Source organism: Pogona vitticeps, chromosome 1, assembly GCF_051106095.1.
Source record: "Pogona vitticeps strain Pit_001003342236 chromosome 1, PviZW2.1, whole genome shotgun sequence".
Classification (NCBI taxonomy): domain Eukaryota; kingdom Metazoa; phylum Chordata; class Lepidosauria; order Squamata; family Agamidae; genus Pogona; species Pogona vitticeps.
The window spans coordinates 129,041,392-129,101,909 of NC_135783.1; the positions used below are offsets into that span (position 1 = coordinate 129,041,392).

The 60,518-nt window shown below is 41.5% G+C and overlaps 2 protein-coding genes across 3 annotated transcripts; one reads left to right on the plus strand and one right to left on the minus strand.

Annotated features, from left to right (window-relative positions):
* Positions 1-3,022: 3,022 nt before the first annotated feature.
* Positions 3,023-45,943, minus strand: SH3YL1 (SH3 and SYLF domain containing 1). Its single transcript, XM_020782623.3, has 10 exons — positions 45,786-45,943; positions 34,086-34,196; positions 30,840-30,953; positions 29,554-29,618; positions 25,061-25,173; positions 23,614-23,742; positions 19,394-19,559; positions 18,950-19,010; positions 14,084-14,140; positions 3,023-3,902 (listed from the first exon to the last, which is right to left on the minus strand). Coding segments are annotated over exons 1-10 (1,011 nt in total). The 5' UTR covers positions 45,787-45,943; the 3' UTR covers positions 3,023-3,708.
* A 217-nt stretch (positions 45,944-46,160) lies between these two features.
* ACP1 (acid phosphatase 1) lies at positions 46,161-56,528 on the plus strand. Of its 2 annotated transcripts, none has more exons than XM_020782626.3 (6): positions 46,161-46,365; positions 52,799-52,872; positions 53,117-53,230; positions 54,576-54,637; positions 55,688-55,793; positions 55,908-56,528. In XM_020782626.3, the coding sequence occupies exons 1-6, from the start codon at positions 46,323-46,325 to the stop codon at positions 55,983-55,985; spliced, it is 477 nt and encodes a 158-aa protein (XP_020638285.2). In that variant the 5' UTR covers positions 46,161-46,322; the 3' UTR covers positions 55,986-56,528. The 2 variants fall into 2 exon arrangements, with proteins under 2 accessions (XP_020638285.2, XP_020638284.2); XM_020782625.3 differs by lacking the exon at positions 53,117-53,230 and adding an exon at positions 52,948-53,061 and having other exon boundaries at positions 46,168-46,365.
* The last annotated feature ends 3,990 nt before the right edge of the window (positions 56,529-60,518 follow it).

Below are 60,518 nucleotides of genomic sequence, written 5' to 3' on the forward strand. Positions count from 1 at the left end.
TGCCTCGCTTTAGAGGAACCGGAAATGGCCGCCCCTATGGAGGATTTTCGTTTAAGGTTAGTTTTAAAGCCCATAGGAACACATTAATGGTGTTTTAATGCGCTTCTATGGGCTTTTAAAATCCGTTTAGCGATGAAATCGCTTAGCAACGTTTTTTCCTGCACAGATTAACGTCGCTAAGCGAGGCACCACTATATTAAAATGTATGAGCAAATTAAACTTGCACTCTGCAGATATGTATAGCTATTGGCTGCTAAGGGATGGCTCATCCAAACCCAACACTGAACGGACAACCAAATTTTACTGCCTAACATCCAACTTGTGTGTGGTTTCTTTTGATCTGTGCTGGTTTCCTGCCCTCTGTTAAAAGATTTTAAATATGCCTCACATTTGACCATAATGTCCTGAAGTTTTCTTTTAGAACTTCTTTAGTAATCATTATTTCTTAGCCTGTTGTATGCCACCCTTCAGCTTTGCCTGGGTGGCATGGGATATCTTAAACATTTGGATATTATTTATTTGAAAAATTTATAAGTCATGCCTTTGTCCAAAGAAAATTTCTGGGTGGTCTCCACGGAAGTCAGATATGCACTACAATGAAAAACTAAATATAGTAAAATTAGGAGGCATACAGAATTCAAGCAGCTAATGACACACATCTAATATATAAAATGTCAGGGTAAAGAAAAGGTCTTAACCTGGCACAGGAGACAGCATAACATTGGGCCAGTTGTATCTCCCAAAGGAGGATTCCAAGGTCAGGGCACCTCCAGCGAGATGGATCCTTCGATTTGTAGATTATACGTAAATGTCTTCGGTATATAGACTACAGAGAAAGGTATTGGGAAGACAGCTAACTCAGCAAAACTGCCTGCAATTTCTTGACACTTCTCCACATGTGCCACATCTAAAAGGCCTGAAGCAATGCTGCACGGTGATACAGTGCACAAGATAACCAGCCCCAGAGATAACATCTGAATAAATCACTTTCCAACAATAGCAACAAAAACAGTTTGGGTTGCTAATAGAGATCGGGGTATTCGTATACGAATATCCCCACACAGCTGGACTTAACAAAGGTCTAGCCCCTGGGGCCAGACTGTCCACTCACGCATCCGCTGGTGGCCCCACTCATCCTTCCAATTGCTCCCTGAGTGTCACTTTCTTCCCGCTTGCCTGGCCACTCAGCAGCAGTGCAAGGAGACACGTCCTCCCTCGCCCTGCCTGGAGTGGCTAGCCGAGTGGGAGGAGAGTGGCGTTCCGGGAGCAATTGGAAGGATGAGTGGGGCCACTGGCAGTAGATGTGTGATTGGATGGGCCAGCCCCAAGGGCCGGACCCTTGTTAACTCCAGCTGTGCGGGGATATTCGTATTCATATACGAATACCCCCATCTCTACTTGCTAAAGCTAAAACAATAAACAGAATAAGCTGCAAATGACAGTTTGATCCTGAACATGCAGGTTAAAAGGAATACATAATTGTTAGCATCCTTCCCTGAGAAAGTTTTAATAAAAAATAAAATACAATTCAGTTGTTTCACATGGGCAGACTGTTAATCAGAGCTATATGCACAAATGCCAGAGGCACAGATGATGCACAAAGGGCAATACTGTAGAGAAGGTGGAGAGATAAAGTAGACATTAAAGATTAGCTTCACTCAGATTCCATGTGTGAAAATTATTACACATTTAATAATGTTGGATACACTCTAGTCCCATTAACTTTTCCCTACCTATATTTTTGATATGCATGGCCAAATGAGGACAGCATAGATACTACTGCGAAGCTACAAGGGACATCATTATACTGTTGAGATATTAACAATCTTGCATGCTTTGTAACACTGGGTATCAGGGGGAGGGAGGTTTGTAGAACCTAAATGGTTTATCTCCTTTCCCACTGACTAACTGGTTGATAAAGGTTTTTTTTTTCCTGCTTTTGGTGTGCCCCTCCTTTCTTCCTGTTTGTTTACTTCATTTCCTTTTGCTTTGCTAGTCTCTCTCCACTTCTGATCTCTAACTATGCACAAGCATGGAGGGCCTGTCTCCTACATGGTTGAGACTCACATTGTTTTTTCTTTTTATCCTTCTGGCTGAAACCACAGATCGCAACTGTAAGTAAACATACCGTTTCTACTTGAAATGTTTATAGAGTGATTTTACACCAACAAACTTCTAATCTGTGTATGCTCAAATGTACAAGGTACTGATAAGACTGGACTGTTTCTTACTTTGCTAACTAAAAGAGAATTAACCAAATTCTCCAAGATATACAGGATACCAGAAAAGAAACCGGGAGGTACATTTTGATCATGTAGTGCAATCATGGATTTTCAGCGGTGTCTTATAACATTTAAAGGAGCAAGAAAACCTTTGCAGCTGGAGGAACCAGCTATCCTCATAACAAATGAAGTTTTAGATTCCAAATTTGTTCCTCTCATTGGGAGCCCCAATCTGTAACTATCCTGCTGTGGCTTTTGAAAAAGACAGGTTGAAGAAATAATCATTTGCTACCATCATATCATTCTAAACATTCTGATTTTGAAAGCAAAGCAGGGTTAGGCCTAGTTAATACTTTAACAGGAGACCATCAGGTAATACCAGGAATATTCTGGCCACGCTAGAAGAAGAATCCTGACTGAAGTTTGAGGCAGCTACTGCTGGTTAGACTGGGTTAGATGGATCCATTGTCAAATCAAGTAGAAGGCAGCTTCATGTGTTCCTACGATAGCCATATGGAAAACAGCTATATGATGAGACTTAGACCTGCTAAAAACCTGCAGGATAAGCAGATGTAGCTGGATGTCAGAACGAAAGGCTAAAGGCAAGTCAGAGCCACACAGAAAATAAATCCAGGTAATTATTGCTGAACACAATCCTCTTGGAAGCAGGTCAGATGCAAGAAACAAAAACAGGAACAACGTAAGAACAAAATTTAAGAAGGTATTTGTAGGCCTAGTACACAATATGGAAATGTCCACCTGTTTGAAGAGAAAACAAAAGAAAATAACCTGGCAACAAATAAAATATTCAGATTTTATTTTGTATTAATAAAGGAAAATAGATACAAAACATGATTTGAGCAGCTTTTATGAAGGTCACTTTGCATTAGTTTTTATTATTTTGCTGATCAATAAGAATCACATAAAAATTTATAAAATATTAGTTAAATTTTTTAATTTAAAAAATCTATATAAATAAAAAGGCTTGATCTGGAAGATCACGAACATAGTGTCTGCAGATGAAGGACTTCATCCAAACTCAACAGAACGTTGTTGTCTTGCTCTTTATATTATATTAACACAAGCAGCATAATTTTGTTGTTACTTTCTTTTTAAAAAAAGTTAATATTTTTTTTTATAAAATAACGTGAGCAGCTTTGCGGAGCATGGCACAGAACTGGGGAGTCAATATCTCTCTCACCTCTATCTTATCCAGTCCCTGAATGAATTACAAAAGAAGGGTTGGAAGAGCCACATGGAAGGCACACGGTGAATCTCCCATTCTCTGCAGCACCCTCACAAGTGGCATGTGTGTACCCTTATGATTTTGCTGAGTGAGGACCGGAAAAAAAGGAAAAAAAATCGGTTTCAGGCCAGGGGACTTTCCACCATTGGCCTTCACCCAACCTGATCAAGCCAAACAGTTTATTTCTTACGTATTTAAGAAAAAAGCATTTAGATGAGCAGTAAGGCCATTTAATGTGTTTTAGTTCGTAGTAACATAATTTGCAGGGAAAATGCCAGTCTTGCCTCCTAAATGTCCTTCCCACCAGTCAAACTGTGAATCTGTTTTCATTGTGACCTGGATTTTATCTCCAGCGTTGAAGGTCAAGTCACCCGGCTGCTGCCCTTCAAAGGGATACAATGCTGTCACTATAGTGGGACTGGTCTTGGTGTTTCCTGGAATGAAAAACAATTTCAATGCAAAATTTCAGCGTTACACTTCATTATAAAAGGTAAATTGCACCTGCAGCCTATATGCCTATATAAAAGCTAGAGGCCTCTGAAGAGTTGGCATTTGTCTGGTCAGAAATGTGAGTCAGACATTCTGCAGAATCTTCCACAATACTAACACACATTGCACAAAACAAAGCACAAACAGAGAGGGGGGTGGAAAAGAAGGCCCACTTACATTTTTGGTACGATTGCCTATTTGAGAATGACAGCTACTGGACTGGGTCTGTTTCTTTCATTTGCTGCTTAAAGGCTAGAACGGAACATTAAATGAGATGGACCGGAGGATTAAGACCTACCCCTCTCCCCTGAATCTGGCAACATTTGAATATCTTTTCAACAAAATGATTCCAACGCTTCATATCATGCATGGCTCAGAAAAATTCAGCTCTCCAGAGGTTGCTCAGCTGCAACTCCCAGCATTGCCTTCCACTGGCTGTGCTGGCTTGAGCTGATGGGGGCTGCAGGGCAACCACATCGAGAGAGACACCCTTTGCCCAGATTGTCATGAGGACTGAACAGTAAGTAGACACACTAGAGTTTGCAGAGCAGAAAAATAGCTGCATCTCCTGAAAAGGACAAAAGCTGATCTCACAGCCATAAAGACTCCACTCCCAAGCCAACTGCACCAGAGCACAGGTTGCTGTCCTCTGAAGATGCCGGCCACAGAGACTCGCGAAACGTTAGAAAGAACAACCTTCAGAACACGGCCAAAGAGCCCGAAAAAACCCACAACAACCATTTTCATATCTTGCAGGAGGCCAGATATGACTTAACCCGTGGCACTTCCCCAAGCCCTTACAAGTAGTTTCCCTTACTTTAAAAGTTGGGGAAAATACTGATCTCCAAATGTTGTTGGACTGCATCTCCCATCAGGCCTAACCGCTAGAGCTTGTGGTGAAGAAATCTGGGTAAGTGAAGTCCAACAACATCCAGAGGCTCACACTTCACCCGCCCCACTTTAATCAATAGCAAGACAGTGAAATCACAAGGAAGGCAAAAAAACTAGGTAAGAACGGCAGCAAAAAGGAATCCAGGTATTTACCATGGATAGAGGTAAAGCAGCAGAAGCAACTACTTCTGCAGCTGCAGCCCCACATGGGGTAAATAAGAACAAGGCATTTTTTTAAAGTGACATGGATTACACTGTTTTCAAAACAGTGTTCTCAGCACACCTACAGAATCAACGGAAAATGGGAATCATTCGTTTACTTTGGGAATATCTGAAGATTAGCTAGCACAATGCAAGACTAGGTAAACACTGTGTACGTTGTTCTGCTTTAACTTTATTTGGATTTGAAAAATACCAATGAAAACATTCAGCTCACACAAGATGGTGCTACAGTGTTGTATTCCATAAAACACTATCTGTCCTAGACCAAGTAGGTTATGATTATCTTGATTAGAAAGCGGATGTTTTTGTCACACAATACTATTTAGAACAGTTGAAGAAGCTTGCTACCAAAATTGTTTTGCTCAAAAGCAGAAAAAATGCCTTTGAGTAAGTAAAGCCTACTTTTACTAAGGCTGCTGGCTCACATGCTAGATCTGAGATGGCCAACCCTTCGGGCCTACAGTTCCTCTGGCTTAGTTTTATAGAAGAAGAAATTCCTGCAGGTTCAGGATGTTACGCAAGACCACTGATTGATATCTCTGTGTGTGCACATGTGCGTACACCCACATGTGGGGAAAAGGGTCATTTGCTCTCTCACTGAGAGCCAACCTTATAGAGAGCTATGATACTGCTGCTGAAAAAGCTCTACCTCCTTACTAAAGATCACAGACTAATAAAAACGGTCACCCTTCTACTTCAAAACTGAATATCCTTTCTTGGATTTCAAGAGAGGCACAGCTGCTGGAGAAACCGAAGGAACAGTCTTCCATAGGGTAGCATCCTGGCATCATTACTTTTCAACATTTAGACAAATGATCAACCAACATTCTCGTACTCCAGGAGTTTCTTCTGTGCTGATGATCTTGCCTTGACACTCGAGGGGGAAACCCTTGAGGCCATTGTTCACCATGTAACCTCTGCATTAGAAGATATTCCTCATCTTATAAAAACAGACAGTTGGAACCAAACCCTTTAAAGACTCAGGTCTGTGCCTTCCACTTCAAGAACAGAGGGGAAGCTCTGAATGAGTGGAGAAACCAAAATTTTAGAACACTGCCCTACCACAAAGTATTTGGGCATCATTCTGGATTGAACTCTGACTTAAAGAAAACATTATCTAAAAACCTAACAGAAAGATGCCACCATAAATAACATACTTAGGAAACTGGCTGGGTCAGACTGGGGTGCATACCCACAAACAATAAGAAGAACAGCTTGGACCTTGTGCTGCTCCACAACAGAATGTGCGAGTGCCGAATGGTATAAATCAGCAAATGCCAAAGAAGTCAATGTAGATCTTAATAATAATAATAATAATAATAATAATAATAATAATAATAATAATAATAATAATAATAATAAAAAAATTATATTTATAACCCACCTATATAAATCCTGCAGGAGTGTTACTAGCTGCCTCAACACTACCCCCACTGAAAAAGTCCCTTATCTGGCTGGCATTGCCTCTCCAGAAGTACGTATGTCAAGAGTACTAGCAAAATAATGAAGAAAATATGGTAATAGAGCACCTATCCGCTTCATGGACACCAGCTCCCCTAGAAGACAGTTAAAATCAAGAAAAAGTTTTCTGAACACATCTCAGGGTCTAAATACTAAACCAGAAGAGGCCAGGCTAAGCCTACGGAGAACAAAAACAACACACCTTGCCAAGTGGATGAATGCTGAAGAGTGTCTCCCACCAGGACAAGATTCCAGCTTAGTGTTTCTCAACCTGGGGGCCATTCTGGATTGAACCCTTCCCCCCCCCCAAGTGTTTTCTGGGAGGTTGTGGGTCTCCTTATATGTGTTGTAGACATTGTTAAATAATTTCAGAAGGAAATATTAAAGTTCGCATGCATGTGCATGTATGAGAAACAGGCCCTTGGGGGGAGAGGGAGAAAGACTACTTTCTGAGAACAGATGACTTTACCCTATCAAAAATATGCCTTTTTATGCAAATATGGCAGATGGGTCATAAGTTACTTTGTCATTATAAAAGGGGGGGGCGCAACCCAAAAAAGGTTGGGAACCACTGCTCTAGCTGGACCATCTGGAAGCCACTTAATAGACTTTGAAGCAAAATAGGAAAACCAAACAATAATCAAGAATAATCAAGCCGCCTAGAGTGGTCCTGAGCTGACTAGATAGGCAGGATATAAATTAAATAAAAAAAATAAAAATAAAATAGGGCTACTAGAATCCAGGACAAATTTTCTGTGACTGTGGAGAAATTCAATCAATGCAGTATTTAAATGCATGCAATTTATGCCCTACCATGTATACAGAAGGCGACATGGCAAATGGCTGAGATAATGCTATTGAAGTAGCCCAATTGTCAAAAATGGTTAAATTATATTTATGTTCTAATTTGTTTTTAATTTTACCTATACAGTGGTGCCCCGCATAGCGACGATAATCCGTTCCGGAAAAATTGTCGCTATATGGATTCGTCGCTATACGGGGCAAAAAAGCCCATAGAAACGCATTAAAATGTGATTAATGCGTTCCTATGAGCTTCAAACTCACCGTTCAGCGAAGATCCTCCATAGCGCGGCCATTTTCGCTGTTCGGTAAGGGAGGAATCCATCCCAGAAACAGCGGGCGGCCATTTTGAAACCACCAGTCAGCTGTTATAAAAGCATTGCTATGATCGGAACCGATCACAGCAAAGCGAAGTTCCACTGCCAGCCAGGCCCGGATGACGCCCGGCCTCCTTGCCGGGGCTGTCCCGGGGCACAGACAGGTGGGCCGGAGGGTCTTTCTCCGGTGAGCGAGGGCTCGGAGGAAGGCAGCTGCCTGGGGTGGAAAGGGGGGTGGGAAGGGGCGCGCCTGCCACCCACCGCTCGCCAGCCAGTCAGCTAGCCTGGGAGACACCCGGCTAAGGCCGGCGAGCGAGGGCTTGGAGGGAGGCAGCCGCCCGGGGTGGGGAGGAGGGGAGGGAAGGGGCGCGCCAGCCTAACGCCGCCAGCCAGCTCCGGAAGCCTGGTCTCCATGGCCAGGCGAGAGCGAGGGGGAGGGAGCGTGGCTGTCTCCAGCCAGAAAGGGCTTGGAGGCAGGCAGCCGGGAAGGGGCGCGCCACCCACCGCTAGCCAGCCAGCCCCGGACGCCCGGTCTCCATGGCCAGGTGAGAGCGAGGGGGAGGGAGCGCGGCTGTCTCCAGCCAGTGAGGGCTTGGAGGCAGGCAGCTGGGAAGGGGCGCACCACTGACCGCCAGCCAGCCAGCCCCGGACGCCCGGTCTCCTTGGCGGGGCGCAGACAGGGCGAGGAGGAGGTCTCTGGCGCACCGCCCTCCCAGCCTCTGCCGCCCTGATCCCGGTCCGGGCGGGCGCCTCCTCCTTTGCAGCACTCTGGCTCGGCGCCCGCCCCAGGAATGCGGCCAGAGATTGGGGCCAGGCCTTTCGCCCCTCCTTCCCTCCCTCCTCCCGAGGCAGATGCCAATCAGGAGCGCCCCCTCTCCCCTCCCCCCCCAAAGGCCCGCCCGTCAGCTGTTCCAAAAGGTGAGCCTTTGGGCTGCTCCCGGAGAAGCGCTTCCCTGCGAGCAGCCCAAAAGCTCGCCTTTTGGAACAGCTGAAGGGCGGGCTTTTGGGCTGCTCCCGGAGAAGCGCTTCCCTGCGAGCAGCCCAAAAGCTCGCCTTTTGGAACAGCTGAGGGGCAGGCTTTTGGGCTGCTCCCGGAGAAGCACTTCCCTGCGAGCAGTCCAAAAGCTCGCCTTTTGGAACAGCTGAGGGGTGGGCTTTTGGGCTGCTCCCAGAGAAGCGCTTCCATGCGAGCAGCCCAAAGGTCCGCCCATCAGCTGTTCCAAAAGGCGAGTTTTTGGGCTGCTCCCGGGGAAGCGCTTCCCCGCGAGCAGCGCAAAGCCCGTTTTTTAGAACAGCTGACCAGCGGAGCCTTTGCGATGATCGTGGGGGAGTGCTCCCCCGCGATCATCGCAAATTTTCCCCATAGGGGCCATCGCAAAGCGATCGCTCTTGCGATGGAAAAAAGTCCATCGCAAAGCGATTTCATCGCTAAACGGAGCGATCGTTATGTGAGGCACCACTGTATTTCATATACATCCATAATTGTAAATTGTGCAACACTCTGATATGAATAAAGAAAGCAAGAAAGGATTAGATCCAGAATCCTACTGATTTTAAAAGGGTCATAAATGCAACTATTCACAATTATCAGTATTTCAGTAGACTATTTATTACATTAATTTCTATCCTTTCTCCCAATATGCTCAAAACAATATAACTAATTCTCCCCTCTTCTTTTATCTCAAAATAAGACTGGGAGGTAGAGTCGGCTGAGAGACAGTGACTGTTCCAAGGACATGCAGTTAGCTTGGGGCTGAGTGAGTATTTGAAAAATGGCCTCCCTAGTTTCAGCAAGATAATCACCATACTAAACTGACTTCTGGACCTGACTTTGTCTATACGTAGGTTAATATGATTCATGTATTAATTGTGCAAAATGCCTTCCATGTCTTGTGCTCTCTTCCTTTCTTCCACCTCGCGTTGTGCCACCAGTCCTACTTGCAAATTATATTGTTCCTCAAACATAGGTAGGGGTTCATGTGATCAGGAACCCTGATACTGTATATGATGAGTCCCTGTTTAAACCCCCCCCCCCTCCATTTCCATTACCAGAACAGCATCTGCTTGCTGGCCGCTCTGACTGATTTTCAGTGGGCCTCAGAAAATAGTCTTAGGATAAGAATGCACGTAACCTATGGAAAATCATTGCACAAAAGCTGTTTGTTTACATCAGATCAGAGCAAGCCAAACTTGAAATAGCAAGTTCAGAAATGAGCCCTTCAGCAATCAAATCGCTCCCTGTTTTAAAAAAGGGGACATGGCTATAGCCTTCATTGTCCTTTCTGTGCTATGAACAGCTCAGTCAACAAGAATAATTTCAAACACACCATTCACAATAGCCACTTTTTAGGAGTCACTTGCTCTGCACCAAATGTACTGTCATTATAGAAGAAATACTACCTTTAGCCCAAGCGGTACAACACCAGCTGGGCAAAAATCCTCAAGAAGCTACTATGCACAACCAGGGATTTTCAGAACTACAGCGCAAATCTGACAAACCAGCTGTTGGACAGCCTACTCCCATTCAACCATGTCGCCTATAGCAAACCCATAAGGTTCACAATGTAAGGTTTCACTGTGGAACAGATGTTTGGAGAGAATTAAATGGCCGGACATCTCCATGGCTATTAATCCAATTTAGATACAAAAATATCATTTTCATTTTTGCTGTCTCTGCTGGGAAAGATTTATAGCTTCTGTTATAACCCTTCAATTATAATCTCTAATCACACTCCTGCCATCAAAGGAGAAGCAGAACAATGCTCAGATCACATCCTTTAGGATGTCTGTGCTGCACTGCATGTCTCCAAGATTTCCAGTTTACTAAAGAATACCCAACATTTATCATATTGTTAAAAAGCAAGAGCCACTCAATAAAACATCATGGTAGGGATCCTAAGTTTTGCATCTAGTTTCCTAAATCCACTTTCTGAAAAAAAGAAAAGAAAGAAAAGGCACGAAACCAAAACACTACATGCATGTCCATGTGTGTGGAGCAGATCTGCGTATTTTATTCTGGGTTCTTTTTTCAGAATTAAAGGGGACCGACATAGATTTCTAGTATGACACCTATCTGCTTCTTGCGATTCCTCCCCGTCTTGTTTATGAAATGTGTTTATCTCTATCCATATCGGTATCTGTACTGTATCTACCTAAAAAGAATTTCCACCCAACCCTACATTATTCCAACGAGGTCCTAAAGGGTTTGGGCCCATCTGTCCTTTTCTTTTAACTCAACTGATAGATACTGGTCCTACAATTGACATTTTATGTTTGCAACTTTTAAGTATATCCTCAATTTTTTCTTTGCTTCCCAATTACGTTACTGCTACATGGAGGGAAAGAACTGTTAAAAAACCAAACCCTTTAATTATTGTTGAAATCCTCCATTGTATACCAAATATTTGTTTCATTTTTGGAACTGCACTGCTGCCAAGCTAAGGATACTAAAAAGTACAAGTTTTTAATGTCTGCCTGTTACTCAATAAGTTTAACAGAATGGCAATGACCCAAAACACACATAAAACAAAGACCTCAATTTTCTAGTCCTAGCATGCACTGACCTCAATTTCTGCATGCCTTTGTAATCAGCGAGCTCAGCACAGATTTTCAAGGTATCTCACCCACCCCCAGGACTATGCTCAGAATTTCACATAGCAAATTCTACCCGCTTCATTTCATGATAGTACCAGTCCCCCCCTCCACATTTTTTTTAAAAAATGCTCAGATTAAAAGGATTTCAGAAATGCCAGAAATAACACTATCCTGCTAGAGCAATATGGGGTGGGGTGGGGAAGCTGCTAGATAGATGTTTGTTTTAGTTGAAAATAAGATACAAGGCTAACTAGGAAAACAGAAGTACAGAAATAGTCGATGCTGACATAAATTCTGCTAAAAGTGGGGCAAGGAGGGTGATTCAGTATTTAATCTTTACCAGAATTGTATACATCACCTTGGCTTATAGACAGATACACACACATTATCCTTCTGCTTAAAGATCCTCCGATACAGAAATCCATTAGTCACCCTGATGCTTTAACAATTCATAATGTTGGTCTCCAGAAATTATCAGAAATGCTTTGCAATTGCGCTTCTGTGTTTAACTTCTAAGATTGAGAAAAATACAGCTGAAATGCCACAGGATTTCTCCTACTCAGAGAAACAAAAACATTGTAAGTCTTTTAATGAGTCACCATACATATACATGTATGTCTGACATAATCTGCTATACTGGAAAAAAATCATTTAGCCATTTATTCCACTAATTTTTATGTGAGTGCTACACTGCTGCAGTGAGTTCCATGTAAGCCCAAAGCCTATTAGGAAATGCTCATGTTCTCAGCTGTTCCTCTCCCCATGTGAATCTGGGGATAATACTGTTCCTCCCCCACAGTGGCATAAAGTACACAAAGCTTCTGAAACACTTTAGTACACTATAGTAATGCTAGATATTAGAATCATATAATAATGGAGTTGGAAGGGGCCTATGGACCATTGAGTAAATAAGGTCAATGCAGGAATCCAAATCAAAACACATGTGACAGACGGTTGCCCAGTTTTATCTAGTCCAGCATTCTGTTGCCACTCTGGCCAGACAGATGCCCATGGAAAGCCAAAAGCAGAACAGGAGCACAACAGCACCCTCCTATTCGTGTTTTTCAGCAACTGGTATTATTAACTATGATACTAGAGGTAATATATGCTCATCATGATTAGTAGACATTCATAATTTTATTCTCCATGAATTTATAGGATTCCTTTTCAAGCCAGTCAACTTGGAAGCCATAATCACTACATCTTCGGGTAGACATCTCCAGCACTTTTGATGCTAAATGGAAAAAAACACTTCTTTTAAACCTGCTCCAAATCTCTCATTATACAACTTTATTAGATTAACTCAAGTTGCATTTTGGGAGGTGAACATAATCACCTCCCTATTTACTCCCTACAAATACAGCTAACAAGCTTCTGCCTACAACAGAATAAAGAACTCCAGAATCAGGATAAACCTCTGGCTTCAAAGTTGGTGGTGTTCCAGTTCAGAACAGCAAAGTATAAAGCTGTATCCAGGATTTGGCTGTTTTAGCCTCTATATACTTATCCTTATCTGGAAGAAGCGTGGTGAGCAAACTGAAATTTTTCTCACTGTCTTGGACTTTGGGGCACTTGGTGGAAGTGGAATGGAATCATTGGTTTACTAGTGTTATGTGTGCTGTCCTGGCATATATTCAACTCTTCCACCCTTCTGAGTCAACCCTATTATTAAAGATGGAGTGAGAAATGGAAAGAAATACTGTATATCCAACAGAGGAACAACTCATTCTCCTCTTTTCCAAATCTATCTCCCAGCTTAGGTGGGGAAATCAGACCCCACCAATTTGCTGGGATGTTCAAGAAAACATATACACAAATGGAAACAGAAGAGCATTTGTACTGCTAACTTATACAATCCATTTTATGGCAGGGTTAGGCAACATGCAGGCCAGGAGCATGCAGCCTCATGAACAAAAACACCACAAGGCCCCTCTGCCCTCAGCCCTACAAAAAAATTCCTCAGAAATTTCCTTTGTAGGGAACATGGAGCAATACTGTCCTGATCTGAGGGCCACTCCACATCCCTCAGTTTCTTTTTCTAGAATATATAGTTCCATCCACTAGAGGGAGTAGTGGGGCTTTTCCAGTAAAAAAACATTATTTTAAAGACAAATGTTTTAGAGTGTGGGTTGGAAGAACAGATGACATTCTCCAAGACCAGATGTGGACATGTGTGGCCTCCAAAACTCTGGAGATTACCCACCCAAACCTACAGGATAATTCACACCATGTCACTGAGACAAGGTTGCCTTGTCATCTGCAGCTCAGCCACGTGCGGTTCAATTTTAAATTTTCAGTGAAAATGATACTATGGTGTGGTTGCTATAATGGAATGATGAGTCATATTGGCTTTCAGAGCACTTAGAAACAAACCACATACAACAAGTTTAATCTCTTTGGCATGTTTGTCCTTTCCCTTTCCCAACAGCCTCAATTCAATTACCAAATCAAAGTAGAGTGGACCCACTAAACCAATTGTTGACACTTGTTTTCTCCCATTGATTCAATTGGTTTCTTCTGCCTGGGACTAGCAATCGGGTTTAGGTCAGTGAATTTAAAAAGTGGTAGTTACCCTGGGCCTTAGATAGAATCTACTAGCCTTGTAGCTATACTTTAAGTAATCTTGTCAGCTTTCTGACTCAAACTAAGAAGCAATTAAAATCTGTATGCATTATCACATTGTGGGCTGGAAGAAATGAAAGCAGGGACTATTTTCATTTTGGACTGCAGTTATCACTGTACAGATTGCAGCAATCACAGTTTCCTTTGAAATTACGTTCTGGATTCTTAACTCTCAAATTTCTTGGATGTTTATGAATAGCAACACTTCAAATACTCACCCACTGCAGTAGAGTAACTGGGAAGCTCGGGGTAAAGTCTATTTGTTGTTCTTATATCTGCAAGAAATTCAGAACATAGCGTGTCAATCAATGTGGCCCTTTTAGTCTGGACTGATAATCTGAGTTTGCTATTGTGTTTAGTTTTGTCCAGTGCAGAGCAGCCAAGCAGGCTTTTGGATGAACACCAAGTGAGGACAAAGGAACAAAGAAAAAAACAAGAATTAAACAATAAAAGAATAGAGTAAAATCAATAAAACACACTAAGAGAGAACAGCAAATAATTTGGCAAAATTCTGTTGCATAACTTTGTGCTGGCATAACCCAGAATAGGTGTCAGAAACACTTCATTTAAACTCATGGAAATCTTCCTTTCCCCTCCTTTCAACATGAAGTCTCTCTAGGGCTCCTGTTTGCCCCAGGGAAGCTTATGGGAGCCCCCAACTTTAGTAGTAATAAATCCCTGCTAGACCACCACCTGATCCCAGCTGCACTGATCTGGGGATGATTTTTTTTACTATTAAAGGCTCCCCTCCACTGTGCCCCAAGGCTTCCAAAGGCTCACTTGGAGCAAAAAGGAGCCTTAGGGAGCCTCAGAAATTGAAACGGGGCTAGGGCGGGGAGCGGGGGGGGAATAGGCAGCTTTCCAAAAGTTGAATAATCGTCTTAGAACTGTAGAATTGGAAGAGGAGGGCAGAGATCAAGGTACTGAGTTCTTACATCTAGATAGCTGAAAGAAAATAAGACAGGCCTTCAACCTTTCAAAATCAGAAGTGCAGTATCTTCTGGTCTTAGATTCATTATTGTAATATCCCTCAACCACCCTCAGCTGCAGAATATTTAATGTACTATATGTTTGATTAAAAAGCCTTTTAAAGACCAATGATTTTTAAAAAGCCAAACACGGGGGCAAATTCCCAGAGTGGCGAAATGTTGCTACAGTTGGTTGGAGAGCAGTTAACCACAAGTGTAGAAATACAGTGGTGCCTCGTATAACGAGGAATCCACATAACAATGCCTTTTTTGCGATCGTTTTTGCGATCGCATACCGATGTTGCCTATGGGGAAAAATTGCTTTGCGATCTTTTCCCCATAGGCACCATTCGCCGGCTGAACAAGCAGGCGTTCGCTCAGGAGGAGGTGGGGGAATCTTCCCACCTCCTCCTGCCCGATCACCGGCCTGTCAGCCGGCTGAAAACCCGGCGTTCGCTCGGGAGGAGGTGGGCAAAGCTTTCAAGTCAAGACCCCACTGTAGTTGTTTTTTTTACTGCACTGAAATTCCTTGTCCCAGGCTCATCACCTATTATTTCTATTGCACATACATTTAGACTTTCCCCTAGTAAATTTTAAAAAGTTGCCTCTTTGCTTTGTGTGGGCAGCTGGAGGCCCACATTGTGCCTCCACCTTCATCAGAAAAATCAAACCATCTAAGGTCAGTTCATACTTGTTATCTCTTGCTGTATTTAATTTTAACAGACAGTTAAGAAATAGTCATTTTAGCGTCACAATAAGAAGTTGGTTCCCCCCCCCCTTCTTGACTGTTACAGGATTAACCTATTAGCTACTGCAGGTGGCCCCTTTGTTGCAAAATTGAGACGTTGCTGCTTTGAATTCAGAACAGCTTACGTTTCTGGCAGCAGCTCTGCAGCTCCGGTGGCTTCCAAGAGCTACTTGTACACTGTCTGTAGAGAAGGAAATGGCTGTTGGGTATGAACTTGAGCCCAGAAAGCAGGTATCTCCTGTTGGCTTCGAATAATTTTCCATCAGGCTTCACTTTGCTCTTAATAACATTTAAGGATGTGGGACCGGCAGAATGAGTTACCATAATTTACCAAACCATCCTGAATTGGACTTTTCATGGACTGTTTAATTATAAGTGGCTATAAGAGCACTCGTTTAGAAGTTACAAGCAGTTTTGTTGATGCTGATTTCAGGCTACAGTGGTGCCTCGCATAGCGAGGTTAATTCGTTCTAAAAAAAACATTGCTATGGGAAAACATCGTTAAGTGAAACGAGTTTCCCCATAGAGATGCATTGAAAACCGGATAATCCGTTCTAATAGGAACGGATTATCCGGTTTTCTCCCTCCCCCCGCGGCTTGGATCTGACCCGCGGCGGCTACCTCAGCCATGGCTGGACTCCCTAGAGTCCGGCCATGGCTGGGGTAGCCACCGCAGCTCAGATCCAAGCTGCGGGGGGAGAGTGGGGGGTCTGGATGCCTTTCAGGCATCCTGGGCTTGGATCTCACCCCCTGCCGGTTACCCAAACCATGGGTAACCGGCGGCGGGTGGGATCCAAGCCCGGGATGCCTGAAAGGCGTCCTGATCCCACCACCCTCCCCCCCGCGGCTCGGATCCAAGCCGTGGGGGGAGGGTCGGAAGCATAGCCGGACTGTTCGGCAGCCGCCGCGGCTCAGATCCGAGCCTCGGCGACTGTCGAATAGTCTGCTCCCAGCCTCCCCCCACGGCTTGGATCCAAGCCGTGGGGGGAGGGTCGGAAGCATAGCCGGACTTCAGCCGGCTAAGAGGCCGGCGATCGGGCAGGAGGAGGTGGGAAGCTTCCCCCACCTCCTCCCGAGCGAACGCCGGGTTTTCAGCTGGCTGAAGTCCGGCTATGCTTCCGACCCTCCCCCCACGGGTTGCATCCAAGCCGTGGGGGGAGGCTGGGAGCAGACTATTCGACAGTCGCCGAGGCGTTCGCTCGGGAGGAGGTGGGGGAATCTTCCCACCTCCTCCTGCCCGATCACCGGCCTGTCAGCCGGCTGAAAACCCGGCGTTCGCTCGGGAGGAGGTGGGCAAAGCTTTCCACCTCCTCCTGCCCGATCGCCGGCCTGTCAGCCGGCTGAAAACCCGGCGTTCGCTCGGGAGGAGGTGGGGGAATCTTCCCACCTCCTCCTGCCCGATCGCCGGCCTGTCAGCCGGCTGAAAACCCGGCGTTCGCTCGGGAGGAGGTGGGCGAAGCTTCCCACCTCCTCCTGCCCGATCGCCGGCCTCTTAGCCGGCTGAAGTCCGGCTATGCTTCCGACCCTCCCCCCACGGCTTGGATCCAAGCCGTGGGGGGAGGCTGGGAGCAGACTATTCGACAGTCGCCGAGGCTCGGATCTGAGCCGCGGCGGCTGCCGAACAGTCCGGCTATGCTTCCGACCCTCCCCCCACGGCTTGGATCCGAGCCGCGGGGGGAGGGTGGTGGGATCCGGACACCTTTCAGGCATCCCGGGCTTGGATCCCACCCGCCGCCGGTTACCCATGGTTTGGGTAACCGGCAGGGGGTGAGATCCAAGCCCAGGATGCCTGAAAGGCATCCAGACCCCCCACTCTCCCCCCGCAGTTAGGGAGTCCAGCCATGGCTGAGGTAGCCGCCGCGGGTCAGATCCAAGCCGCGGGGGGAGGGAGAAAACCGGATAATCCGTTCCTATTAGAACGGATTATCCGGTTTTCAATGCATCTCTATGGGGAAACTCGTTTCACTTAACGATGTTTTCCCATAGCAATGTTTTTTTTAGAACAAATTAACCTCGCTATGCGAGGCACCCCTGTAGCCTGAAATCAGCATCAACAAAACTGCTTGTAACTTCTAAACGAGTGCTCTTATAGCCACTTATAATTAAACAGTCTATGAAAAGTCCAATTCAGGATGGTTTGGTAAATTATGGTAACTCATTCTGCCGGTCCCACATCCTTAAATGTTATTAAGAGCAAAGTGAAGCCTGATGGAAAATTATTCGAAGCCAACAGGAGATACCTGCTTTCTGGGCTCAAGTTCATACCCAACAGCCATTTCCTTCTCTACAGACAGTGTACAAGTAGCTCTTGGAAGCCACCGGAGCTGCAGAGCTGCTGCCAGAAACGTAAGCTGTTCTGAATTCAAAGCAGCAACGTCTCAATGTGCCAACAAAGAGGCCACCTGCAGTAGCTAATAGGTTAATCCTGTAACAGTCAAGAAGGGGGGGGGGAACCAACTTCTTATTGTGACGCTAAAATGACTATTTCTTAACTGTCTGTTAAAATTAAATACAGCAAGAGATAACAAGTATGAACTGACCTTAGATGGTTTGATTTTTCTGATGAAGGTGGAGGCACAATGTGGGCCTCCAGCTGCCCACACAAAGCAAAGAGGCAACTTTTTAAAATTTACTAGGGGAAAGTCTAAATCTATATGCAATAGAAATAATAGCTGATGAGCCTGGGACAAGGAATTTGAGTGCAGTAAAAAAAACAACTACAGTGGGGTCTTGACTTAAGAACGACTTGAGTTAAGGACATTTTGACTTAAGAACCACTCTCATAGGAAAATATTGACTTGACTTAAGTACTTAGATTTGAGTTACAAACTGAAAACAACCCACGTGGGAGGCAGGGAAAGTGCAAAATTTGAACTTTCAGTTAACTGTTGGCCAGTGAAAAGGGTGCCTGTCTGCTTCCTCACTCCTCCCAGCGTTTAGAGAGTGGATTGGGAGACAGTCTTCAGACTGCCTGGTACTGTCCTGCCTGGACTGTATTTTCCCTGCCTTCCCTGAACCTTTCTTGACCTAAGAAAAAAAAGAAACAAAATATCCCCCTCTAGTGGTCGAAGGCAGAATAGCAGCTTCCCATTAGTTTCTATGGACGGAAAAGAGCAGATACGGATCAAATGGTTTTCAATGCATTCCTATGGGAAATGCAGATTTGACCTGAGAACTTTTTGATTTGAGAACTGCCTTCCAATACGGATTAAGTTCTCAAGTCAAGACCCCACTTTAGACATTTTTCAACATCTAGAGACAAAAGAGAACGAGACAGAGGATGTCACAGTTCTGCTTTTATAAATTATTTGGAAGACCTTTGTCAGTTGGGAGTATTTAGATATATCTACTACAATATTCTATCATACCTTCTCTTGAAAAATTTTCAGAAGCCCTGTGTGGCTGCTGCCTTGAGCGATGGTCATTTGCCTGGTAAGGGAGAAAGGGAGATACAACCAAAATCTTTACCTTCAGTACCCTGAGCAAGCAGTTAAAAGTTTTGAGAAATTTTACATTTCTACATCTGCAGAAACACTTATGTTTTGTTGTACAACTCAATATGGTGCCATAATTCATCACAATGTGAAGAATGCAAGAGGTGAAGAACAATAGGCAAAATGACTTCATACAACAGGAGAAAAAGGTGACGCACTATCAGCTCCATATTGATCTGTTCTGTAGAATTATGAATATATTCTCAATGATAAAAACGTAACAACATTTAAAAAGAAATCTTAGCTCCAATGAAATCCTCTGTCCTCACTTAAAAAAAAAAAAGGAACTGCAGAAGTATGGTGCAGGTTCATGCAAACCTTTTTTGGTTCCCTTGTTACTGCTGTGGATGTGTAGGTTCTCCCCTCCTGACTTTCATATTGCATAGTAAAAGACTCGAGGATATCATAAAGGTCTTGTGCCTGAGCAGGAGGAGGCTGATCACCAAAAAGAATGGCAGTAGCTCGAATATCCCGACCGTAGAACCTAGAAACAGAATGTATCATGTTATTCCGCAAAAGGTGGTGCAGTTAAGAAAAGTTCATATAGTGCCTATATCTGTGCATCACCTAATTCTACGATATGAACACACTGGATTTCTCTTGTGATTTGCTAACTGATAAATTTATATGGATGGTTGGTATACATGCTTTACTCTTAGAACCAATGGAGTGTGCAACAAAATGTTGAAGTGTGGTGTGCTCCTTCTCCGGTTTCTAATGATCAGCCCTATCCTCTTGTTGGGATAGTCCACTGAATTTCTTCTCTCCCCTCCAGCTTCCTAATCTTTTGCTGCTCCAAGGATCAGCTGGCATTATGTGTCATTAAACACATTATGTTCTCACTGCATTGTTCTTGGTGCTTTCCCCCCATTTTTGAAAGCACTGTACTTCTGAAACCCTGGATGTTCGCTCCCAAGGCTGTCCCCCTTGAATACACGAATGCTGCTAGCTTGGATACACGATAACAGAAACTAACATAACTACACTAAGGCTAGTATTCTGTTTGATGCATTCAGCAGCACCTGCAAAACCTAACATTAGGAGGGAACATGGAGACAGAATGGTTCCTATGGGCAATGGTGTCAGACAAAGATGCAGTTTATCTCCTTACATAACACATCATATGGAAAGCCAAACTAAATTCAGATGAAGGAGGAGTGAACACTGGTGGAAGATACCATCTTACTGGCAGCAATGAATTGAAACTACTTTTAGCGAAAGTGAAAGTATAAAGTGCCAAAGGGGGAGTTGACTACAGAACAACCACACAACTTTAGGGATGACAATGAAGACATTAAAATAGTTAGATATTCATACCTTGGTTCAATCATCAATCAAAATGGAGATTGAAGCCAAAAAATCAGAGGAAGACTGAGAAGGGCAGCAATGGAGTGAGAAAAAAATCATCTAGTGTAAGAACATGCCATTGGAGACCAAGATAATCCACATTCCTGTATTTCCAATCACCATGTATGGGTGTGAAAACCGGACAGTGAAGAAAGCTGACAAGAAAAAAATGCATTCGTTTGAAATGTGGTGCTGGAGGAGAGCTTCACAGACACTCTGGGCTGCCAGAAAGAGGAAACAATGGGTCTTACACCAAATCAAGTCTGAACTATTTCTGGAGGCAAAAATGCTGAAGTTGAGGCTGTCCTGCTTTGGGCGCATCATGATAAAGCAATATTCTCTAGAAAAAACAGTGATGTTGGGAAAGGTTGAGGGCAGCGGGAAGAGAGGAAGACCAGATACGAGATGGACTGACTCCCTAAAGGAAGCCATGGACTTGAGCTTACAAGAACTGAGGAGGGCAGTTGAAGATAGGACCTTTTGTAGGGCGCTCACTCATAGGGTTGCCAGAGGCAACCTGATGGCACATCGTAGCAACAATCAAATTGTGGCACTACAGGAGAGCTATATACATGTTAAGGACTGCTAGAAAGATAAATAAGTGCATTCTAGAGCAAATCTAGACTGAACTTTCACAAGAAGCTAAAACAACTAAATTGAAACTATTTTATTCTGGGCAACTCAGGAAAAAGACTCACTGGGAAAGACAATAATGCTAGGAAAAGCTGGAAGGAGTAGGAAAGGAGAAAGAATGAAGATAATCTAGGCTGTCTCAATAAGGAAATCCTCAGACTTTAATTTGCAAGACCTAGGCAGGATTGTTAAAAGGACTTTCTGGAGGTCATTAATTCATAGGGTTGACGTGCACCAGAAGCAATCTGACAGGACATAATGATGAGAACAAATCTATAGAGAATGTCTTTCCACAGAAAATGCATGTGTTGGGTAATTTCTTTATATACAGCTAGAATCCATCTTTTCCTTCAATGAGTTTATGAGGCCAAATGTGACCCTCCTTCCTCCCTATATTATTCCTCATAATAACTATGTGCGTTAGACTAAGGTGAGAGACAGTGACTGGGCCAGAATAGCCGTGGCAGAATTGAGATTTGAACCGGTGTCTGCCCAAAGCCAGTCTGACACTAAAAATAATACCAGTCTTGCTTTGCTACATATCACTGACCATATGTATTCAGAAGGGGGGTGGGTAAAATCAAGTTATTGACATGAAACAGCCCACATTGCCAAATGTTGTGTTGGTAGATAAATGAGGCAAAACACAAAAGAACCACACAAGCTTACCCACAGAAGAAACACCCTAGGACTAGCGTATTAAATGGTTTTCCATGCAATTTCCACCTTTTTTTAAAAAAACAAGTTAACTTATGAAGAGAATAACTGTTCAGAATCTATCAAAACTCTGTAGAGCAACAGTTCAGGTTGCAATATAACTCTGCACCACAGAGTGGTTTAATCTCTAGGAACAAGTTTTAGCATGCTGTGAAACAAGCATTAAAGACTCAAGCGGTCCTATTCTTTGGCTGAAACTCTTGGAAGGGATTCATCTAAACAGAAGGAATAACTAAGGGTGTATCTACATTGGAATGCTGAATTGGAAGGACTTGGATTTGCTTCAATTTGCTTCAAAGCCCACACTGCATTTAAAATCGTACTTTGCGTTCACACACGGACTGCGAAGCGCTTGAGGGGTTCATGTTCACACAGGACATGTTGTGATTGGCATTCCAGCCCATAACCCGCCTTCTTTCTTTCCTTCCTCTAGTCCCGCATTTGGTTTTCCTTATTTTGGTTGGTTGTAAAGCGGATTGGTTTCCAAATACACACATTCCATGGCATTCCCTTTCATCTCATCTTGCTTGCTTCTTTTTCCTGTCCCTTTTAAATTTTTTATATGTGCAGTGATGATGAAGCACTAAACTCGAAGGCAACAAAATAATGTTTTTTTTAAAAAAATCAGAGGATGATCAGGGAAACGAGAGAACATGGTGGTCGGTGGTCGATAGATCTCATTGTTATACTTCATCTTAACATCTACCTCTAAGGCAACTACTTTAAATCAAACAAACTGATATAATTTTAACATTAGGATACTCAGAATAGTCTGAATTTACAAGGATTCGCAAAATCAAACATTAAGTAATTAGTTTACCCAAGGGATTACATCATTGGAGAGTAACAAGCTAAACCCCCAACTGAGTCGTCTCAGAAATCCCCCAAATGGGGTTGGATTTTTAAAATATATATATGTGTGTAGTCAGGAAAGAGTCACAGGAGGGGGGTTAGTGGATGAGTTGGCTGGATACCAGGATGCTGCAGGGGAGAGACAAGAGTTCCAACTGTCCCCTGATATGGTTCATAAGGACCTAGAGATGGGATATGGGCCAGCACAAAAATGGAGCAGATGTCTTTTTCAGACAATCCAGGTAGATCTTCTCTGGCTCTCAACCAAGTACAGTATCGTCTCTAGGGATCCCAAGCAGGGAGCACAAGTGAATGCTGGCGCCACAGACATGCCCCTGCAGGGGGGAATGCTGGATCGAAACCTCCTGGCATGAAAAAGTCATAGTCCTCCACAGGCAGAAACAAAAATGGATTATTACAGAAAAGGCTGGACCAATCCAATTCATCCTTGTATGTTATGCAGACTGGGTGGGGTGGGGGAGTTTCAGGTTCACCCATTTTATAGGTGGAGCAAATCCCATGGTAACTGACCATGTAGTTGCCCTCTAAATCAAGTAAAAGAACGAGTTACAGCGTAAGGAAGATGAGTTGTACTTTACTTTAGGGTGGCTTCTCCATACATTGTATTCTCAGTAGAAATGTAAAATTTCTGAAAATTTCCAATTTTTCCAGAAAAAACATGGTTTTTTCTGGAAAAAAATTGGAAATGTTCAGAAATTTTACATTTCTAATTCTCAGTAGCAAAGAACATGCTGCATAAGGGTGACCTTGACTGTGGAGCTATCTTGATGGATCCATTCACTGGTAATAAGACTAAAAAATTCAGAAGCAATGCCTTTGTCTAATGCGACACTTTTCTTCCATTGTATTATTCCAACCCTACATATCTTATTTTGAAGACAGAACTTTAAAACGTGAAATATTTTTGTTCACAACCTTCTTACTGAGAGAACTGAATCTTGAACAGTCTTCTCTGTCCAGCTACTTACTTGCTGTTTGTTTCCTTTCTTTCAATTAAGTAGCTCCCCTCTAAAGAGACACCTGCGAAGAGCCCCCGAGATTTGCAGTAGGTGAAAACAGCTGCGGAGCTTCTCAAGGCAACATCACCTTCTAGATTTCTACAAGAAGAAAGCACCCCAAGTACAGTGAACTTCTGTAGAGCTTCCTTAGCAGTTTCCTGTACTGGCCTTATAATGAAAATGCCCAGTTAATAACCAATCATGTATGGAAACAAAAACTCACCACTTGCAAATAGTTCTCCGATCACCTACTAATCTTCATATATTTTATCAAAATATACACTTGGTCTGATTTACTCCAAGTCATGGTCAAACCATGCTCTCTCGCTCTCTCTCGCTCTCTCACTCACTCCCCCGCCACAGTGTCCTATACTCCAAGAAACTCCCACAGAAAAAGGAGAGTACCAACCAATCTCTTTACAGGTGACCAGAAAAAAACAGAACTCGGGTCTAGTGATTTACTGTTTTTTCTATGTCCTGCTGAAGGCTGCACAAAGCGAGTTCATACTCATGAACTCAACAAGTGTGTTCATGTCCATATTCCCTTTCCTGAAACTAAAAGAGAAAAGAAGGAAAATAGGAACACACTAGCCAAACAAGTGGGTGAGAAATAGCAGACTATGAGCCTACTGATAGTTACTTATCATAGTGCAACAGCAAGAAAGCAATCTGTAAAATGAACGATTGGCAAAGGTATAATTCATAAAGGCAATACAGCTGGCACTTCCTACATATTACAGTGGTGCCCCACATAACGGGCACCCCGTTTAACGACGAATCCGCATAGCGATGGGTTTTTTGCAATCGTTTTTGCGATCGCATTGTGATGTTTTAAATGGTAAAACATCGCTTTGCGATGATTGGTAAGCTGTTTCGCTTACCGATTTTCGCATAGCGATGTTTTTAGAACAGCTGATTGGTGGTTCCAAAATGGCCGCTGGGTAAAAAAAATGGCCGCCTGCAGTGTTTTCACGCCCATTCCTCGCTTACCAGGCAGCGAAAATGGCGGCCAGATGGAGGATTTTCGCATAACTGTGAGTTTTTTGCCCATAGGAACACATTAAACGTGTTTTAATGCATTCCTATGGGCTTTTTTGTTCTGCATAGTGACGAATCCACATAGCGACGATTTTTCTAGAACGGATCATCGTCGCTATGCGGGGCACCACTGTATATCTATTTTTAAAAGGAATGCTTAAAACCCATTTCTTTCAACATGCTTTCTGCACACAGTGGTTTTAAGACAGACAAGACATTAGAGAAGCCAGCTTATTGTAAATTAATAGATGTCCCAAGGGACAAAATATTACATATTTTCCTTCAGTTCAGCTCTTCCAGCAAGACTAGCAATGCAGTGTTCAGTTTATTGTAAATGCTGGAACAGCTCCGATATATTTGGTATTTTTGTGATACTCACCTCCCCAGAGGCCCAATTGCCACTGTAAAGTTTCCTCCCAAGGTAAGATTGCCGCCCTTTGCAAAGGCTTCAACTGCTCTTTCATGGTTCAGTATTATTACAAGGTCTGACACCTGGTATTGGCAGGAATTGAGGGGAAAAAAGAAAACTGAATGTTTATCTCTTTCCTGATGGGAAGAAGAGACAATTCAAATTACATCTATTTATAACAGTTGAGGTAGAATTAGTGGCTTCCTAGAAGAGGAGACTCCAATACGAACCACATAAAAACCATATTACGGCATGCTTCTGTAGAAGTGAGAGTAGCAGAAGTATTCTGATGAGCTGGAGAAATGACAAAAATTCTTTTGCACCAGTTTCCAACCAACAAAGAACACAAAATGACTCCACCTGTTCCAACAAACCTATCTCCTTCGTATGATATGGTAATCAAGTTTTACCATGATATCTAGCTACACAAGGAGAGTCTGGGAGGTGGGTGGGTACAGATATGTTCGCCTGTTGTGGCAAAGACAACAACAAGTCTTTGGCACATTAAAGAAGAGTAAGAATCATCTGGCATAAACTTCTACAGACTACGTACAGCCATCCCATCAGAGGCATCTGCGGAAACGTACACCAACATTTTTACATATTGTCTTTTAATGATGTAAGCCACCTGAGGTTCTTTTTAAGGGGAAAGGCAGGGTAAAATATTTTTAATAAGCAAGTAAATAATAAACACATTAGCTTTTAAAGTAGCACAGACCTTTTCCTTTATTCCACTATTCTAGTAACAGAAGGTTTGCAGAAGGCAATGGAGATTGCATGGTCCTTCAGATGCCATTGGACTACCATTCCCATCATTCCCAGCTCTAGGTATTACTGGCTGATGGGAGTAGCAGTCCAAAATCATATTGAGGGCCATATGGTCCCTCATCATGGAATAGTATTCTGTTATATGCTCTTCAAACTGAAAATCACACAGAACATCTCACGTGCTTCCCTTTACCAGTCCATATTCATATGCCATACATGCACTGAATATCATATATGAACACCCATGAAGCCATCTTTCAAAGAGAAGTGTACACCGTGCTAATGGGCAGGCAGTTGTATCAATCATCTACTTTTTAAAGTAGTTTTGCTAGAATTAAAAAGGTTGTTTGAAAAATGGCTAAACTTTAGAACAATTTTAAAAAACCACTGAACAAAAACCCACATGAAGATAACAGCAAGAATTTAGGATCTGTATATTCGCGAAGGCTTTCACGGCCAGGATCTAATGGTTGTTCTGGGTTTTTCGGGCTCTTTGGCCGTGTTCTGAAGGTTGTTCTTCCTGACGTTTCGCCAGTCTCTGTGGTCGGCATCTTCAGAGGACAGCAACTTCAGAGGTTGCTGTCCTCAGAAGATGCCGGCCACAGAGACTGGCGAAACGTCAGGAAGAACAACCTTCAGAACACGGCCAAAGAGCCCGAAAAACCCAGAACAACCAATTTAGGATCTGACTCCTAATTTTTAGGCTTGACCCGCTGGTCCGTGCCCAAGCACCATCAACACTGAGAAATAAGGAATGCGAAATAATATTTACAAGCTTTCAAGTCAGTTCTGACTTATGGCAAATCTTTCTAGGGTTTTCTAGTTACAGAGTGGACAGAAGTGATTTCCCATTCCCTTCTTCGAGGGTGGGGATGGTTCTCAGACTGTGCAGCTTGCCCAAAGCTACACAGGCTGGCTCTTCTCCCAGGAGGTACAACGAGAAATCAAATTCCCAGTCTCTGAATTTGCATCCATTGCTCAATTCCCTGAATGATCCAACCAGCTACCACATGAAGACAGTGGAGTCAAAAAGAAAAACTTGAAAAACATGCCTGTCACATACAGGAAGGAGTGAGGCAGAAAAGGCAGTCTGCACTCCACTCAGAAGGGGGGTGGGCGGGCATGTGAGTGTGGGTGGGTGAGTGGGTGTGGGTATGTACATACACATGAGTGTCTTTAATGATCTCTTTTTTTCAGTTTAGCTTCATAAACCCCTTGTTTATTCAAGAGACTGATGGAAGTTAAGTGGCTGTCATCTCAGACTAAGTAAAAATGTAAACAGGCCCTTCATTAAGAACTGGGATACGGATGTTCATTCAGAACACAACCCATCATCACCATTAGTTGCCTTGGCAGAAGAAGAACTGAATTAAGTGCACAGATTCCAAACAATGCCTCCGAAGGTAGCCTTTCTTTACAAAAGGGAAGCATCTCACTGATTTGGAAAGGACTAGAGAAAGAAAGTCAGGAAATATAAATCTTCCAGGAGCAGGGAAGAGAACTATGAAAGCTGAGATCTTTCCCTGCACAATGTGTCTTATTATTATGGGTCTCTTGGGCAGAATACATGCAATAGAGGTAAGGCTCAGCACTTAGTTCACTAGCTATTCTTCTCTAACTCTGCCATAATCCTATTAAGAACTGTAAGTTTTGTCCAAGATGTTTATGGAGGCAGTTCTTACTCGGATGTAACTGAAGGCTTAAACGACTAGAATTTTTTTTTCCAAATTACTGGGCAGGCTCCAATAATGCCATTCCATCGACAGAGCTGCTTCCACTGGCAGAACAGAAAGGAGGGACTTTCTTACCCTCAAAACCTGCTCTGGAGGACTGAACATCCTTAGAAGCCGTTTTTCAAGTGATGTGGAGGGGCTGCCGTGGGTGGCTACGGGGGCAAGAAAGTCCTGTTGTATACAGTGGGGGCTTGTCTTACGAACGGCCCGAGTTACGAACATTTTGATTTACGAACCGCTCTCATAGGAAAATATTGACTTGACTTACGTACTTAGATTTGAGTTACAAACTGGAAAAAAAACCACGTGGGAGGCAGGGAAAGTGCAAAATGTGAACTTTCAGTTAACTGTTGGCCAGTGAAAAGGGTGCCTGTCTGCTTCCTCACTCCTCCCAGCGTTTAGAGAGTGGATTGGGAGACAGTCTTCAGACTGCCTGGTACTGTCCTGCCTGGACTGTATTTTCCCTGCCTTCCCTGAACCTTTCTTGACCTAAGAAAAAAAAGAAACAAAATATCCCCCTCTAGTGGTTGAAGGCGGAATAGCAGCTTCCCATTAGTTTCTATGGACGGAAAAGAGCAGATACGGATCAAATGGTTTTCAATGCATTCCTATGGGAAATGCAGATTTGACCTGCAAACTTTTTGACTTGAGAACCGCCTTCCAATACGGATTAAGTTCTCAAGTTAAGACCCCACTGTAAGTGTAGGAGTGGGCCAAGGGGAGTTCTGATACTGGCAGACTGCAACTCCTTCCATTCCTCTTCACTGGAGAAGCTGCCAAAGGCTAATGGGAGCTGCCTTTTAACACCACCACAGCCTGGATCATAGAGGAAGCCACACATGTCCGAAAAGGAAGGGAAGCCACAATGACAATCCCAGGTGCACAGGTGGAGAACCTGAGCCTATAATATCCAGAACTTTTTTTACTTACGGTATTCTGATGGAGAAAATGAATAAGAACAGGTGTGGCCTGCACCAACTGATACCATCATGCTTCATGTATTTACTTGAATAGAAATGGTCATGTCCTCAAGGCCCCTCTTCTGCAGCTCCCTCAGTGATCCCCCGAGAAATGGCCAAAAAAGTTGCAGTTTGTTCCCAAAATTGTATGGCAAACTGCTCCCTCTATACAGGAACCTGAATAATGCCACAAGTGAGCCTTTTTGGCAATGGAATTTAAGCAGGAAATTGGCAATTGCCACTCTCTCCACCTGGTGCCTTCCCAGTATGTCTCTTTTTAAAAAAACTGTATTGTTCATGACAGAGGATTAAGTATTTTGTTATTTAAAAGCTTACAGTAAGTATTAATTGTTATTAAAGAAGCTTATGCCTGCAGGACTATTAATCACAATAATATCTGCACTTTTCTGCTGGTGGTTGCATAGCCATATTAAAGTAAGTTTGAACAAATACTTAAATTTATACACTAATATTGTATAGGAAAAGTGTTTTAAATTCTAAAAAAATTATTCATTAAGTATTGAAATACTGTAACCTAATTTCCTTACTAAGTACAGAAATACTGTAGCCTACATTTGAAAAAATAAACACTCCCAAAAGAAATCAACTAATTAACTATTTTGGCTTTTACTCTTTCCATTTCAGCCATGCTCCCTTAGAAGTGCGGTCCCTGGAGCCATCCTTTATTACTGGATTATATGCATACAGGCTGCAGCAGGCAGCCTTTCTCCCTCTTCCCCTCTGCCCAACCTCCCAGGATGGCATTTACCACTGGCAGTTTTAAAATTGGTTGTTGTGGGTTTTTCGGGCTCTTTGGCTGTGTTCTGAACATGGCCAAAGAGCCCGAAAAACCCACAACAACCATTAGATCCTGGCCGTGACAGGCTTCGCGAATACAAGTTTTAAAATTACCAAATATTTGGAGTTGCTACCTGATTAACTGCTTATATTTAGTCCATCAAAATGAACTGATCAGCAACTACACATCAACCTTAACACTTACCTCAATTCCAATTTCGAATCCACCACCGAGGCCAGCTATCCCTATTGCAGATGGCGCCGACCAGCCTGGATACATAAATGGGAACACATTATGACCATGCACTGCACACACTTTGTTGAGAGGTATAGAGCGCAATGTGAAAAGAGGTACCCACCACTTACATTGCTTTTATTGAAAGCTCATTTGCAAATAATCCCATGCCAGTATGCAAGCTAGATTTCCAAAGAAAAACAGCTTTAAAGAAAAATGCATTTTACAAGACTACACACAGTGAAGACATCTGTACAGTCAATCTCATTCCTTTATGGACTGTAAATTGCTGTAAGATTTCTACTTCAAGCATGCTGCAGATTAATATGGGGGTAGCTATTAAAAGTGCAACATACACATTCCATAATGTTTTTAGATATACCTAAAGCCATTAAAACATTACACAACACAGAACAAATAATCTTTCATCATGACAACTAAGTGAACAGTAGATTCATTCAGTAAAACTGAAATATTTTCAGAGCAAATCACGCTGAGTTGTTTGATATTATGGTTTGTTCCTAAATTCACATTTCACAATATTTACTTCGCAAAGTGTTGGCTCATGACAAAGGGAACATTCATCTGTCAACTATCCTTCTAAGAAATTAAGGTCAGCCATTAGAATCTGCCAGCAAAAGATTTTTGTGGCTGTATCAGTAAGACAATTCTGGGTTGTTATTTTTTAAAAAATCCTTTAGATAATATAAATGCTGGAAGGAGGTTATATCAAAGGGCTTTTGTCGGCTAGAATCCAGAAAATGCAGTTAGCTCTGCGCTTAACAATTTTCACTAGTGCTTGCACGGACACAGTTTTACTTTGGTTTAATCCATGCTGGTGATGAAAATAATTGTGATTTGGGGGGGTGGTATAACTGAGCCCTCATAGGATGTTTTAACTTATTCTTATTCCTGTCAATTTGTTTTATAGAGAAACAAGGAACAGAGGCATATGTGAGATGTTGAAAGATGTGACGGGTCTTGAGATTTTATTCTGGGGGACGTATGTGGGGACAATCACAAATATGTAACTGGGAGAGGACAGGTGAGATTTATAAAAAGCTGGCTATTCAGAATATGCAGGACCTATCACAGCTTAAAACTCTGTGTGCACATTTCTGTTTAGATCATACGGAACCTTTTCTGTATGACAGAAAAACAAGTCTTGCTTGTACTGATGATGTTCCTGGGAGGTATTAGGATTACCAAAGCATACACTGGTTGCCATTGCCTTACATGAAAAATGATGAACTTACTTCCATTAGGCAGGCGAGCTACGACAATCCCACTGCCTCCTCGTGCAGTTACCAAAAATCCAGCTTTGATAACAGATAAAACTGCAAGGCCTTTTGCTTTGGCAATTACATGGACTGAAAACAAAGAATCAGACAGTTAAGAACTTTGAAGGTATAAAAACAACAACTGATGGTTTTTCCCTTATTGTAAAAGCAATGATTATGTATAAACAGTAGAAGTGGAAACCAATAAAATTTTTATTTTAACACAGTTTCTTCAGAAACTCACATGATTTTTTTAAGTTTTAAGTTTAAGAATTAATAAGGACATTATTTAGATTCACATTTGTAACTCGAAAACCAAGAATACAAGCCTGACATGTTTAAGAGTATATATGTTAAATTCCTATTAATATTTTTATCCCTGCTTTAAAAATATTATTTCCAACAATAACATGTACAGAAGTGTATTTTTTAGAATTTAAAAATGTCCTCCACAATTGAAAGCATCATTTTTAGGGAGAAAATTTTTAAAGGAAACAGAGAATGCAAATACGTACATGAGTGATGCCAAAGTAAAGGGAGTGACATTCCCTTCAGTGGTGCTTTTGGGTAGAGTTTGATAGTGAAACCCTTCTTCTTCCTTTTTTCCTGAGTATTAAGAATTGCATCAAATAGGAACTACCTACCTTTTCTGGCCGGAGGCCTTCAATAGAACATTGGACAACCATCTGTCAAGATCTGCTTTGACTTGGATTCCTGCCTTAAGCAGGAATCCAATTCAAAGCCAAGTCAAAGGCCATGGAGTCCAACTTGGGCTCGATGGCCTTGGAGGCCTCTTCCAACTCCATGATTCTATAACTCCTCAGGACATAGCAGATGCCATGTTGCACTGTCTTCTTTCGATTACTTTGGTTATTTAGAAACCTACATAGTTATGACTAGTGTGGGCAGACTTCAGAATTGTTAAACTTTGTGTAAATCCCACACAAAATGTGATCATCCCATTAACTCTACCTCATTTCAGTGGTATAATTTGAGAGAAAGGTTCCAAAACTCTTGCAAATCTACTGCAAGTCACAAAGAGACCCATCGATAGATCCAGATCTACTAGCTGTTCACTTCTGCTATCCATTTGCTGCTTCAGCTGTCCCATTTATAGTTTCCTCAAACTACAGTTAATGCTGAGCTCACGCCCATGGTGTCTGAACACCTTCTGCCAGGTTTGGCTGTTCGTCTGATGTGGTCCTCACAGCCCTCACACCTATGGGTGTCAACACCTCGAGAAGCCCAAAAAACACCAACTCAAAACTGGGCCTTCTCAGCTGTGGAACCTTCTTTATGGAACACAACACCCCAGGAGTTATGTCAGGTGCCTTCCCTTCGTGCCTTTAAAAAGCGTCTCAAAACAGAGCTTTTTAGAGCTTTTGGGAAGGTCCTCTGCAATTAACTCGGACAGAGGTGGAAAAAGGAGGGACACAACTCATAATGTGTGATATTTATTCTGCCACTCATCTTGTTACTTTCAATGAGGGAGTTAGTTTATTGTAGTTATTTTTTTAATTTATGTTTTATATACATTTTGCTTTTTCATTTGTGTTGTACCCTATCCAAGAGTAGCAATTTGCTTTACGAGCAGTATATAAATTAAATGAAGAAAGAAAGAAATGGTGTGACAGGACCAATCACAATTTGCTTGATTAATAACCTGAAAGATATGGGGGAAAGGACCCTACAAGCCAATGAAAAGCAGGGGAGTAGGAGGAGAGGTCAAGGCCAAACCTGCAAGCCAAGGTGCATTTCCCAAACTGTAGTTCAAAGAATCAGAACATAACATCAGAACAAGGTTATTGTCATCCTTCAGAAAACATAGTATGTTCTAATTATACCAGCCAAATTTCAGCCCAAACACAGCTTTTTTTAACGCAGACCCTCTGTCCTTCTGGCACCAGTAGAATAGTAGGGTAATTTTGATACCACGTTTTGCATAGAATCTTGCAAGTCTTGATTAAAATTATTTCCTCCTAGCTTCACCAAGCTTTTCTGACTGTCCTGAAATCCCTTGCTGGCAAAATTAAATGAGAAAAATAAGTGGAAAGTGGGGGGAAAGAGAGAGAAAACCAAAATATTGTGGCACATTAAAGGCTAACAGTTCTACAGTATTTCTGTGTGAGCTTCTGCTGATTAAAATCCACTTATCCCTTGGGTGATTTGTATAATAAACAAACAAACAAATAAAATTCTCAATAAAATTGATTTTGGAAAGCAAGCCGAGAAGAAAGAAGCATGCCCTGGGTAGAGGTCTGAGATATTCAGTGTGCATGTCTGTGTGTGGAGGCATTTCACCTTTATAGCACTCAGTCTTCAAAGACAGAATATGCAGTATGTCACCAGTTTAAAGCACACGAGCACAATTTGGACATTTATAATCATAAACAGAGATTAAAAGAGTAGAATTTGAAACAGAAACCAAATAATTAACTTAATTCTAATATTGCATCTTCTGCTCAGCACTGACATTAAAGTTTGCTGAAGTGCTCTAAGATGTAGTTATTAGACTAGAATTTAAACTTGAAGATGAACCAGTATAGTAAGAGATAAAAATTTCTCAGGGTAATTTCTGAAAAGGTCACAGTTTCCAAAAGTAGACAAAACTGAGGCAGTTGTCTGTTTAAAAAAAAAAAACCAAACAAGCAGGAAATGCAGATGAAAATTGTGAAACTCAAGAACTACCAGCTGCTGCTTTGTGATTTTACTTACTACTATAAAAAATATTCTACACTGGTTCACTTTGGATTTTTTTTCCTAGAGAAACTTTGAAAATACCTTATCCCACTAAGGTCTCAGAACCTAAACTCTGTAGATTTGAGATCTGCCAATGGGGAAGTTCGATCTGCAGCTGTACCTTCAAGTTTGCTCATGACATAAGGCAAATGGAATAGGAAATTGATGAGCAGATGTTCCTGAAGCCACCGTTTAATATAATCATCTTGAAAGTATGTTGTGAGTGAGGAAAAGGGACATCTCCTGGGCCAATGATGTTTCCTTGAAGGTGACGCTAGTTGTTCTCATGGAATACCTTGTAGAAATATGAGACCTCAAACTATCGTTAAGTTGCTCTGCCACTAAGTGATCCACTTCATGTTTCACATACAGAATATTTAAACAATCTTTTATGATGAAAATTTTAAAATAAAAGTTAAGAACAGAGCACAAGGGTAGACAAACACACTTTCAACAGCAACAAAAGTGATCCCCTATACTGACCAGGTATGATCTTGTCGGGACCATTTCTAGAAGTTATTTCTGTAAATTCTCTTAAAATCTTAGCTGCCTTTTTTGCTTCTGACTTCAGATTGGAAGGTATAGGGTTATTCACTGGAAGGGAAAAGAGAAATGAACAAGATAAATGGTTATTACAATATTCAACATTTGTTATAAAGGGAGTATAGAACATATGCCTCTTTCTAAAAGCCTATAACTTTGTGTTTTTTTCTGGTTAAAATGATTTCCTATGTAAACTGACAAAGCATATGACAGAGGAAGAAACTGGCTGAGTTTTTAAGTGGAAGCATTTCAGTCCATAACTATCATTCTGACCGTATACTTAACATGAAATGTAAATGAATAGCTAATTTCTCAAATCATTCAGAGATAAGTTAATTCTATTCATTTTCTCCCCCCTCCAATAAAAGGACTCAGAGCAACTTATCAAATGTTTTAAAAACACATCCAATTAAAATACAATAAATTACAATATAAAAATGCAATCAAATATTCTACTTATTAAAACTACAATCAATTTAGAAACACACTGAAGAGGTAAACATAGTTAGACATCCCCCCACTAAAACTCTACCTTGGCAACTAATTATATGCCAAAACTTTATTTGAACAGAAAGGTATTTGCCTGCTAGCGTAAGGACAGCAAAAAGAGAGAGAGAGAGAGAGAGAGAGAGAGAGAGAGAGAGAGAGAGAGAGAGAGAGAGAGAGAGAGAGAGAGAGAGAGAGAGAGAGAGAGAGAGAGAGAGAGAGAGAGACCCACTTCGCCTCCGTGCGCCAAGGGAGCCACTTCTACATCTTGGGAAATGCCACTTCTCTCATGGCCTCATCTGACATGCCTATGAAGATGATGGGACCAAAGAAAGGTCTTCCCTAAAGCACTTAAAATCTGGAAAGGCTCATATTGAATAACTGACGAAAAACTGAAGAAGTTGAATAAATATATAATATGTCACTGTTGTCTTCCATAGCCTTGCTATGGGCTACAGGGGGAAAAAATCACAGTGTTTTATGGTCCTATTAAATAAACTTTCCAAACCTTATAAATCGTAGACACACTGTCACAAGATAAGATTGGAATAAAAAATTGAATTACAGTGCCTGTGGGCCATAAAATCTAACATTACTAACTCAAATGCATATGAAACTTATAGCTTGCGAGATTTATTAAGGCAGCTTGCCTCTATCTAAAGGATAGACAGTTAAGCTGTAACTAAAGAAGTAAAAATGTTAGCGTTCTGTCAGTATCACCAGGCTGGGAAGGCATGTGAACAAAGTAAACATTAGCATAGCTTGGAAAGCAAAATAATTTGTTCTCGGTTTTGCTGACAACATTGGACAGCTCTGAAATAGTTTTTTTTCTACACAATAATAGAACAAAATTTTATTTAAGAATTATGTTTAGGCTAACCATAAAGAGAAAGACCCTCTCACACAATTATACTGTATCCTGTTTGTTCATATAACACCAAGACACACAAGACTTTACTGAGCATGGAAGGATAGATCCTGCCCTATAAACCTTAGAATCTAATATCCGATACAAGGGATAGGGAAACAAGGAAAAAGTGATGGGATAAACACAAGAAGAATGTGTGACTATCCTGTAAGTCGCCATGGTCCCCAACCTTGGGTAGTCCATGTGTTTTTGGACTGCAACTCCCAGAAACCTCAGCCAGCACAGCTGATGGTAAAGGCTTCTGGGAATTGCAGTCCAAGAACACCTGGGTTATTCAAGGTTGGGAAACATTGCTGTAAGACATATTTAAAACAGGTCATGGGCAACTGGAAATTGTAGAAGGCTATATGGAAAGGAAGGATTTGAAGAAAGGGAATTAATGTCACACACAAACAGTCCTACATGTTCATTCTTTCTCTGTATAAAAGGGATACTGTAGATGAAGTAATAACCAGTTACTGCTACTAATGGCTAATCATTCCTCTAGGTCAAGGATGGGCAATACGTTGTGCCCCAGATATTGCTTGACTATAGCTCCCAGATTCCCCTCCGACCTTATTGACTACGTGGACCAGGGCTGATGGGTGCTGGCAATTGACAATATTTGGAGGGTCACAAGTTCCTAATAGCATGTACCTGCTGTAACATGCATTCAGAACAATGTATGTGTGCAGCCTGGTGTCTGTCAAAGCTTACAAAAAAGTGAAGAAAAAGAGCAAGAGGAGGAGGAGAAGAAAGAAGGAAAAACATGCAACTATAATGATTTAGCATAAATAACAAAATATTGGTACAAGGTGTGGTGTAGTCGATTATCAAGAGTATTCAGGCATTTTCCACTCTGTTACATTCACCATGCCTAGAGGAGAGTGCCTTACCCTTGCCACTCTCCTTTTTTACATGTGGAAAGTCTACAGAGGTTCCTTCTCATATGAAATAGCTTGATTTTCCAGGGTGCCTACTCATGTGTAGAGCCTGGAGAGAAGGACAAGCACAAATGTCTCCACTGTAAGCCTGTAACTTCCCACATGTAGAAAGTGAAGACAAAGAGGAGATGCTAGCTGCTCCCCTTTAAGTGTAGCTGATGTATCCATGTAGGGCAGTGGTCCCCAACCTTTTTAGCTCTGCGGACCAGCGGGGAAAGGCGGGGCATCCCCCTGCGCTCATGCACATGTGCACATGCGCGAAGGAGCGGGAGGCACTTGTGTGGGTGCACACATGCTTGTGCACATGCGCAAAGGGGGGTACAGTGCTTGTGCAGGCACGCACTTGCGCGCAGGCGCAAACGGGCTGTGCGGGGGGAGTGCCTGCGGGAGGTGGGATCGGGAAGTCTGTCTCTGTGGCCCGGTCCGGCTCAGGTCACGGACCGGCACCAGGCCATGGACCGGGGTTGGGGACCTCTGATGTAGGGAATGGCTTGGTTCTTCCACTGTTGGATCAATATCCATTATTACTTCAGTCCTTAATATAAGAGATGTTAAAAACAAGATTTTGGTAACAGGAGGTTATGATTGGATCTGCATCTACAAGCTAAAACCAATTTTTTACCTAGGTTATCTCTGTGAAACTGTAAATCTTCTTTAAAAGACTAATGAATACAATGCATAATAAGCTTATGAGCAATTATTGTAACAATCTTAGAGTTACAGAGAACTATTCTGTTGCTAACTGAAAGCAAGACTAAATTGCCCATCATTTCTCAATAATGGTTAGGATCCTGTGGGTGATTTACCTGTGTATACATCAAATTGTGTAATTTAGAGTGGCAAACTGCTATGAAATAACAAGACACACTCCGTCCAGTTCCCAGTGTAGGTTGTCCACCAAGGTGACCAAAACATTCTCTGTCCAATAACCAGGCCTGAAACCAGATTTGAATGGATCTAGATAATTCATCTCATCCCGGAACCCCTGGACGGAAAGCCAAAACCCGCTCCAGCACCTTGCCAAAGGGATATTACTACCCTGTTTCCCCGAAAATAAGACCTAACCTGAAAATAAGCCACAGTATGATTTTTCAGGATGCTCATAATATAAGCCCTACCCCCCAAAAAACCCTAGTTAAGTGAAATCCCGCCCTCCACCCTTGTGCAACAACCAAAAGAAGATGACATGACTGCATTTGAATAAATGTAGATGGTTGTACATTAAAAAAAAATCCCCTGAAAATAATCTCTAATGCATTTTTGGAGCAAAAATTAATACAAGACCCTGTCATATTTTCATGGAATCCAACTTACTGCTTGTTCAGCCAGGTACAGTGAAACTAGCTGGACTTCATTTATCAAGTTACTGAATTGACAAGGTATTACAGTGGTGCCTCGCATAACGAGCGCACCGTATAACGACGAATCCGCATAGCGATCCCTTCTCCGGGATCGCTAATGCGGAGGCATAGCGTCCGTCCCTATGCAAAAAACTTCAATGGGCTTTTATGTTCCGTTTAGCGACGATTTCACATAGCGAGGGTTAATCCGGAACGGATTAACCTCGCTATGCGGGGCACCACTGTATATAGAAGTAAGAGTAAGAAGTCCAAAGAAGTGAGGCCAAAGAAACGGCTTGATGCACGTCCATCTTTTAAAGGATGGTATGGAAAGTACTTTTAGTTATCATTTGAAAGAATTAAATTACAGTATGTCATGAAACATGGAAAATACACTGAGCCATAGAGTTATCCTTCATGTATCTTTGAATGCTCTTCTTTCTGTTCTAGAAGTCAGATGACAGAATGTTAACAACGTATTAACAATAAAACAAGCTTGAGTAAAGTTTCAGCAAACTTTTTTTAAGTCATCAAAATGGTGTGTTGGAAATCTGAACTATAGTATCTGCCTTCACCTTAGAAGACATTCTCATCTAAGTTCAATTGTTTTTCAATTATATTTTTGCAATGTGCTTTAATATAATAGGGATACACATACACACACCATTCAAAAATATAACGTATCAGCTAAAGACGAAAATAATTTAAAAGTACAGTACAGTTTTACGTTTTGTTATAAGAACATTGTATCTCATTCTTCCAGTGAATAACAAACTAATCTTTGAGACACAATCCACTACATTGGTTTTAAAAAAGAGAAACAGACACCCAGCCCTCAAAAATATTATAGCTTTTTAAAGGACAAGAATTTTATTTCAGTGCGAGCTTTCGCGGATCAAAGTTCATTTCCTCAGAAAGTGGACTTTGATCTGCAATTTACAAAAGTTCACACTAAAATAAAATTGTTAGTCTTCAAAGTGCTGAAATATTTCAGTCCCCTCTCCTCTCTTCTTTTGCCAAAACACTGAGGCAGACTAAGGATGTGACTACATTGTCCAGCTGTATCAAAGCAATTTGCCACACTGTAGCTTGGCATACAACTACCTTTACCCTTCTACTGAGATTGCATGATCACATGGCAACTGCAGATGGCTTTAGTGCCAGTGTCCACACTGGTCCCACAATCTAATGCAGTTCAATCCACCCCTTTGATCTTGCCCTCAACCAATCTCTGCTTTTCCTTTTATGGTTGATTGTAAAGCCGATGGGCTGTTTAAAATGCTGCATGGTGTTTAGGGTAAAAGTCAGTTTCCCAAAGATCTCCATAACATACAAACACATATACACAATCCACAAAAACATAATAGTCTGCTGTAATTCATCAGAGTTGTTTCTATTTTATACTGATTTTTATCTTTCCTTTTTGTCCATGCAGAGGTGATCTGGTGCTAAACTCATTCTATTTTTTTAATAAAAATACCGTACTTCAAGGCAACTAGGGGGAAACATTGCAGAGGTGAGTGTTCCTGCTATCCAAAACATCAGGCCTAGCTCAGTATGTCATCAGAATGCAATCCACAGTCATGCTCCACTCCTTTCGGAGAATGAACCAACTGATCATGCGGGCAAAATACAATGTGAGTTCCTTTGGCTTTAAAAAAAGTAGAAGTCCCCAACAACAAGGAATAACTTCTGCATCTGAAGCAAAAAGGGTCAGGCTGATTTACATGGCAAAGGGCCTTTGTAGTGTATGATCAGTTAAGATAAATTTGAATTCATCCCTTCCACTTCTGAGCAAATCTTGTAGTATTTGCTAGTGTAGTAATAGCCTAACACAGGTAATTTTGAAAATAATCCCACTAAGATTCTGATGGCACACAAAGTTATGGTTGCACCAAAATTCACTGAGGAAAATATGCAGACAAGTTAATTAGAAGACAAAATATTATTAGAAAAACTGCATGAATTCTACAGTTTGTATTCGAACAAGCTTGAAATGAGCCTCTTAACACAGGCAGACTAAACATCCTGTCATCCTTTTAAGCAGGATAATCTTGCTGCATTAAAGCTAAAATATATTAAAGAGTAAAATAATATGATAACAGCTGTGCAGAAGACATTTTGTTGGAAGAGGGGAATAAGACTGTATATATGATTCCTTTTGTTGCTTAAAAAGTTGCAGAGCTTGGAAAATCAGTCATAAAAGAAACAGGTTACTCTTCCTGCCTTAAATTTTATGACTTTATGACTTAAATGCAGTAGTAAGTTGCAAACAGAGTTGTCCTACTGAAGCAATGGAATTACATAGGTGTTAATGCACCAAGCCCCTACTCTACTCTAGTGCAATTTACTAAAGAATTTCAGCAAATGTGTTCATATTGTTTCCCTGCCCTTCTCTAATGAGTACTATGTTCTACGAAATCTCAACTCCTTCCAAACTGCCTAAGTAAAGGTAAAGGTTCCCCTTGACATTTTCAGTCCAGTCGTGTCCAACTTTAGGGGGCAGTGCTCATCCCGCTTTTCAAGCTGTAGAGCCAGCGCCTGTCTGAAGACAGTTTTCCGTTGTCAAGTGGCCAGCGTGACTAGGGAACGCCGTTTTACCTTCCCACCGAGATGGTACCTATTTATCTACTCACATCTGCATGCTTTTGAACTGCTAGGTTGGCGGGAGCTGGAACAAGCGACAGGCTCTCACTCCGTCGCGTGGATTCAATCTTACGACTGCTGGTCTTCTGACCCTACAGCACGGGCTTCCGCGGTTTAGCCCACAGCGCCACCACGCCCCTTTCCAAACTGCCTACTGGATTTCAATTCATCACATTCAATAAACACAGACACCTTCAAATTTTTCTCTTCTTTGAGCTTGTGCTACACTAGCCTATTTATATAAATCCAGGTGTCAATACTGAAAGGATATTAAGTATTAATGTGGTACCACTAATCATTAGGTTTAAATCATGTATTCCCTATGGTAGTAAGCAAACGACAGGTGCATTTTACTTAAGGAAACAAAAAAAAATGTTATTTACAGTCTTGGGAAGTTTTTTTCCTCCTTAACTCAGAACACAAATTCTCTCAACTATTACTGTATTTTCTAGCTGCACCCTCTAATGTTCAGTACGTGTCTCTTTCAGCCTCCCTCCTGCTATAACATTCCAAACCCTGCCTCCCCTTCCATCCTCTAGCTAATCTTCATCCAGAAGCAAATAAAACATCTGACAAGCCTGCCACACTTGTCAAGCATGCCACACAAACATCCTGAACACACCGATTAATCATGCCACACATCCCTGAAACTATACTTACCGTATAATTACACTATACCATAACACTGTGAAGTAACATGGCTTGCGATCATTGTTATTCAGGAGTACTGAATAAATACATTAGTCATATACTACTGTCACCATTATTTTTCTATTTTTATCGGGGGGGACAATTAAAATGGCTAACCCACTTCAAAATGATACTTTTACAATGTGTAAATGTTACTTAATGTGCAAAAAAACATAATGTTTCTAGTGTTCCCCATTACTTTTTTAAAGTAGGAATACCTCTTGATTGTTAAAAAAAAGTAGTGTGTGCCAAGTAGTATCACCATCTCTATTACATAAAAATAGCAAATATTGTACCATTCTAAGGAACCAAGACTGTGTTAACAGAAGAAAACTATTAATTGAGAATCAACCTTGCAGAAACATACAGAAAAAGAAAGAACAGCCCCCCTGCCTCTACCTGCACAACAGAAGCAACGGGTCTGCACAGAAGGCAATTGACCAGAAGGCAATTGCTACCCAAGGCATCAGCGTCTAACCATCACAAGTCCGCAGCGACCGGAAGAATGCAGTCACCTTGGCCTTTCATCACAGATTTCCATTACATCACTGCTTTCAGGAATACAACCCCATCATCATCAGCCAGCAAACTGAATGCTAAGAGATTATGGGACACAGGCAGAAAGAGCAAGCCACCTCAGGTTCCATGAAGAGGCAGCAGATTTTTAGATATTAATTTATTATTGCTGTGTTTTTACTGCCAGGAGAATGGTGTTTATGGGATCTTCTGAAGGAATTCTTTGTTTGGCCTTGAGACAATAAAACACACTCCTCTGCTTTGGGCAACAAAACCTTTTGGCCTGAACCTGATGGGAGTTAAAGCCCCAAACACATGAAGAGACCCAGATTAGAAGACTATTGCAACGCAATAGGAGGGGCATGTTCCATATGATTAGCTTGCTTTCACCCACCAAACCAACATTATCTACTGATAATACAGCAAGGCTAGCAAAATAACTCCACCAAGTGAGCAATTATTAGACTTGGGGGAAGTGTAAGCTCAGTCATTAAGAAGCTTATTTCTGGAATCTTTGTGCTCACATTGTTCTGATACGAAGGTGTGAAATGTTCAATAGAGTTACTCAGCTCAGCAGCCTGTTCAATAGATTTATTCCGATTACTCAATAAAGATACCACAGGTTGTTCTGCTATCCTCTTACCTCTCCTTCAGGTACTGTTAAAAAAACAAGAAACAAAGTAAAACCACCATAAGGTCACTTTCCAGTTACTTGCTTTTCTTGCCTCTCTCAATAACCAAGACACAGAACTGAAGGTAGCCAGAAATAAAACCTACTAATATATTTACGAAGGCTTTCACGGCCGGGATCTAATGGTTGTTCTGGGTTTTTCGGGCTCTTTGGCCGTGTTCTGAAGGTTGTTCTTCCTGACGTTTCGCCAGTCTCTGTGGCCGGCATCTTCAGAGGACAGCAACCTGTACTCCGGTTGCTGTCCTCTGAAGATGCCGGCCACAAAGACTGGCGAAACGTCAGGAAGAACAACCTTCAGAACACGGCCAAAGAGCCCGAAAAACCTACTAACTTAATCAGAGAACTGTAGAACAAAGCTTCAAGCTCTTGCTTTCTTTCTCTCTTCTCTTCCCAAAAGGAAGGTTTTCGAGGGAGTTTCACGTTACACAGGTGGTCTGCCTCTGCCTTAGAGACTCTTAGAGAAACTATTTCCCCTGTTCAGTGGTCTTCTTTCTCCAAATCTACTTGAGGTTCCACTATTCCCAGGTTTTCCACCTCTGACAGGTGGGACTCTTCCCCTAGTTCTTCCACCATGTTACCTCAACTCTCTTCTTCCTCTCTTCTGGCCTACCCAGTTCTAAGCCTTTTGTGATGTGTCTCAGCTACTTCACCCTTTGGGGCAGCAGCCTTCTCAGCATTTCCCCCCCTCTACCTTCCTTATGTGTCACGTTGTGTAATTCTGTTAAATATAGCAGATAAAGGGAAGAGGGCCAGCAGGATGGAAAGATTTAATAGGTCACATATAATCAAACCATGTTTCCCCACCACCACCACCACTCTATTTTCCTTTTCTTCTCTCTTTATTTCCTTTTCTCTTTTGATTACAAGCTGGCTGAAAGTGGCAGTAATAGGGCCTTTGGCCTTCTCCACCATTAAACACTGGAAGAAGAAGGATGGAAGCACAGGTAATGGTGCAAAACTTGTTCCTGTTATCATACTGATACAGAACATTCCAGAAAAAAAAATAAAACAGAAAAATAATAGGGGGAGATGACCCAGTGATGCGCTCTGAGCAGAGGAGTGCCAGTGAGGGGTCATCCCAAATTCTCAGCACTCAACCCTAAACACATTTTGCTAACCATTATCTGCAGATAAGAAACAAGTGAAATAAGAGCTACAGCAGATACTCATGGCGATTGAGAACCTTAATGTTAAAACTAGTACCATGAATTATGCCTGGAAACTAACAGGCATCCAGTGCATCCCAGAAAGGAATATAGTCTTCATAACCTCCACATGCTAAAGGTATGACACAAAATTCTGCAACATACGGAAAGCCTGAATCATTTTCAAAAGCAGCCTCACATAGCAGAGATCCAATGAAATTACCAAAACATGGCTGATGGTAACAACACGTACATTCAAGAGAAAGGATGTAATCCATCTATTAGCATCAGGATATGAAATGCATTGCTTCTCACAGCCATTACCTGAACATAAAATGGTGGTGGGGAGCCCTGAAACTCATCCTAGTTACAAACTCAACTCTTTGAAAAGCATGAACCTGTGTAGTGCAGGAACAGCCACTATGCTAAAATCATCATAACTGCTGGATAGCTCAGTGGTTTAAGTACCTGACTGTGGAGCCAGAGGTTGGGAGTTTGATTCCTTACTGTGCCTCCTTGACAAGGGCTGGACTTGGTGATCCATAGTGTCTCTTCCAACTTTGCAGTTCTAAGATTATTATCAACGCTTTTGCCTTTTTCATCTACCAAAACATACCAGATTGTGGTGGCCATTTAGAAATGCACCACCCAGTACATGCCCAGTCTTGCCTGCCTTCAGCTAAGAAGAGCCAGGCCTTCTTAGTACTGTAGTGTACAGGAATCACTAGGAATTGCTGCAGCTCCAAGACAGAGCAAATGTGTTTTATGCAGAACACACTGGATTCAAAGCCTAGCAATTCCAGGCAGGCCTAGAAAAGAATCTAACATGAAATCTTGGGAGAGCTACTGTCAGAGCTGGCAATATTGGGGCAGAGGGACCAAGGATCTGACTCAGCATAAGGCAGTTTTTAATGTGCAGTCTGCAATGAACCTAATTAACAGTGTGTCTATTTTGCTTATAAAGACACAAATATAGAACATTTGGTTTAAATTATAACAGAGTATATCACAGAACCACTTTAAAAAAGCATTGTAACAAGAGTGAAAGAGAAGTGGGACAAGAACCTTAAGAACAAAGGTTTGACCTAATATGCTATCTTGAATCTCCAGTTTGAGTGAATTGCTTTACGGATTGTATGCACTTTAGGAGATGGTTTCATCATCTCCTAATGCAGAAAACAATGACACAACCAATATATTTGCCTTAGCAACTCCCATATAACTTCAGTGAGTATAACTGATAAGTGCTGCTGATAAGACTTAAAATATTCTTATTTGTACAGTATTATGACTTGTATAAATACATTCCAGTTTGAACAGCAGAGTGAAAGTAACTTTCCAAAGAAGAATTATGGCAGCTGTTGAGGGTTAATATCAAGAATCAAGAAACCATCCCTTCAGATTCCATCTGTGTTACAAACTCATAAGGTGGTCTTAAGCATGCCATTATTCTCAGTTCCCCATCTGGAAAGTAAGAATAATACTGATGTAGATTGCAGCATTACTGTAAAGTAATCCACGCAATCTCCTCAAATGTATAAAATTATTAAACATTATTTTGAAGGTCCATTTAAACATGTGTTTACATAAGGCCATTTATATTCTATCAATTTGGAAGGGGGTTTCTGTCACAGAAAAAGCTGGGAACTATTTAAATAAAGTTAAGCAAATTTGATTTTAGGGAGAAAGGGGTAAACATATTCTCAACACTGTTAACAACAACTGAGTAACAGCTGAATAATTAACAGAAATTAGAGTGAGGTGTGTGTGCGTGGGCTTCTATACACACACACACACACACACACACACAAATAGAGAAAGATGAATATATCTTTCTCATGAATTTATGAATAAAATGCTTACTTGTTGAATAACTTGGACTGACTCCCCCCCCCCCGCATACATCTGTAAGAGGCTGAAAAGCTAAACAAGTACGCAACAGAAAAAGAAACATGCTTTCTAACCACTGGACAGGGGGAGTATATTGTTAAGAGTCACTTAACTCTCAGAGGGCCACATTAATTAGGAAGCAAGTTTGCCTGTGATCAAAAAGCTCTCAACATTTCCCAGCCTGGAAGATAATTCTTCAATTCAGTAATTGAACAACAACAACAACACCCTAAATGGGCAACAATTCGTGGAGCAGGATGGAGGAGGGATGGCGGCAGTACCCATACTGTGTACATTTTCAAAAAATCGGGTTAGTTGTTGTTGTTTTTAACAAGTAATTTCCCCTTCAGACCCAGCTCAGCATCCTCCCCTGGGGCATACTTACTCCTTCCCTGGCGCCGACCCGCACACCCGCCAGCCTCCGCTGAAACAGCCTCTCCCCCCACAACCCCGGCCGCCGCTCAGCAGGTCCACTGGCGCGGGACGCTCCGGCCGCATTTCCCCATCAAAGGCCACGCCTGAGAAAGGCAGCTGCCCGGCGCCGCTCACCTGGAGCAGGTGCACTGGGGAGGGGCGCAGCTGGCTACCCCAGTGCCTGACGGCCAATGCTCACATAACCCCCCGCGCCAAGAAACGGAGCGCCCAAGGGGAACATGCTCCTCCCGAATATCCTATTTTTTTAAAAAAAATAATCTGAGAAATTCCACTTATATCCTAGAAGGGCCGACCGCCTAGGCCCCCTTTTGTACAGGCAAGGGCTTAGGACGCTCTTTCGGGGTCCTGCTTGGCGTCGTAAAGCAAGGAAGGGACGTTCACGACAGCCACTCAACTGGCTTTGGCGCGCCCGCCGCGGTGCTTTCTCTTCCTTTCTCTCTTTCTGTGTCTGTCTGTCTGTCTTTCTTTGCCGGGCTTAGCTGCCAACATGGCGTCTGGGGAAGTCAAGTCTGTTCTCTTCGTGTGCTTGGGTGAGTGGGGCTTGCGGGGAAGGACGGGGGGGGGAAGAGACTGGTTGAAAGGGGGCTCAGAGTGTCCCGGGAGAGAGAGAGGAAAGAAAGAAAGAAAGAAAGAAAGAAAGAAAGAAAGAAAGAAAGAAAGAAAGAAAAAGACGGCGCAGTTCTTGCTTCTCCCTCGTCCCTTGTTTCAAAAGGACCAGATTACTTACGTGGCGCTCCCCCCCCCGAGTATCCATCTAGGGTTGCTAACATGGCTGCTCTCCTCCCTTCTCCCACCTCCCTTTCTTCACTCATCCACCATTTCCCCTTTTCTTCTGCCCGATGCAGGAGCTTTAGCCTTTCGCTCTCAGGCAGCGGGTCTTTTTTTCCGACTGCCTGGACCGCATCTTTTGCCCTCCTCTCTGGCGGCAGCAGCAGCCGCCGTCCTTTGCCCTTTGTTGCCGTCGTTTGGGAGAAGGGGTTCATCTCCCACCTGAATTGGGAAGGGGGCGAATGTTTATCAGTCCCAGAGAAAGATGTGGGGGGGCAGTCTGGAGAAGATGCTGCTGCTTCCTCTGCCTGCCAGTATTTTGCCTTAGGCAGCTTGAGTCACCTTGTAGGACCAGTCAGATAGAAACACTCTGTGTTTAATTCTTCCCCTCCCCACTCCCCACCCCAACATCATCACTGGGAAATCTTGATTATTAATTCGGTGAAATCTCTCCTCTGGTTAATTTTGTGGTGCTTGTTGCTGCTGATTCTGGTAATAAAGTCAGGACTTGCAGGCATTCTGTTTTCATAGAAAGTGAAGTTGGAAGGGCCGTACAAGGCCATCAAGTCCAATCCCCTGTTCAGTGCAGGAATACAATCAAAGCAGATCTGCCAGGTGATTATCTCAGTTTTTCTTCAATGCCTCCAGTGTTGGAGCACTCACCAACTCCTGAGGTAACTGGTTCCACTGTTGTACTGCTCTAACAGTTAGGAAGTTTTTCCTGATATTCAAGTGAAACCTGGCTTCCTTTAACTTGAGCCCATTCTTGTGTGTCCTGCACTCTGGGATAATCGAGAAGAGACCCTGCCCCTTCTCTGTATGACAGCCTTTCAAATATTTGAAAAGTGCTATCATATCACCCCCTCAGTCTTCTTTTCTCAAGGCTAAACATGCCCAATTCTTTCAGCCTTTCCCCATAGGGCTGGGTTTCCATTGCCCTGATCATCCTTTTTGCCCTCCTCTGAACTTGTTCTAGTTTGTTAGCATCCTTCTTGAAGTTCCACCTTCTTGAAGCGTGGTGTCCAGAACTGGACAAAATACTCAAGGTGAGGCCTAAACAGTGCTGAATAGAGGGGGACTAGCACCTGCTCCCCACGTCCTGTTCCAAACTGATATAAAACAGACATTTCTTTTTAGTTTGGCTCTAAATTCAGTGGTTCCTCTAGGAAATTACTTTCCATCCTGAAGCAAATAGTGAAAGTCGATGTATTGGATCCCGTTCATGCAAATACGGTTTCCTGATTTTGTAGCCTTGTCTGTGAAAAATTATTCCTGGGTTCTAAGTCCCAAAACAATATGGACTGACTTGGATAAATGTCGTCTGCTCTTGTAAAGTATTTGTTTCTTACTCTATGTTTGTTTTGTTTATTGTTTAAAACTACAATTTCTTTGTACTGACAGTTCTTAGACCTTTAATACTACTATATTATTGCCATTATTTATTATGTTTTTATTCCATTTTTCCTCCAGTATGCTCAAGGCAATGTCCTGGGCTCATCCATTCACCACTTTAACCTCACAACAACTTTGTGGGGGCAGATGAATGTGTGTGGGAATGTGATCAGCCCATGCCCCTCAGTGACATCCTAGTCTAGTATTCTGACTACTGCACCACATTGTCTCTTAAAAGGCTGCATTCCAATTGAAATAATGGCAAAAGAACGCAGAGAGAATTTATTTTACAAAATGAGGTTTTCAAAACCAGTCTGTAGAGGAACAGATGCTGTGCTCTGCATATCAATAATAATTGCCCAATAAATGCTTCTTAGCATTGTTTACAAGGTAACCTACATAATTATAAATTGAACAGTTTACAACACTTAAAATACAACATCGTCATCTAGTTGTTTAGTTGTGTCTGACTCTTTGTGATCCCATGGACCAGAGCACGCCAGGCCTTCCTATCTTCCACTGCCTCCCAGAGTTGTGTCAAAGTCATGTTGGTTGAAGCAAAGACATCACCTTGCCAACAAAAGTCTGAATAGTCAAAGCTATGGTTTTCCTGTAGTGATGTATGGAAATGAGAGCTGGACCATAAAGAAAGCTGATGCCTTTGAATTGTGCTGGAGGAGGCTCTTGAGAGTCCCCTGGACTGCAAGGAGAACAAACCTATCAATTCTAAAGGAACTCAAACCTGAGTGCTCACTGGAAGGACAGATCCTGAAGCTGAGGCTCCCATACCTTGGCCATCTCATGAGAAGAGAAGACTCCTTGGAAAATACAATACAATTAAAAATAAAAATAAAAAAATTACAATAAAATTAGTAAAGTGGCAGATAGCAAAAACATTAACTGGCTTTGATCCCATTAATCAAAGAGCATAAGGCATGGTAAAACGACAGTTACAGCCGCCCAAATAAAATCCTTAGAATTATGACGTTTCCTTTAATAATAGAGCTTGTGGGATTCTCATGCAAAACAGCCTTTTAAGCTGTCACCCTTGAGTCCAACAACATACATGTGTTAGATGCAGGAATATAAGCAGGGCTTGGAATTGCATTTTAGCAGTTAATTTCTTATAAGTGAAAACATTCCTCCAGGAGATGATCATTCATCTAGGTCCAAACTTCGTTTAGACCACAAAGTCAGGAATTTAGCAGCCTTCTTGGGACAGATAGATGAAAAAGTGAGGTAGATCAAAGTGCCTTGTGGCACAATGGTTAAATTGCAGTAGTGTAACAAAGACTCTGCTCATGGCCTGTGTATCTGGGCTCAGATAGCTGGCTCTAGGTTGACTCAACCTTCCATCCTTCCAGAATCGGTAAACTGAGTACACAGCTTGCTGGGGGAACAACATGTAGCCTGCAGTTTAATCCCATGTGGAAGTGAATCTGTAGCTAGTAATTTTGACACCCAAAGGAAGCAGCACAAAATGTGTCCATAAAAAAGTTTTGTAATTCATAATGTGAAAATTATACAAGAGGTAAGTACAGCACCGAACACCTTGCCAGCATCTCCCCACAAAGGATCAGCAGCATTGTCAGAGCTACAGAGAAACAAATGAAATGTGTGTTTTATATTGCTTTTAATAACAATTACATACCATCAAATTCATTTCACCTACTGGCAACCATTTTCAGAGTTTTCTAGTGAATATACAGACATTGTTTACCATTCCCTTTTTCTGGGACTATGCAGCTTGCCCAAGGCCCCACAGGCTGATTCTTCTCCCAGGAGGCACAGTGGGGACATCAGTCTCCCAACCTCTGGCTCCACAGCCAGGCACCTAAACCACTGAGCTATCCAACCAGCTGTTAATTTTGTTTAACATGGCATCAATATTAATGAGATGACGTTATACTGCCCACACAATGCCAGAAACCTGGTCTATTGAGCTCTGAATAGACCTGGTGCCAACTACCTCAGTGGGGCTTAGTATACCAACCACCTTTCCTCTGCTCTTCTGTAGCAGCCTGGTCGACTGGCTGCATAACCTGCTGAAAATAGTTAATCCTGGAAGCCTGATCTACCACTGCCTTTTCATATGGTAGTAGATTTGGCTGCTGAACCAATCTCAGAAGTCTGGGGGGGAAGGTGCATGTGCTCTAAATTTGGTGCCCTATATGGCAAAGTGCCAGTTGTCCAGTGCCCCCATTACAGCCCTCTGGCAAATTGGCAAATACAAAGGGATGAATCCGCAATTTCTTATGTATATATCAATTTTTAAAAATCCATCCCCATGTTTAATCTGGAACAAAACACAGTATTCCATTTTGGCAGTTCATTCTCATCTCTGTTCTAAATTATGTTACTGCACATGTTTGATTTGTAACTATTCTATAAGTCTGATAAGGTGTACTGAAACCAAATATTCTTAAAAGCAAACTGCCACGGTCTTTGTACAAACATGACCTGCTTCTGAAGCCACTGCAGGTTATATGCTGTTGCAACATAAAAAGGTACATAAAGGTTGTATGAGCTAAACCAGAGTTGCTGGCTCGTTGACTTTTTGATGTTGACCAGTACTCATCTACACTAAGATTCCTTTATTTGTCTTTTCTCTAATAAGCGAGAGTTTGATGTTTGAAGTTCATTTATGGATCTAGGCTTGTTAGCAAGTAAGAGCACAGATTTAAAAATCTAGTTTGAATGCATTACTAAGCGTTTACGTTCTGGTAGACTTCCATCACTAAGTTGCAGGAAGAGCCAAATGAAAGCAGTTGGGCAGCATACTACAAGCACAATAATTATTTCTCAGCAGTTTGGGCAGTTGGTGCTAGTGTGGTCTGTATCTGGGCACCTGTAGCATGTTGAGGTGAGGTGGAGTGGGCACTAGATTGAAGTCATGATTTCTGGTGAGAATGGGGCTCTTAGAAAATATCTCTTATCTGTGAAATGCAGGAGAGTACATGTTACACTGAACTTTTGATTTTTAAATTGGTTTTGAAATATAACACTGGTCAAATATCTGTACCATCTGCTTTCTGTTTGTAATAGGAGCACTAGATATTCTTTACATAGCAGACCATAAGCTACTTAATACTTGAAGAATTATCTGTCTGTGAATCCCTTGTGCTCTGTACAGCAAGTAGCATACATTACATGTCAAAAAGGAAATGGAAAAAAAGTAATGGTGCTAAGGAACATAGAATGATGTTATGTTCTAAATTCATCATTGTGCTAGCACCCAGTGTCTAGCATAGTGGTTCCCAACCTTCGTTCCCCAAATGTTCCTGGACTAAAATTCCCAGAAGCCTTCACCACTAGCAGCTGTGCTGGTAGTGAACATACTTTGAATATGCCTTATAAAATTGCATGCTATTTCCCTGAAGATACATGTCCCCTTTCTGGAAGATTTAAAGCACCCCTCTCTTTTTTTAATTCCTCCCATAATAGCTGTGAACTTTTGTTGACTGTAATTCTCCATATGTTACATTGTACTATCTGCCTGGGAAACCTGTACCGTGCATGCTCAGTTTATAATAAAGTCACTGTTTTTCCCATTTGAAAGGCCTCTTTTGAAGATCAATATTTCAACTCCTGCAGTCTGAATTCTTTCCACATTTAAAAAAAAAACAGGTGGGACCAACCATTCTTTTTCAAGATAAGCAAGATTGGTATTTTCAGTTTATATGAACTATTTTAAATCGTGGTTCCTTCAGTGTTGTCTGTTTCTGAATGGGGGAACAGTTTTTCTTTTAAAGAAATCATAACTCAAAAACTGTTTGTCCAAACTTTCCCACATTTGGCACACAGCAAGAGCAGACAATTGTTATATTTATGCCCAAATTGGTGCTGATTCAAAGTTACACATTTTTGTTTGTGCTATTTCCATATCTAGAATTGCCTTGTAGAATGTTGATTGGTTATGCTGCACAATAACATAGCTGCACCATATTTACTGAGATTCATTGTGCTGTAAATTCATTTTCGGTCACGGGTATGCAGTTACTTCAGAGTTTGGAAGTATACCTTGAAGGCTATCGTATGTCTGACTTAGCAGTTCTGAGACTTGAAAGTCCAATGTACTTCAGTGACATAGGTAGCTTAAGCTGTTTATTTTGAGGGCATATGGAAAAGAAACTATATAAACAGAAGGCATCATAGCTTTTCTTTTTTATGAATGCTGCTCAATATGCCATTTTTATTTCTTAAGCAGTTAATTTTGATTTATATTTTATTTTATACATGTTCCTATTCCATTCTTTCAGTAAAATATGATCTGTCTACCATAGCACCATAAATTCCTTGTATGTTACACCATGGGATTCAGATCAGTGCCTCCTCACTAAAGCTCTGTTTGGTGAGAGGGCCTCTGACAAGAGTCGTGGAAAAAGACAGGCAAGCAAACAAAGAGAGAAACAGTGGGAGGCAGACTCAGTGAGCAGAGAGTTTATTAAGGTGACTGGCTCCCTTGAATCACAAGGTGACGCATTAGGGACCAGTAATCTACTCACAAGCAAGAAGAGTAAAAGCAGGGAGCCAATACAACTATAAAACTGCATGGGGTCGGGGAACCGGCTTGCTCTCCGATTGTCCCAATCTGTTCTTGTCAGAGAGTGAGCCAAGAACTAAGAATGAGAAGGAAGACAATTTGACTCACCCCCACCACTTTGGTTTAAGCCAGAGAGGCCTGCATTCCATCACTTGCACCTATCTGCATTGACTTTGTGACCACATGGAGTTTTCCAGTTAGGAATATATATGTTTGAAATTGTACCTTAGAGTAATTGGACTGAATCTTTATTTCTACAGGGAACATTTGCCGATCTCCCATAGCAGAAGCTGTTTTTAGAAAACTTGTAACTGACGAGAACATTGAAAACAAGGTAATTTTCATTTCAGTTACTGATGCCATCTTTTTTGTTAGTATCACATAAAAATTGTGTTTTGTTTTCCTGTAGTGGAGGATAGACAGTGCAGCAACATCCACATATGAAATAGGAAATCCTCCAGATTATCGAGGCCAGAATTGCATGAGGAAACATGGCGTTATCATGAATCATATTGCCAGGCAGGTACTGTACCCATCTTTCAGTAAATGTGCATATGCATTTATGTTCTTATTCACAGTGGATGATAGACAGCGCTGCTGTTTCTGACTGGAATGTGGGACGCTGTCCAGACGCAAGGGCTCTAAGCTGTCTGAGAAATCATGGCATTGAGGCGGCCCATAAAGCACGACAGGTAGAAAGAATCTGTTGAAATGTTTTTCAGAAAACTTGAAAGTGTATCATTTCCCCCACCAGTTAATAATGATTATGTTAGGTAAGTAAATGAACAAAATACGTGGCAGCCAGACTGGTGTTGGGTCTGAATAAATTTGACTACATCTCACCAGTTCTGGTTCACCTGTATTGACTTCTTGCCTTCTAGGCCAAGTTCAAGTGTATAGTTCTTGTATAGAAAGCCCTTAACAGTTTGGGGCCCCATTATACAGTATGTCAGAACGTCTCTCCCTCAGAACATCAGCCCATACCATCTGTTTTTCTCAGACTGTACTTCTTTGGGTTGTCACGCCGAGAGGCACAAAAAACAAAAAGACTCTCACCAAAAATAGTGCCTTCTCAGCCGTGGCCCCATCCTAATGGAATGGGCTCTTGGTAGAAGTGTGTCAGCCCCCCTCCCTCCTATCCTTTAAGAGGAGGCTGAAGATTGTCTTGTTACAAGAGCTCAGGATTTATCCCTAGGCAACTTCAGGATTCAAAGGGAGGGGGATGAGAAAGGGATGCCATACAAAGATATTCACAGAAAGGTCTCGGTTAAAAAACGTACAGTATGTGTAATTTAGTCATTCTTCGTAATTTTTTCTCATGTTCTTTAGTCAGGCTATGCCTAATGTCTTTATCTCTGTGACATTTGCAATGTACAAAGTATATATCACTTGTTGCATTCATAGTTTGCCATTCTTGAGCCCTCCAAAAGTTATAATTCTCCTTTAAAACGAGGGTAGTCCCTGTGCCTTGTTTTACCTCCAAAAGGGTTTTTATGTAAATAGGCATGAATTTCTGGTTTTGCTTTGGGGTGTAATGTTGCCACACTGGATTGGTGTGTAAGTGTGTGTTAATAAAGAATTGATCACTCAAACCTTTCCTGCTCAGGACTGTGATAACTGAAACGAAATACAAGGAGCCTTGTGCAATTTCCAGATTGCTTTATTATGACACATTCATATTTTTTCCATACATGCAGAGGACCCAAGCCTATTTACTGAAGATATAAATCATTTTAAGTTAAGAATATAAGAACTACTACAGGTTTACATTAAAAAAACCCGGGTTTTTAGATGCATGAACTTTTAAAACAGATTAAAATAAAAAATATATAAATTTCAAAAGCAGCTTCTTGTGTATCATAGAAACGCTTTTAAAGTTTTAGACTGCAATTCTATTTCTGCTTAAGAATCTAATGTCAACTTACAGTTGTGCAATTGTAACAGTAAAATTGTTACTTAGCAGTGTATTAATATTGCATGTAGATGACATGAATCTCAACTACTAAACTCTGTCCAAACATTTTTGTTGGGTCTTAGGTTACAAAAGATGATTTCTTGACGTTTGATTATATGCTGTGCATGGATGAAAGCAACCTCCGGTAAGTTGTGGGAAAATGTGCTTTTTGGTACCTGTTATTTAAAAAATGAAATGTGCCATGCTGGATTGAACCAAAGTCTTCTCTAGTGCAACATTCTGCTTGGTTATGGGAGCCTGCTGGCATGACCAATATTGCAATTGTATTCTTCGTTTCTCCTTCACCAGCAACTCATATAGTTGTGCTGCACCTGGCAGTAGAGATTATATGCAGCAGTCCTGATTGGTGGCCATCAGTGCTCCAACCTCCATTAATTTGTATCCCTTTTAAAGCCATCCAGGTAATCCTCACTACATCTTGTAGCATTGAATTCCACAGTTTCACTAGCCATTTCATGAGAATGCCCTTCCTTTTACCTGTCATAAATCTCCCACCACTCAGCTTTAGTGAGCTGACTCCAGATTCTAGTATTACAAGAGAAGAAAACAGCCTCTCTGCTTTCTCCACAGCATGCCTAATTTTGCATGTTATCCCTGGGTCTCTTCTTGCCTTCCTTTTTCTTGATAAACCAAATAATCCCAAACACTGTGTTTCCTCCTGTGGTTTGAATTTTAGAATTAAAGTGCTTATGTACTACATATGGTAGAAATTAACATCCTTAAAGCATATTCACACAATGCTTTCTTCTAGATCAATTTCTAAAAGTGATTGCGAGAAAGCAGACATGGTGGGGTTGTGTTTTTTCCATACCAGTAATCTACTCTTCCTGCATGAAAATAATGTCAGGATTATTTTACAACAAGAGAAGCTGCTAATGGAGACCCTGCCAGCATGCCCTGTTGCCCAACAGAATCACTGGGCTGTGATACTCCTTGTTTCACACTTAGGCCATAAAGGTTAAAGGCCAACAATGAAAATGATTAAAACCATTTAGCCTTTTGTCAGAGCCTCATTCCTATGTGTACGTGCTGTGAATTAGATAGTATCGTTGATGCAGTCTGTAAAGTCAGGACAGCCCACTGTTAAAGCTGGTTTTCTTTATGCCACACTGATGCTAAAGGGGAGGGAGAATGCCACACATAACCAGAAAATTGTCTGATCTTTATAATGCAGAGATCTGAAAAGAAAAAGCAACCAAATCAAAAACTGCAAAGCTAAGATTGAGCTCCTCGGTAGCTATGATCCACAGAAACAGCTTATTATTGAAGACCCATACTATGTAAGTATCCTAGACTGTTTAGCTCAACTCAAAATTATCACTGTATGATACCATAATGGCACCTGTTTACAACTTCAGTTGGTTAATTTGATCTTTCTTCTTTTTTCCCCATAGGGGAATGATGAAGATTTTGAAACTGTTTACCAGCAATGTCTTAGATGTTGTAAAGAGTTCTTACAGCAGCCTCATTAATGAAGTTCATTGTTTCTGAGAGCAAATAATATTTAGCAATTCTGTAAAATTATTAATTTAAAATCTTAATTGATATTAAATTGTAATATTGCATAAGTAAAATAGATTTCGTTTGAACATTTTTAGTCTCATATGGCCTCTATTATATGTATCATACATGATAAGTCATTTTAAAAATGATTATATGTACTGCACATGCAAGGAAAAAATGTCCGGCATTAAGAGAGAGAAAAAAGTGAATGATACAAAGTGTTCATGCTATATGTACTTTGTATAAGAATTTCTATATATATACTCTTAGCCATGGCATACTTGTGTGTTTTCCTGATACTGCTGTTTGAAAATAGAATTTCTAACCCTTAAGATCAATCTTAAAACTATATTTATGCATTGAAATGGCATCAAACATACCTGTATGATTTCATGTTTTATTTCATCATTTCAGGTACCAAAATGGTATATTTTATATCCATTCGTTGCTGTTTACAAGAATTATGTAAGAGTGTAAACCAGCAGATAAATAAATTATGCATTTTTGTCACAGTGATGCATTCTAGCTCTTTAGAGTAGCTGATGTGTCAATTTCACCATTCTCCATCAATATAGGAAATGCTTAAAATATGGTATTTGGTTGATAGATGAAGTATTTAGATAATTCATTTTTAGCTTGTAAAAAATACTGCCCCAATGGCTATTGACATAATGCTTTTAGAAGACTATAATTATTTGTTTGAAGTGCAGGAGGGTTGAGGACAGCTGAATATGTTCATTGTTCTCATCAGCTTCTTGCTACTACTCCATACTAACACAAGCAGAATAAATTGCATAAATGTGCTTAGATTATGTAAGGTATACAAACTATGAAAATCTTATTACTGTGGCACAGAACGTTCACTTTATGTTTTCAACACAATGCTGGTTACACTCTGTTGAAGACCAGAATGTTTTGAGTGCCAAAGGGTGGGATTAAAAGGTGAGTAACGCCCTCCGTGTTATTTATACCCCATCCTCAAATGTTTCAAGAACATTTTCTTTTCTCCTGTTTGGAGAAAATGTAGAAGCTGAATTTTCCAACTAAACTTCTTCAATTTACAGTTTTCAAGTTAGTTTGTATGGATAACAGCTATGGTTTTTGGATTGTTTTATGTTTTATGCTTTTGCCCCTGTATCTTTGCCACATCGCAGTGCTGCCCTTTCTGGCTATTTTAATGCAGAAACTAAGTTTTCTTCATGATGTTCTTCCTGCTCTGCCAAACTCATCCTTATGGTCGAGATGTTTTCAGCAGCACCAGTTACTGATACTCTTTCTATATCACTATATTGTTTTCAAGAAGTTTTCATGTTGTCCTTTAAATCTTTGTTTAAACCCAAAACTGGTGCATTTGGAAGGCTGTGTTTTGTCTCCTGTGGATCCCTTCACATCCCTTTACAGCCTCTGGACATTTTGGAGGGATTTCAGAGAGTGGCTGGAAAACCCCACAGACTGCACTTTGCCCCCCTCCTGCCCCCAGTGCTGAAGGGACCACCTGTCAGAATTCTGCCATTTCTGAATTCTGACGTGTGAAGCGTTACACAGGGAACCCAGATGGAATTTTTCTATGGAGTACAATGTCACTGCCTACACTGGTAGGTCTGGCTTACTAGGCGAAGCAAGGGTTTGATAATAAATCAAGTCCTTGTGCCAAAGTTAACGTATCTGGGCATGATAATATGTGATTCTGAGTTGATGCTGTCAGGTTGTTGTCTCTCATTTCCCTACCCATTTCTCTCCCTTGAAAAGCCCTTCCTTATTGCTGCTTGAAAATAGAAGCAAAGAAACCTTATTTTCCACTGAAACATGCAGCCATTACATATTGGAGAGCAGTGAAAGATGTAAGATGTATCTGCGAAAGGCTTCTGTTGAACTCCAAAGTGCCTCCGTGTAAAGGGTTGCTGGATATAACACATTAATGCATGTTGAAGGAAAGTGACGTGAATAATCGTTTTGTAAATAATGGGCGAGCGAGGCATTCCTGGTTATCTTCAATCCATGCAGTGTAATGCTGTACAGCTGGCTGTTTAAAAAACAAAACAGCGTATTATTTTTTAAAAAGCTGCTAAGATCTGTATCGTCTACCAAGTGGTATTAATAAATCGAAGTTGGACACATGAAGAGATGAACTTGCTATAATCCCTTGGGGCCTAGAATAATTCATGCTACTGTTTTGAGTATTCCTCAGTAAGCATAAACAATAGGATACTGAATTCTTCCCCTGCCTCCAGATGCACTGCAACAAACCCAGCCATGGCCTTTAGGAACAGCTTGCATGGCGTGGCCTTAGGAAAGAGTGAAGCTGCTATATTTTGCTGAGCAACATGAATAAGATTTCTCTTGAAGCTAATAGACAGGAATGTTGAAGCATGTCTGGCTAAAGACTGGTCTGGTAGAGGGAAGAAAATACAGATACCAGTAGGCATGGCAGGGGTAAAGATTCTGGAGGGGAGGATTTTTTTAAAAAAGATTAGATCCACATTTTGCTCCAGTTTCTCCTTAAGGACCAAGCCTCTGGGGTTTGCATTGCATCAGAGCTTGTTGTGTTAAGGAGGAGCTGTAGTTCAGTTCCAGAGCTTTTGAAAGCAAAAGGTTGCAGAATATGTAGGACAATAAAGTTGCCTCTACAGAATCATGGAGAACTGGCACTAGTCATTGTTGACAATATGGGGCTAGACTGAACAACTGTGTGACAATATAAAACAAAGTGCAAAAGGTTTATAGCTCTTGGCAGTGTCTTTCAATTTCCATTGATCTATCCAGTACTGCTGTAGGAATCTATTTCATATTTTAATAAAGACCTAAAACTAGTAATTAAAGATACTGTATATAAAGATATTGTAGCTATAGTAATTAAACTCCATGTCTGTGATGTGACAAATAAAGCAGTGCAAAGATCAGGTTATGTTTTCATTTCATGATATGGCCAGTTGCTTCTTAAATACATATTCAAAATAAATTATGCATAAAATACAGATACACATCTGAAACATGGGATGTTATTTTATGGCTGCTGTCACATTTCCAGGCAGAGAAAAACCTTGTAGTCTGACCTTGAAGGGTTATGGTTCTTGAATGTTTCATATAGTTAAGATTGCTTTCATTAACTGGGCCCCATGGCAACAGCATACACTCCTGATGGGGAAAAGATATGAACAAGGCTTGTCTTACCTTCATGGATTACATCTGCACAGTCAAACTGGTTAAATAGTTTGGTCTAGCAAGTCTTGACCAGCTGGTATAGCCAATCGTGTTTATGAAATGCCTATTTTATGCCGTTTAATGTGATTTGACGAACAATTTTTACATTTTTTTAATTTAAAATATTTTTACCCTGCCTTTCTCCTCAAAAAAAACCAAGGTAGCTATCACATTCTGATAGTATTAGTAAAGTCTCAAATGAGCATCTCTTGTTCCAATTTGGGAATAAATCCCTCTATTTTGCTTAGTCTGTGGTGCAGTGGGAACAATCTCATAACAAATGAATTATGTCGACCACCCGGAATGTGTGTCTTTTATCTGTGATGTCTCAGGATCTCATTTCTGCTTGTCTTGGACAGAACTAAGGTTGTGAAGAGGTACTGAAAAGCTAACAGTGCTGTCAGGAGTGGGAGTTTTTGCCTCATTCCTGGTAAATTGATGGGGAGCTTTAGCAAAGCCAGATCTGTGAGGCATACAGAAAGCATCTTGCCTTTGGAAAGGAAACTGGCTTACTCAGCAGTGCTTCAGAAGTAACTCAGATTTGTAGCTAAGAGTGATCAAATATGCCTATTATACAGTACTTGGATTTCCAGTGAGCTGTTGACAGTACTTTATCAAAGGTTCTTGTGTAAACTTACTCATGGGACAAAATAATAGGTGCTGCTCTATTAGTAACAGGTTGAAGTAAGGAAATGAATGGTTAGTTTTACAACAAGAGGAATGGCTTCAGTAGGGCTCCTGAGGAGTCTTTCTTTGGATCTGGCTTGTTTTATTTATAATTTATTTTCTTCTCCCACAGTGCTGAACCCTCAGAGACCCTCTTGGGGGTTACTCAGTGAAGTGATCAGTGATAGATGCAAAACATGCAAAAAGCTGCATAATTAATAATTTGAATAGTTTTGGGTTGTGACATATGGTACTGGCTTTATTACAGGGTTAAGCAGATTCATCAAGGATGGGCCTAGCAGCAGCTATTAACTATGATAATGAAAAACCTCTGTGACCACAGGCTGTATGCCATTGAATCCCATTACTTTGCTATTCAAAGCAAATGAGTTTTGCTGGCCAATGAGCTTTGCAGAAAGAGCTATGCACTTATTTGCCATATTTTTTTCCCTCTCCATTCCTCCAAGGAGCCCATGCGACCATTTGTGATTGGTTAGGCTGAGAGGTGGTGACTAGGCCAAAGTCGCCCAGTGACATTCATGGCCAAATGGAGATTTGTCTGATCTCATCCAACAGCACTCTTGGGTCATTCCCTCTCCCAGGCCCCTAAGAGTCAGTAGACTTTCCCAGCTGAA

Excerpts from the sequence above, each read along its gene's own strand:
- SH3YL1 (XM_020782623.3), bottom strand. Across the intron at positions 19,560-23,613 it reads AGAAAGGAAACAAACAGCAA|GTTCTACGGTCGGGATATTC; the intron begins GTAAGTAGCTGG and ends TTCTGTTTCTAG. Across the intron at positions 14,141-18,949 it reads TGAAAATTTTTCAAGAGAAG|ATATAAGAACAACAAATAGA; the intron begins GTATGATAGAAT and ends AATTTCTTGCAG.
- ACP1 (XM_020782626.3), top strand. The coding sequence starts at position 46,323 with ATGGCGTCTGGGGAAGTCAAGTCTGTTCTCTTCGTGTGCTTGG. Across the intron at positions 52,873-53,116 it reads ACGAGAACATTGAAAACAAG|TGGATGATAGACAGCGCTGC; the intron begins GTAATTTTCATT and ends TCTTATTCACAG. Across the intron at positions 54,638-55,687 it reads ATGGATGAAAGCAACCTCCG|AGATCTGAAAAGAAAAAGCA; the intron begins GTAAGTTGTGGG and ends TTTATAATGCAG.